Consider the following 72,089-nt stretch of genomic DNA (forward strand, 5'->3'; position numbering starts at 1 on the left):
TTGGATATGACACCAAAGCACAAGGAACAAAAACAAAAATAAAGAAATAGGACTATATCAAACTAAAAAGCTTCTGCACAGCAAAGGAAATAATCAACAAAATTAAAAAGCAATCTACAAAATGGGAGAAAATATTTGCAAACTATATATCTGATAAGGGGTTGATATCCAAAATATATCAGGAATTCATTCAACTCAATAGCAAAAACCAAAACAAAACAAAACAAACCCAATTTAAAGTAGGCAAAAGACCTGAATAGACATTTTTCCAAAGAAAGTATACAAATGGCCAAAAGGTATGTAAAAAGTGCTTAATGTGACAAACCATCAGGGAAATACAAATCAATCAAGACCACAATGAGATATCATCTCACATCTACTAAAATGACAATTATCAAAAAGAAACACAAGAACAGGTATTTGCTAGGATATGCAGAAATTAAAACTCTTGTGCACTGTTGGTGGGAATGTGATTTGGTACAGCCATTATGGAAAACAGTAGGGAGATTCCTCAAAAAATTAAAAATAGAACTACCATATGATTCAGCAATCCCACTTCCAGGTATATGTCTGAAGGAAACAAAATTAAAATTAGTATCTCAAACAAATATCTGCACTCCCATGTTCATTGTAGCATTATTCACAATAGCCAAGACATGTAAGCAATTTAAGTGACTCCTGATAAATGAACAGATAATATTACATTTACTTCACACACACACACACACACACACACACACACACACACACACACACACACACACACACTATACACATACAGAAGAATATTATTCAGCCATAAAAGAAAGAAAAAGAAGTCCTGCCATTTGCAACTTTGGTGAACCTGAAGGACAGTATTCTAAGTGAAATAAGCCAAACATGGAAAGACAAATATGGCATTATCTCACTCATATGTGGAATCTAAAAAAGTTGAACTCATAGCAACATTAGAAACAGAGAGTAGGATGGGGGTTGCCAAGGGCCGGGGGAGATGTTGTTTAAAGGGTACAAATTTTCAGCTACAGTATGAATAAGTTCTGGGCATCTAATGGACAACCTGGTGACTATAGTTGGTAATACTATATTGTTTACTTGAAAATTGCTAAGAGAGTAGATCTTAAGTTCTCACCAGACACACACAAAAAATGGTAACTATGTGAGATAGTGGATGTGTTAATTAATTTGATTGTAGTAATCATTTCACAATGTATGTGTATATGTATATGAAATCATCACATTGTATACCTTAAATATATACAATTTGATTACTCAATCTCAATAAAGCTGGGTAAAAAAGAAAGAATGGTGAGTAAAGAAATTGATAAATAAGAGGGGAAATATAAATAAACATATACATTATAAATAACAATAATTATATCATTTTGTATACCTTAAATATGCACAATAAAACTTATTTAAATAAATCAATATGTAAATAAAGACTAAGCAGTACTGCTGTAAAAAATTAATAAAATGATTTACTTTTTATACTACAGGCAACCCAATTACCAGTCACTCATTATAAAAGTTAATATATTTAGATATAATTCAAGCATATGTGTTATTGAGAATAAGATATTTATCCAGTACTTTCAGTAACAAAATATTGCCATCATCTAACAATGATAATTATAATATTACTGATTATGGAGATTAAAAAGTAAATCAAATATTACAACCACATATGTAAGGTTGGAGAGGGTGATGGGAGTTCAGGCATTGTAAAATCTTTGTATTATTTGGTGGGGGTTTAAATACACTAAATATGTTTAGAATTTGATAAGTATACATGATGAAATTTTAATATGAATCACTAATATAGAACTTCAGTGTATAATTTCCAAACAAGCAGAAGGGATAAAAATGGATTTAAAAAAAAAGAAAAGAAATAAAGAAACCAGTCATTCCAAAAAAAAGAAAAGGAGAAAATAAGAAGCATAGAAGAAATAAGACAAATAGAAGGCTTAAAATTAGATGGTAAAAATTTACTCAAATTGATTAGTATTCACAATAAATGTAAGTGGCTTAATACACACAATGCAATAAAACAAAATATTTTAGGAATACAAAGTAGTTGTGAGAAACATGCATGTTTTCCTCAGTTATTTATTCTAGATTTATCATTGAGGTGTTTATATCTATAAAGAGATTGTTTGTTTCCTGACTCACTCACTTATCAGAGTATTGAGCTCTGTGAGTTTGCCCCCTGCTGTGTGAAGAGGTTTGCCTTTCATTTATCTTAAAATGACCTTTAAGACTCAAGAGGGGCCCACTGAAGTCTATTATGCTGGGTGTTGTAAGTAATTGCTTGATTCTCCTTTCCAACTGTTTTTTTTTTTTTTTTTTTTTTTTACTGGTAAGGGAATCACAACCCTTGGCACAGTGTTGTCCGCACAACACTCAGCCAGTGAGTGCACCGGCCATCCCTATATAGGATCCGAACCCACGGCCTCGGCGCTACCAGCGCTGCACTCTCCCAAGTGAGCCACGGAGCTGGCCCTCCAACTGTTTCTGTAATGGAACATACTTGACAAAGAAGCAGTCACCACTCAGAGGGTTGGAGAGTCAGGTATTTTATTATGCCAGTGGGCCCAGACAAGATAGCACTCCAAGTTCTGAGCCCCAAGTTTAGGTCTTATAGGGTATATATAGGCAAACTCTTCTGGGTTTTAGGTTTCACTTTCTCAGCACAGTAATATGCTTCATTTCTCAGAATTCATGTAGCTATTGTGATAAGCAAGCACAGTTTACAGAAGTGGGAGTGCAGAGCAGTTAATTATCAGTAAAGCTGATACAATAAGCAGATTCTGTTTTAAAGGCAAAACGAGCTACTGAAAGAATTAATTTTGCATTTTTCCAACGTTTCCCCCCTTTCATGCTCTCTCTAAACATTGGAGTGAGCATCACCTTCAGAATTTTTGTTTTCTTGGGGCATATAAGCACATTCTTGTGATAACAAGGCCATCTGTAATTTGATTGACTCTAAACGAGTCAAAACAAACCTGACAAGGCAATTTAAAATACATGGGCCAAATAAGAGAGCTAAGAATAACATAAACAGTGGACCAATTAGAGGCAAAAGTCAGAATAGCCAGCTCCAAGTGTTTGTCCATGAAAACCAAGACTTTTCTAATTCCTCCCTCCTTTGTGCACATTCCCCCTGGCCCAGATCAAGGGGCTGTATGTGCACTGGGGTCAGTAAGCTGAGTGCATGTGCATGTGGTAAAGGAAGAGGCTATCCTTAGAAGGCATGTTGCCACCATGAGATGGCTAAAAAACATCATGTTGACAGGAAATAAAGGAGTATTAGCAAAAACTTTTTTATATTTTTCTAATCCTCTGGGATTACTGCTGTCAATCCTATAGCAAAAAGCAAAACAAGCAATACAACAAAAACTAAAGGCAGGGGGTGACATATGCTTATCATTTCATAAAAATAAATCAGTGTATTTGTTATGTCCCTCAGTGGTAATATCCTCAGGCTTTGGCCATGTGTGGATCAGCCAGCCTATGGAGTGGCTGAAGCAGGGTGGTGACTATTAGCGGAGTGTCTCTGGAACTGGATCTTGAGTGGGTCAGAGGAGTCAGCCTTCACAGACCACGAGGTGGCATCATCTGGGGGAGCCACCTGTTTTATCCACGTATGATGGATCCAGGGAGTTAAACCTGCAACCTTAACTGCAGTAGGGGTAGTTAGTACAACCATGTGTGGCCACATCCAGATCAGCTTTAAGGAAATCTTTTTCCAGTCTTTTACACATACTGTGTTACTGGATTGGAACTGGTGTGCCCAGTTTCCTAAAGGAATGGTGGTTCATTCTAAAACTGTCCTGGTTATCTGTCAGAAGCAGTGTCTGGCCAGTGACTGCAAGTACTTGATTTTCCATCTCCCCAACTGGTGACGATCCCCCTGCAGTCTAGCTATAAATGGGGGTGGCCTCCCATACATGATTTCAAAAGGGGAATATCCTATTGGCCCCATCATATGCCAGACCCACAACAAAGCTAAGGGAAACATATCAATCCAGGGTAGTCCCATCTCCTGGCAAAGCTTGGCTAAAGTAGTCTTTAGGGTCTGGTTCATGCATTCTACTTTCCCTAAGCTCTGTGGCCGGTATGCTCTGTGGAGCTTCCCATTGTATTCCCAGCATTTTGGCCAGTCCTTGTACAACTTCTGCTACAAATGCTGGCCCATTGTCTAATCCTATAGTCAGAAGGAGCCCATATCTTGGGACAATTTCCCTTAAAATGGCCTTCATGACCTCCCAGTATTGTTTAGAATGCATGGGAAGTGCTTCCATCCATCCAGTGAATGAACATATTACTAGCAAATATTTGTAGCCCCTGCAGGATTTTACTTTGGTCAAGTCCACTACTAGGTCTTCAAAGGGTGATGTTCCAACTGCCTGGACTCTGGGGGCCAGCCAGGGCCCTTGCTTGGCATTGTTTTGGATGCAGGTTGGGCATTGGGAGCTGATCTGGGCACAGAGGGATGCCAATCTTAGGATGAAATAGTAGTAACTCAGCATGGTCTCCAGGGCCATTTTCCCCCAGTGAGTCAGTTTGTCATATTCCAGAACTAGTTGATGGGCCAATCATTGAGGAATCATTAGTCTGTGGTCTGGAAGCCTCCACTATCCTTCAAAGGTTTTAATTCTACCTTCTTTTTCTGCCCAGATGGAAGAAAAGTCTCTTAAAAAGCAGTCTTTTAAGAGGTTTGATGGTCCTGTTTTTGAGTCTTCTTCGACCTTGGTGTATAGGCACCATTCTTCTTCCCTGGGCACTGTTACAGCCATCACTAAGGATTTCTGGTTATTTAAAGTCAAACAGGTTGCCTCCCCAGGTGTGAAGGTTATTTATGCCCCTAGTTTTCTCAGCAAATCTCTTCCTAGTAGGGGTACTGAACAGTCAGGCAAATATAGGAATTCATGAGTCATGCTGTGAACCCCGAGGTGATAAGTTCAGACCCTGCAGAATGGCTGGTCTGCTTGTGTCCCTGTAGCACCAATAATAGTGGTTTTTCAGCCTGAGAATGGGGCCATTGGGCTGGTGACTACAGATTGTTCTGCCCTGGTGTCCACTATGAAAGTCATAGGTTGGCCCCCTACCATCATTTTGACCATGGGCTCCTGGGGACCCAGGAACAAGGATCCCAGTCTTCCTAATCTGAATCTATCCCTGCAAGGCCAATGAGGCTCTGGAATTCTTGGCTTGATGGTTCAGGCTCATATTTTTTCTTTCCAGAATGTGTCTTGCCCTGGAATGTTCGTTGCCCCCCCCCCTTTTGGGCATTCATTTTTCCAGTGGCCAAGCTCCCTGCAGAAAGCACACTGGTTGGAGTGTAGGGTGCCCGTCCTCCTCAGTGGGGGTTCTTCTTCTTAGATGCGGAGTTCCAGTCTGTACTGACCACTGCTGCCAAGAGTGCCATCTTCTGTGTTCGGTGTTTATCCACTTCCTTTTGGGCCTCCTGGTCCCAATTGATGAATACCTTGTTGGCCACCTCCAGGAGCTGTGTGGCATTCATCCCAGCAAAACCTTCCTCCAGCTTTTGAAATTTGTGACAGATATCGGCACAGGACTTGGCCACAAAGGCTGAGTTGACCATCCGTTGATTCTCAGCTGCCTCAGGATCAAATGGTGTGTAGATCTGGAAGGTCTTACATAGCCTTTCATAAAATTCTGTGGGTGGCTTGTCTGGTTTCTGGGTCACAATGGTCATCTTGGACATATTAGTGGGTTTCCTGGCCCCTGCTCTCAGCCCGTGGAGGAGGGCCTCCCTATATAGGTGGAGTTCAGGGCTCTCTGGACTCTCTGTTGATGGCACCAGTGGGGTTGATGGAACCGAAGCCAGGGGGCTATCTGGCAAGGGGTGCCTGGAACCAAGTATTCCTGCAGGGTGGGGTATGATGGAGGCAAGAGTTCTACATCTGGATCTCCTTGATACATAGGCCTTTTTGTTTCTTGCTGGTTGTGCTCTGACTTCCAGATTGCTCATGCAGCAAGAACCTTACACTTTCCCTTATGAACACAGAGTCAGGCCTAAGATGGCAGGGTCAGAGCTATTGCCAACCAGGAGTCTATGTATGGAAATTGATCTGTGTGTCCTGGTTCCCCTGTTATGACCTCATAGCTGCTCGAAGCTTTAGGAGGTCTAGGGTCCCTTCTGAAGGCCACCCAATCCCAAAGGTGGGCCATTCTAATTCACACAAGGTCTGGAGTTTCCCGGGGGTCATTTTAATTCCATATTCCCCAGAGTAGCCCTTTTGAAAGTTCTTTAACATGCATTTAAGGACAGTAGGTTTTGAAGCACCTGTTCCCATACTTAATTCTAGCCTCTTCTTCCTGTCTCAGGAATTTATATCCCAAATAGCATTGGTGCTATCCTTCAACAAAGGTTCAGAGCTCCCAAAAGTTATCAACAGACCAGGCTCGGCTTGCCTTCTCATATTAAACAAATGACCTGAAAGTCCAAAAGTTGGTGCAAGGATTGGAAGGTTCATTCAGATTACCAGTACTCAACTAAATGTCTAACCAAGCAAACAAAGAGAAAAGGGGAGCAGTGGGATCCAGTTTAACCTAGTCCCAATTGGTGGGGCCAACCCATTCTGCTGACACAGTAATTGATAAAAGCATTTTTCCCACTGCTGTCGGCACAAAGAAGAAAAGTACCAACTAGATTCAAATCAGAGAAACAAAGCACAGCCAGGAGCTCTCCAGGGTGCACCTATATAGTAGTGGATACAATACAACCAAACAGCAGAAGAGGGCTAAGAAATTCAGAGAACGGTAAACAGAATTTTAGCAGCTTCTGGACCTCCAGTCTCTTTGAACGTGTGGGAATGAATTCCCACCATTCTTATGCATCCCCCATCAGGGGGAACCTGCTCAAGCAAGGTCTTCACTGTCTGGGACTGGTCTTCTCACCTCTACTAGTTACCCATCAGGGCAAGCTGCTGCCGGCCAGAGGGAGCATGCTTCTAACAAATTGAGAAGAGTTTAAGTGGTAGTTGTCCAAGAGTCATTTTAAAGAGGAAGAAAAGGGCAAGAAAGGAGAGTAAAAAAGAATAAAGCATTGCCTTGTCAGAATTTAGGCTGAGGACTCCACGAGTGACTTACCAGCAGCAGAGATATGGGAGCAAAATAGTCCCAGTGGCCACTTGCTTCTTGCAGCTAGAGACTTCTCTGGTTCCCAGAGCTTTCCAATTTTTGCCAGTAATTAAATTAGGCTCTTGGATTCCAAAGTCATAGAAATGAACAATGTATCCAGCAGTAAAGCAAGCAATGCTTCATTAAAAGAGGAGATAGACTTAAGCATACGGGGGGGGGGGTTCCCTTCTTAGTGGCTAAGTGGGGGCTTCATCCCTGGGGATGTATGGAAGTCATGCATGGGGAGGGGAGCTCTATGGCAGAATGGGCAATGGATCTCCTGGAGCAAACAATGTAAAAGGACGTGTTGTTCTTCTGGAGTCAAGTAAACATTGCCTATGTCCAAAGAGAAGTGTTTGCCTCTCTTTTGGAGGCACTAGAGGGTGCTCGGACATAAACAAAGGCATTTTTTTTTTTTTGGCCGCATCTGGGACTCCCCTCCCAGATCCCTCCGTGAAGCAGAGACACAATAGACAAAGGGGCAGGGAATTCCCTCTCCCTTTCGGAAGGGGAAACAATCTGGAATCAGCCCAGCCACATCTCCTGAGGGACTTTGGGTCTGTCTTGGCTAAGGTGTGTCCATATAAACCCCAGACTTGGTCCAGTTCACCAGGGACTGGAATCACCATTATGCTGTACGATGTGACTACAGAACCACAGGTTAGAACCCACTCAGAAACTGCAGCAGAGCCTTGGTTCCATGCACAAAAACTCACACACACTCACACAGAAGTTAAGATACTTTTCCCTCCCCCAATCCTGATCTAAACTGAACAGAGGGACCTCATTACAAGTCCTGACCAGATGGGCCTTAGTATAAGGCCCCACACAGATGGACCTATAAGATCCAGACCAGATGGACCTCACTATGAGGTCCTTAACCCAGATGGGTCCTCAAGGAGAACTTTTTGGGAGGCGATCAAGCTCTGCTTCCACCCAAAGGTGGGCTTAAACTGAACTGACGATTGTGGGGGGAATCCTACCTGTCCTGCAGGCAGTGAGGGTCTGACTGGTCCTTCTCTCCTTTGAGTCCAGTCAGACAGGTGCTCCCTGTTCTCTGAGATCCTGACAAAATGGCTGGGCAGAGCCTCCTCAGTCCTCCATGGTGTCACCAATCCACTGGGTCACCCTACCTGGACCAGTGGCTCAAGGGGCCAGTCCAAGTTGCTTCCTAGCCAATGCACCAGAAAATGTTATGAAATGGACTCCACAAAGAAGCAGTCAGCACTCAGAGGGTTGGAGAGTCAGGTATTTTATTATGCTGGTGGGCTCAGATGAGCTAGCGCTCCAAGCTCTGAACCTCGAGCTTAGGTCTTACAGGGTTTATACAGGCAAATTTTTCTGAGTGTTAGGTTTTGCTTTCTCAGCATTCATGTATCTAGTACAGTAATATGTTTCATTTCTCAGCATTCATGTAGCTATTGTGATAAGCAAGCACAGTTTACAGAAGCGGGAGTGCAGAGCAGTTGATTATCAGTAAAGCTGATACAATAAGCAAGTTCTGTTTTAAAGGCAAAACGAGCTACTGAAAGAATTAATTTTGAATTTTTCCAACATTTAATGATCCCAAAGACATCAATCCTACTACCTGTCAGCTTTCCTCTTCTCATAGTGAAAAGGTCTCTTCTGTGTGTTCTGTTCAGAACTTTAGGTACCCATTCCCACTCTATCTCATTTTGGGAAGGAGGGAAATAACCCAGATGTTGAATACTTGATATAACATTTAGGCTCAGAAAAATGAAGCCTCACCAATCTCAAGAACGATTATATCAATTGGGTTACAGAGAAGATTGCAGCCACCTACTACATAAATAAGTAAAATACAATTACTCAGACTGATTTCTCATACAATTTATTCTAGAAAAGTATCTTCCACCTTTTTTTTGATCTAAAAAAACATTCAGGAAATTCTTTAAAATATTTTTTGTTGTTTCTGTGTGATAATAAGGAAAATTCTTTAGGTTAAATAGTGTATTTAGATCAGTATATTATTATGCATTTTTACATAAAATTTATTTCTAATGTAATGTTTAATTAGAATCATAATTTAATAAATAAGAAATAATAATTAATTTACTTCATGCAAAATTAGCATAATGTCAACCTATAACTTCCTAAATGATATATTGCTTTTAGTTTGTGGACCAATTGTTCATACAAAGTGAAGTTGCAATATCAGTAAATGTTACTGAATCAAAAATAAGCAACAACTGATATTTTGAGCTCTTGCATTTTGTGTTTAAAAAAAAACAGTTTTTTTAAAAATATTTAATTTTGTTGGTCTTTTTCTAAATGACAACTTATAAAATAAGAATTTGGTATTTTATCCACCAGCTTTTCTACCTCACATAAGTTATTGTGCATGTGGTCTTCACTCCCAATGACAGAAAAAGCAAAGGTGGCTATAAGTAATATTCTATCTTCTCTCTGTAACATTAATCTGTCTTTCAAAAAACTTTTAATATACTAAACAAGAATTTTGATCAGATGAGGGCAACTCATGAATCTAGTAAAAAGCTTCCTAAGGGACATACAGTATTTTTTTTTTTTTCATTCTCTTTACTGGGATGTTAAATTTTAACATCGTGTTCTTGATGATCTTGCCTTAAACTAAGATTTTATTATGTTTATAAATATCTGTAAGTATATGAATAAGAATAGAAGCAATTAAAAGTGTACCATCTTGGAAGTTTGAGATGTTTGAGCTAAATGATTGCCAACACAGAGATGAAGACATGAGTGAGCCCATCTGATTGTTACTTATCACCAGGCATAGTCATTCAGTGTATGCTAGATGCTTCTCAAACTGATCCATATTAAGAGGAAACATTTTACATTAATGTTTTTTTGTTAATTGGATATTGAAAGACATTGAAAATTGTTACTGCCCTTAACAAAATTGTTACTTACCTGGAACACATTGGCAAACATCAAGATTCAAGACCCACCAGATAGAAAACACTGCCCTAGTCTAGAACAGCAGGCTTAAATGCAAATTAAAATATATTAGTTTGGTTTTTCTTTCAGCTCAGCTTCACTTAGAGAAAGTCATACTAAAAATGAACACTAATTGATATGAAAAAAAAGAATGAGAAATGGACTGAAGCCATACAGGTATATAAAGACAAATTACAATGTACAGGTTTGGAGTGAGTCTGAGCAGAGTATGGCCATAGTACACTGAGACTAATTTACAGCAGACAGAAGTGGTATTCCTTTCAAAGTGGCAGATTGAAAGGCTATAGTTCATTCTAATGATGCCACTCTAAATTCTGTTTTAAAAATATGCTTAATGAGAAGACTTCTGCCCCACTTTATAAGCACAGAAGAAAAGTCATCTTTTTTTAGATTTGCGAATGGCGGTTATTCAGCTTAATCAGATACAGTATTCATAAAGTTTGCATTAAGTGGCTTTTATTTATTTTAAAAATTTAAATCTACCCTTAAAGAATAAAGCTTTGTCACAAAGGAGACAATTTAAAAGATTGTGTCACAATGTCAGAATGCCATTCCCAAGGCTAATTTTCAGCAATGTTGAGGGCTCTGGTAGCCTCATTATAACAAGAGTTAGCACTGCAAGAAATCCATGTGAAGGACAATACCATTCAATTGATTATAACAACTTCAGTTTTTTTTAAACAAAATCAAACTAATTATTCATATATGGTTATACTTCATACAAGGTAGGGCCATCTCCTTTATGGTGCCTCATCTTGTTAGATTCTAAACATACTCTTCCTGTGGCTATAGAAAGAATTCCAACTCCCCTAAATTTGGAAATGGATTTCATACCTTTTACCATGTCCAGTTTCTATAATTAAGGCTGACCTCTAAATAATTTTATAGAATCAAAATATATCTTCCCTACCTCCCTTTTACTGCTACACCCTGCTATAAGTAGGTGTGTTAAATACTCAGGGTCTTCATTCTGTCCTGGCTTTTCAAGGAGGTGTGTCACCCAGATCTATCATCCAGATTGGCCTTAGTTATTCAGGGGGGAAAAAATAAAAGAATCAAGTTTCCACATCTTTGGCAACTACAGAACACATTTTCTCCTGCAATTGGAAAGGAAACCATCTTCAGACTTCATGGATTGGGGACTGATCCACTCAGTCCCAGCCCCCTGCAGGGTAATGGTTTCAGACAACAAGCAAACAAGTAGAAACAACAACAACAACAACAAAAAAACCTCAGATTGCCCAGTTGCTAAAAATGTACCTAATACAGAGATTATTTATGAAAAATTTATTGCCTACTTTTCAAAGAAATTGCCTACAGGTCAGAGTAATCCTAGTATAAATACTGGCCATTGCGGCTAGGATATCATTTTGTTCTTCACATATGAAGACCTGACCCAGTGTTTGACACATAGTAGGCCTTTAATATATGGTAGCTAATAATTTTGAAGCTATCCTACTTTCACAGAGATGGAACCCAAGATCTTCTAATCACCAAAGTTAATCAGTCAGTTTTTCTCTTTCTCTGTGTCTATTTCTTCTCTCTTCACACACACACACACACACACACACACACACACAGACACACACACAAACACACACACAGAGCAAAGAGAAGGGAGGGAAGGGGAGAGTCCAAGAGATCAGAAGTCATAAATATGGATATGAATGCATGTGAATAGTGTAATTTAGCCATCCTATCTAGCTGAATTCATAAATTCAGTTTTGAACTTTAGCAACTTCACTCCACAAGGGATTCTCACACTCTTTAAAAAGAAAAATCTCTAATGTGGCTTTGGTTTTGCTTAGCAATGAGAAGATAAAAAGACAAGCAGAAAAATGTAATAAATGCAGTACCAAAGTAGCAAGAACCATGGTGTGACAGGAACAGTATAGAACTAGATGTCAGGAGACCTGGGGTGTAACTCAATCACTGTCATTCACTATACGACTTTGGGCATTGAACTTTTCTGAACCTACACTTCCTCATCTGTAAATAAAGAAAACACAGTCTTTGTCAAGCTTACTTCTCTGAATTGTGCTGACAATCAAGTGAGATAAAGGATAGGAAAGAGGTTGACCAAATATAAAGCGCAGTAAAATGAAGGTGGTTAATTCAATTATTTTATTAAAGAGTTCCATAAATACTGTTGAGCAGAAGTTGATGGCTCAAGAAATAGGACAAATACAGTAACAGCATGGGGAAACAAGGCTTCATTAATCAGCTAGTTTACAACCACCACCACTACCAAATATATTTTGGTAACAACGCAGTTCCAGAATCCATGATCCTCTCAGAAACCCTCGAATCCCAGCAGCTAGCAGATTAAGAACTCAATTCAGAGAAAAATGTCTTTGGAATTTTGATGGGGATTGCATTGAATTTGTATATCACTTTGGGTAGTATGGACATTTTCACTATGTTGATTCTTCCAATCCAAGAGCATGGAATATCTTTCCATCTTCTTGTATCCTCTCTAATTTCTCTCAGCAGTGGTTCGTAGTACTCATTATAGAGATTTTTCACCTCCTTGGTTAACTCAATTCCTAAGTATTTTATTTTTTTGGTGGCTATTGTAAATGGGCAGGCTTTCTTGATTTCTCCTTCTGCATGTTCACTATTGGAGAAAAGAAATGCTACTGATTTTTGTGTGTTGATTTTGTATCCTGCTACTGTGCTGAAATCATTTATCAATTCCAACAGTTTTTTTGTAGAGGTTTTAGGCTGTTCGATATATAGGATCATGTCATCTGCAAACAGGGACAGTTTGACTTCATCTTTTCCAATCTGGATGCCCTTTATTTCCTTCTCTTCTCTGATTGCTCTGGCTAGTACTTCCAACACTATGTTGAATAGGAGTGATGAGAGTGGGCATCCTTGTCTAGTGCCTGTTCTTAAAGGAAAAGCTTTCAGCTTTTCCCCATTCAGGATGATATTGGCAGTGGGTTTGGCATATATGGCTTTAATTATGTTGAGATACTTTCCCTCTATACCTAACTTATAGAGGGTCTTTGTCATCAATGAGTACTGAACTTTATCAAATGCTTTATCAGCATCTATAGAGATGATCATATGGTCCTTGTGTTTGAGTTTATTAATATGGTGTATCACATTTATTGATTTGCGTATGTTGAACCAACCTTGCATCCCTGGGATGAATCCCACTTGATCGTGATGAATAATTTTTCGTATGTGTTGCTGTATTCTTTTTGCTAGTATTTTAGTGAGGATTTTTGCATCTATATTCATCAAGGATATCGGCCTGTAGTTTTCTTTTTTGGTTATATCTTTACCTGGTTTTGGTATCAGGATGATGTTTGCTTCATAGAATGAGTTTGGGAGATTTGCGTCCGTTTCAATCTTTTGGAATAGTTTGTAAAGAATCGGTGTCAATTCCTGTTTGAATGTTTGGTAAAATTCTGCTGTGAATCCATCTGGTCCTGGGCTTTTCTTTGTTGGGAGCCTTCTGATAACAGCTTCAATCTCCTTTATTGTTATTGGTCTGTTCAAATTTTCTACGTCTTCACGGTTCAGTTTTGGGAGCTTGTGTGTGTCCAGACATTTTTCTTAGAAATGGAAAAAACTATTCAGACATTTATATGGAACAATAAAAGACCACGAATAGCCAAAGCAATGCTCAGCAAAAAAAATAAAGCTGGAGGCATAACACTACCTGACTTTAAGCTATACTACAAAGCTATAATAACCAAAACAGTATGGTACTGGCATAAAAACAGACACACTGACCAATGGAATAGAATAGAGAATCCAGAAATCAACCCACACACTTACTGCCATCTGATCTTTGACAAAGGCACCAAGCCTATTCACTGGGGAAGGGACTGCCTCTTCACCAAGTGGTGCTGGGATAACTGGATATCGATATGCAGGAGAATGAAACTAGATCCATACCTCTCACCGTATACTAAAATCAACTCAAAATGGATTAAGGATTTAAATATACACCCTGAGACAATAAAACTTCTTAAAGAAAACATAGGAGAAACACTTCAGGAAATAGGACTGGGCACAGACTTCATGAATACGACCTCAAAAGCACGGGCAATCAAAGGAAAAATAAACAAATGGGATTATATCAAACTAAAAAGGTTCTGCACAGCAAAAGAAACAATTAAAAGAGTTAAAAGACAACCAACAGAGTGGGAGAAAATATTTGCAAAATATACATCTGACAAAGGATTAATATCCAGAATATATAAGGAACTCAAACAACTTTACAAGAAGAAAACAAGCAACCCAATTAAAAAATGGGCAAAAGAGCTAAGTAGGCATTTCTCTAAGGAAGATATCCAAATGGCCAACAGACATATGAAAAAATGCTCAACATCACTCAGCATCCAGGAAATGCAAATCAAAACCACATTGAGATACCATCTAACCCCAGTTAGGATGGCTAAAATCCAAAAGACTATGAACGATAAATGCTGGCGAGGCTGCAGAGAAAAAGGAACTCTCATACATTGTTGGTGGGACTGCAAAATGGTGCAGCCTCTATGGAAAATGGTATGGAGGTTCCTTAAACAATTGCAAATAGATCTACCATACGACCCAGCCATCCCACTGTTGGGAATATACCCAGAGGAATGGAAATCATCAAGTCGAAGGTATACCTGTTCCCCAATGTTCATCGCAGCACTCTTTACAATAGCCAAGAGTTGGAACCAGCCCAAATGCCCATCATCAGATGAGTGGATACGGAAAATGTGGTACATCTACACAATGGAATACTACTCAGCTATAAAAACGAATGAAATACTGCCATTTGCAACAACATGGATGGACCTTGAGAGAATTATATTAAGTGAAACAAGTCAGGCACAGAAAGAGAAATACCACATGTTCTCACTTATTGGAGGGAGCTAAAAATTAATATATAAATTCACACACACACATACACACACACAAACCGGGGGGGGGGGGGGAAGAAGATATAACAACCACAATTACTTGAATGATATGACAAGCAAACAGAAAGGACATTGTTGGGGGGGAGGGGGGGAGGGAGAAGGGAGGGAGGTTTTGGTGATGGGGAGCAATAATCAGCCACAATGCATATCGACAAAATAAAATTTTTTTTAAAAAAAAAGGAAAAAAAAAAATAAAAAAAATAAAAAAAATAAAAAAATTAAAAAAAACAAAGAACTCAATTCAGCCAATGTTGTGACACACATCATCTCTGAATTCTCTTCCATGTTCAAGGACTATAACCTTCAATTTAAAAAGTCTGTATCTGCTTTTACTTTAGTAAATATAACATAAAAGTCTACCATACCCTTACAGGAGCCATCATTTACCTAGCCTTAGTTATCCTTGGTAAATTAGAAACTGTTCTTAGAAGAGATAGGTTTTTAGTTTCAACCTGTGTAATGAAAAAGAATCAGAGACATCACAGGACACTGATTATGTCATAGGAGGGTCACCATTCCTCCTGAGGGTCAAGATGATCTGAGGAACAGCAATAAAATACTTGGCAGACCCTGGCAGATCCCATCACAATCAGATGGTAGCTTGCTCTTCAGTTTGTTGTTTCTTTTTTTCCTACATCTTAACTTGGTGTTTTGTTGATAACATACTACCACTTTCTTCCTTTTCAATTCCCCTTCCCAATTTCATACACCATTATCCTCTTTTAAGAAAAACTCCTTTATTGAGAAGTTAGCCTATAATCACCACCCCATTTGTATGCCTCCTTTCTGACATTTGAAATGCCTACTATCAACTCACCCTCATTCATTTCTGCAGTTTCTTTTTGCCTTAGCTGCTTATTTTCTATGCCACCTCCCATTATCATTTAAATGGGATTTTCCTTTCCCTTTTACTAAATGTTGCCTTTATTTATTTCAGTTACCTCAGGAAACCCTTGATCCAGACATTCATACTATTGTTAACTGTTTATTCCTTTTTAACGTAAATAATTAAGTTTAGCAGGGGACCTCATTTTTACTCTCAGGTGAGCAACTCCTTTAAAAGAGGCTGAAGTTTAGAAAAGCCTGATGTTGCCTCATTGTTTTGAAAATAATCATCTCAAATAATACAGGGAAAGGTCTAGATCAAAAATTAGTTGGAGAATGAAAGGTTGGGCCAAAAGAGATTCGTTATCATCTGTAGATTCTATATATAACCTACTTGCTTTGAAATAAATATTGAATGTTTTCCAGTTAGCAATTGTCCCAAATTTAGCCAAAACATCATTATTACTGAGTGTACATAAATTTGACCTTATATTGCTTCCAAAATCACTCTTTCAATTGAAGAAGTAGCCAATCATGGCCACTATCCACAAATATAAATAAAACCTTTGGTACTGAAATACTGTCTATTTTGTGCTTTTACTTCAAGTTCTCCAATAATTTAGTGAGTTGTTTTTCAAATACTAAAATCTTATTTTGGCCATATGGGATGAATTTTTGCCACTGACCCCTTTGGCTAATGATAGCCCTTAACTGAAGACCTAATGTTCACATTTAAGAAAACTTTGTGTCATTTAGTAAACTGTCAAATAAGTTATTAAGCCCCATGAAAGTAGTCATTGAGAATCATCATTCTCTACTCACAAGCTGACCCTCTAAGAGAAACTGAACCAATATCTTGATGGACTCAGTTTTATGTATATAATAGCTGTTTGGGAAATTATTCCTTACCTCTAAATTAGTGTGACATTGTATGGTAACTATATGTAAACCACATGGTATTATAACCCAGCCAAATCCCAACTGAGGGCCATTCTACAAAATGCCTAGCCAGTACTCCTCAAGATTGACATGGGTATCAAGAGCAAGGAAGGTCTGAGAAATTGTCACAGCCAAGAGGAGTCTAAGGATACATGACCAATAAATGTTACTCTGAATGGGGCATTGGATAACAAAAAGGACATTAGATAAAAACTAAGGAAATCTAAATAAACTGTGGGCCTTAGTTAATAATAAGGTATTTGTATTGGCTTATTAATTGTGACAAATACACAATATTGACTTAAGATATTAATAATAGGGGAAAGTGGGTGTGAAGTATCTAGAAATTCTCTGTGCTATCTTTGTGGGGTTTTTGTAAATATATTATAAATTTTTATAGAAATGTTTACTAAAAATATAAAATATCCAGCAAACAATCAAAGATAACCAGGTACATAAAGAGATATGATAACATGAAAGATAAACAGCATAAACAGATAGAAGAGATTTACAGAAATTACAGAAGGTAAGATTAAAAGGCATAGCTATGACACAAATATGCTTAACATTCTCATGTAGATAAAAGCTGAACTTAAAAATTTTAGCAAGGAACTTGAAACCATAAAAATAACATGACAGAACCAAATAGAAATTCTAGAAACTAATAGTTCAATAACCAAATTCAGAAATGCAATGGATAAGCTTGACAGCTGAAAAAAATATAGGTGAAATGGAAAATACTTTATTTACAAAAACCTATCCAAGATAAGACAAATAGAAAGTGTGAAAAGTAATAAAAGAAGGTAAGATATATAAAGGATCAGCAACAAAATCTAGCATAAGTATAACACTGAATCCCAGAAAGAAAGTTAAGAAAGATGGCGAAGAAGAAGTATTTGAGGAAATAAAAACTGTCAGTTTTCCAAAACTGGTGAAAGATATCAAACCACACATTTGGGGATAGCAAAATAAGTAAATAAATAAATAGTAAATTCACAGTAAGATACATGATGGTGAAACTGAAAATAAACTAATGTTTAAGGAGGAAGGAGATCCATGGAGACCACATTCATTGAGGTGCAAGCACATGACCAAGCAGGTAGGCCTTGCCGCCATCAGACTCAATCCTCAGGACAGCCTAGTGTGTGCTGACCAGAGAGGAACTCTGCTGGAGAGGCCCGAGATCCAGGGAGACCATGAACCCAGTGGTGCCAGTGCAGTGACTGAACAGGTAGGCCTCACTGCCACCGAACCCCATGCCCAGCCTGGGCAAGTGTGCACTAACCAGAGAGGTGCCCCCCACCCAGAGAGGTTTGAGTCCCATGGAGACCACGCACCCAAGGCACCAGCAGGTGACTGAGAAGACACTGAGGCAGCTGTGCCAAATTGGCAGCCCCAGCAGCATCCTAGCCAAACAATATTAATTCAATGGTAATTCTAAAGAAACTAAATGAGATACAAGAAAACTAAGCTAGACAACACGATGCAATGAGGAAAAGTATACAGGATCTGAAAGAAAAAATGTACAATGAAATCAATGCCCTGAAGAAGAACGTAGCAGAGCTTGCTGAGCTGAAGAATTCATTTAATGAAATAAAAAACGCAACAGAGAGTTTAACCAGCAGGCTTGCAGAAGCAGAAGAGAGAACTTCTGACCTTGAAAATGGGCTGTTTGAAATAACAAAGGCAGACAAAGAAAAAGAAAAAAGAGAATTTAAAACATTGAAGAAAATCTAACAAACATATCAGATAACCTTAAACACTCAAATATCCGAGTCATGGGTATTCCAGACGGGGAGGAAAAAGGAGATTGCATTGAAAACATATTCAACAACATAGTGGCAGAAAAATTCCCAGGTATAGGAAAAGACACAAATCTTCAGATTCAGGAAGCTCAAAGACCGACAAACATACTCAACCCAAAAAGGTCTTCTCCAAGACATGTTACAGTCATATTGTCAAAACTCAAAGACAAAGAGAGAATCTTAGAAGCTGCGAGAAAGAAGCATCAAAACACCTATAAGGGAGCCCCAGTCATACTAACATCAAACTTTTCATCACAAACCCTAAAAGCCAGAAAGGAATGGGATGATATATTCAAAATACTAAAAGACAGAGATTGCCAGCCCAAAATACTCTACCCTGCAAGGCTATCCTTCTGAAATGAAGGGCAAATAGTATATTTCTCAGACAAAAAAAATTGTGGGACTTTACTACCACACGACCACACTTACAAGAAATTCTCAAGGGAGTACTGGGTTTGGTGCCTGAAAAATAACAACCACTGCCAGAAAAACTAAAAAAAAAAAAAATCAAAACCCACTAGTAAAATAAAAACAGCAACAATGAAGAGAAAAAAAGGTTTATCTACAATCCAAGGAAACAACAAATACAGAAGACAAGCAGTAAATCGGAAAGAAAGGAACAAAAGACACTTAAGATATCCAAACAAAAATCAACAAAATGCTAGGAGTAAATCAACACTTTTCAATAACAACTCTTAATGTAAAAGGATTAAATTCCCCAATCAAAAGACACAGACTGGCTGACTGGATTGAAAAGGAGGACCTAACTTTATGTTGCCTTCAAAAGACCCACCTCACCTATAAAGACTCACATAGACTAAGTGTGAAAGGATGGAAAAAGATTTGCCATGCAAACAGAAATGAAAAACAAGCTGGAGTAGCTATTCTTATATCTGATAAAAAAGACTTTAAACTAAACACCATAAAAAGAGATAATGAGGGCCACAACATCATGATAAGTAAATGTCATACACTATATCAATAAAATCAAACACAAGGACCAGATGGTCATCTCTATAGATGCTGAAAAAGCATTTGATAAAATTCAACCCTCATTCATGATAAAGACTCTCTCCAAGTTAGGCATAGATGGAAAGTATCTCAACATAATCAAAGCCATATATGATAAACCCACTGCCATTATCATCCTGAATGGGGAAAATCAATCTTTTCCTTTTAGTAACTAGAAAGGATGCCCACACTCAGCACTCCTATTCAACATAGTGTTGGAAGTACAAGCCAGAGCAATCAGAGAAGAGAAGGAAATAAAGGGCATCCAGATTGGAAAAGATGAAGTTAAACTGTCCCTCTTTTCAGGTGACATGATCCTATATATTGAACAGCCTAAAGCCTCTACAAAAAAACTCTTGGAGTTGATAAATGATTTCAACAAAGTTGCAGGATACAAAATCAACATACAAAAATCAGTAGCTATTCTATTCTACAATTGTGAACATGCAGAAATAGAAATAAAGAAAGCTTGCCTATTTACAATAGCCACCAAAAAAATAAAATACTTAGGAATTGAGTTAACCAAGGAGGTGAAAAATCTCTATAATGAGAACTACAAACCACTGCGGAGAGAAATTAGAGAGGATACAAGAAGATGGAAAGATATCCCATGATCTTGGACAGGAAGAAGCAATATTGTGAAAATGTCCATACTGCCCAAAGTGATCTACAAATTCAATGCAATCACCATCAAAATTCCAATCACATTTTTCTCAGAAATGGAAAAAACTATCCAGACATTTATATGGAATAACAAAAGACCATGCATAGTCAAAGCAATTCTAAGCAAAGAAATAAAACTGGAGGCATAACACTACCTGACTTTAAACTATACTACAAAGCTATAATAACCAAAACAGTATGGTACTGGAATAAAAAGAGACACACGGATCAATGGAATAGAATAGAGAATCCAGAAATCAACCCACACACCTATAGCCATCTGATATTTGACAGAGTCACCAAGCATATACCCTGGGGAAGAGACTGCCTCTTCAGCAAATGGTGCTAGGATAACTGGATATCCATATGCAGGAGAATGAAACTAGACCCATACCTCTAACCATATACCAAAATCAACTCAAAATGGATTAAATAATTAAATATACACCCTGAGACAAGAAAACTACTCAAAGAAAACATAGGAGAAACACTTCAGGAAGTAGGACTGGGCACAGACTTCATGAATATAACCCCAAAAGCACAGGCAACCAAAGGAAAAATAAATAAATGGGATTATATCAAACTATCCCACTGCTGGGAATATACCCTGAGAAATGGAAATCACCAAGTGGAAGGTATAGCTGTTCCCCAATGTTCATGGCAGCACTCTTTTTAATAGTTAAGAGTTGGAACCAGCCCAAATGTCCACCCTCAGATGAGTGGATACGGAAAATGTTATGTATCTACACAATGGAATCCTACTCTGCTATAAACAAGAATGAAATACTGCCATTTGCAACAACATGGATGGATCTAGAGAGAATTATATTAAGTGAAACAAGTCAGGCAGAGAAAGAGAAATATCACAGGTTCTCACTTACTTGTGGGAGCTAAAAATAAATGAATAAATACACAAACCAGGGGGGGGAGGGAAGAAGACATAACAATTACAATTCCTCAAAGTTGATACAACAAGCGAACAGATATGAGGTTGTTGGGAGGGAGGGGGGAGAGGGAGGAGGGAGGGATGTTTCGGTAATAGGCTGCAATAATCAACCACATTGCATATTGACAAAATAAAATAAAATTTTAAAAAAATAAAAATAAATAAAAGTGATAGATGAGTTATTTTTTCAGATTTGAGCAACTAAATGTTCTTACTCTTATGCTTTTTCTTATTTTTTTTAATAGTTCTTTCCTTTTTATTGTTCTGTAGTACTACATTGTAAGAACATACCACAATTTGTTTATATATTCACTTGTTGATAGTCTTTTGAGTTGTTTCCTTATTTTGGCTATTATGAACAAAGCTGTTGTGAACATTTTTTATATCAGTCATTGTGCAGACATATGCTTTTATTTCTTTTGGATAAATACTCAGGAGTGGAATGGCTGGGATACAATTTTCAAAGAAAGTTGTTTAGACTATTCAAGGTCCTTTGCACTCCCATTTGTTTTTGTTGTTGTTGTTGTTGTTGTTGTTTTAAGTCTCCCAAGGCTTGGCTGTCTTTATTTCTTTTATTTTTATTTTTTTAATGTATTTTTTTAAAATTTTATTTTGTCGATATACATTGTGGTTGATTAATTTTGCCCCTTAACAAAACCTCCCTCCCTCCTCCCTCTCCTGCCTCACCCCTAACAATGTCCTTTCTGTTTGCTTGTCGTATCAACTTCAAGTAATTGTACTTGTTATATCTTCTTCCCCCCCCCCCGGGTTTGTGTGTGTGTGTGTGTGTGTGTGTGTGTGTGTGTGTGTGTGTGTGTGTGTGTGTGTGTGTGTGTGTGAATTTATATATTAATTTTTAGCTTCCACCAATAACTGAGAACATGTGGTATTTCTCTTTCAGTGCCTGACTCGTTTCACTTAATATAATTCTCTAAAGGTCCATCCATGTTGTTGCAAATGGCAGTATTTCATTCGTTTTTATAGCTGAGTAGTATTCCATTGTGTAGATGTACCACATTTTCCGTATCCGATGATGGACATTTAGGCTGGTTCCAACTCTTGGCTTTTGTAAAGAGTGCTGCGGTGAATATTGAGGAACAGGTATGCCTTCAACTTGATGATTTTCATTCCTCTGGGTATATTCCCAGCAGTGGGATAGCTGGGTCATATGGTAGATCTATCTGCAATTGTTTGAGGAACCTCCATACAATTTTCCATAGAGGCTGCACCATTTTGCAGTCCCACCAACAATGTATGAGAGTTCCTTTTTCTCTGCAATGTCGGCAGCATTTATCGTTCAGAGTCTTTTGGATTTTAGCCATCCGAACTGGGGTTAGATGGTATCTCAGTGTGATTTTGATTTGCATTTCCCGGATGCTGAGTGATGTTGAGCATTTTTTCATATGTCTGTTGGCCATTTGTATATCTTCCTTAGAGAAATGCCTACTTAGCTCTTTTGCCCATTTTTAATTGGGTTGCTTGTTTTTTTTTTTTTTTTTTTTTTTTTGTAATTTTATTTTGTCGATATACATTGTAGCTGATTAATGCTCCCCATCACCAAAACCTCCCTCCCTTCTCCCTCCCCCCTCCCCCCCAACCATGTCCTTTCTGTTTGTTTGTTGTATCAACTTCAAATAATTGTGGTTGTTATATCTTCTTCCCCCCCCCCCCCCGGTTTGTGTGTGTATGTGTGTATGTGTGTGTGTGAATTTATATATTAATTTTTAGCTCCCACCATGTTCCCCAATGTTCATCGCAGCACTCTTTACAATAGCCAAGAGTTGGAACCAGCCCAAATGCCCATCATCAGATGAGTGGATATGGAAAATGTGGTACATCTACACAATGGAATACTGCTTGATTTTTCTTGTAAAGTTGTTTGAGTTCCTTATATATTCTGGATATTAATCCTTTGTCAGATGTATATTTTGCAAACAATTTCTCCCACGCTGTTGGTTGTCTTTTAACTCTGTTAATTGTTTCTTTTGCTGTGCAGCAGCTTTTAGTTTGATATAATCCCATTTGTTTATTTTTCCTTTGGTTGCCTGTGCTTTTGGCGTCGTAATCATGAAGTCTGTGTCCAGTCCTATTTCCTGAAGTGTTTCTCCTATGTTTTCTTTAAGAAGTTTTATTGTTTCAGGGTGTATGTTTAAATCCTTAATCCATTTTGAGTTGATTTTAGTATATGGTGAGAGATATGGGTCTAGTTTCATTCTCCTGCATATGGATATCCAGTTATCCCAGCACCATTTGCTGAAAAGGCAGTCCCATCCCCAGTGAATAGGCTTGGTGCCTTTGTCAAAGATCAGATGGCAGTAAGTGTGTGGGTTGATTTCTGAATTCTCTATTCTATTCCATTGATCAGTGTGTCTGTTTTATGCCAGTACCAGGCTGTTTTGGTATTATAGCTTTGTAGTATAGCTTAAAGTCGGGTAGTGTTATGCCTCCAGCTTTATTTTTTATGCTCATCATTGTTTTGGCTACGCGTGGTCTTTTATTATTCCATATAAATGTCTGTATAGTTCTTTCCATTTCTGAGAAAAATGTCATTGGAATTTTGATGGGGATTGCATTGAATTTGTATTATCACTTTGGGCAATATGGACATTTTCACTATGTTGATTCTTCCAATCCAAGATCATGGGATATCTTTCCATCTTCTTGTATCCTCTCTAATTTCTCTCAGCAGTGGTTTGTAGTACTCATTATAGAGATTTTTCACATCCTTGGTTAACTCAATTCCTAAGTATTTTATTTTTTTGGTGGCTATTGTAAATGGGCAGGCTTTCTTGATTTCTCATTTTGCATGTTCACTATCGGGGAAAAGAAATGCTACTGATTTTTGTGTGTTGATTTTGTATCCTGCTACTGTGCTGAAATCATTTATCAATTCCCAGAGTTTTTTTGTAGAGGTTTTAGGCTGTTCGATATATAGGATCATGTCATCTACAAACAGGGACAGTTTGACTTCATCTTTTCCAATCTGGATGCCCTTTATTTCCTTCTCTTCTCTGATTGCTCTGGCTAGTACTTCCAACACTATGTTGAATAGGAGTGGTGAGAGTGGGCATCCTTGTCTAGCTCCTGTTCTTAAAGGAAAAGCTTTCAGTTTTTCCCCATTCAGGATGATATTGGCAGTTGGTTTGTCACATATGGATTTAATTATGTTGAGATACTTTCCCTCTATACCTAACTTATAGAGGGTCTTTGTCATGAATGAGTGCTGAATTTTATCAAATGCTTTTTCAGCATCTATAGAGATGATCATATGGTCCTTGTGTTTGAGTTTATTAATATGGTGTATCACATTTATTGATTTGTGTATGTTGAACCAACCTTGCATCCCTGGGATGAATCCCACTTGATCATGGTGAATAATTTTACGTATGTGTTGCTGTATTCTGTTTGCTCGTATTTTAGTGAGGATTTTTGCATCTATATTCATCAAGTATATCAGCCTGCAGTTTTCTTTTTTGGTTATATCTTTACCTGGTTTTGGTATCAGGATGATGTTTGCTTCATAGAATGAGTTTGGGAGATTTGCGTCTGTTTCAATCTTTTAGAATAGTTTGTGAAGAATCGTTGTCAATTCCTCTTTTAATGTTTGGTAAAATTCTGCTGTGAATCCATCTGGTCCTGGGCTTTTCTTTCTGGGAGCCTTCTGAGAACAGCTTCAATCTCCTTTATTGTTATTGGTCTGTTCAAATTTTCTACGTCTTCATGGTTCAGTTTTGGGAGCTTGTGTGTGTCCAGAAATTTATCCATTTCCGCCAGATTTTCAAATTTGTTGCCGTCTAGTTGTTTATAGTAGTCTCGAATGATTCCTTGTGTTTCAGATGAATCAGTTGTAATATCGCCTTTTTCATTTCTAATTTTTATTATTTGAATCTTCTCTCTTCTTTTTTTTGTTAGCCCTGCTACTGGTTTGTCAATTTTACTTATCTTTACAAAAAAACCAACTTTTTGATTCATTGATCTTTTGTATTGTTTTTTGGGTTTCAATTTCATCAAGTTCTGCTATGATCTTAATGATTTCTTTCCGTCTGCTTACTTTAACTTTGCATTGTTTTTGTTTTTCTAGTTCTTTAAGGTGAAGTGTTAGGTTGTTCACTTGCCATTTTTTCCATTCTTCTGAGGGGAGCATTTAATGCAATAAATTTCCCCCTTAATACTTCTTTTGCAGTATCCCACAGGTCTTGGTAAGTTGTGTCATTATTTTCATTAGTTTCAATAAATTTTTTGATTTCCTGCTTGATTTCTTCTTGAACCCATATGTCATTAAGTAGAATGCTGTTTAATTTCCATGTGTTTGTATAGTTTCCAGAGTTTCGTTTGTTATTAATTTCTAGTTTCAATCCTTGTGGTCTGAGAAAATACATGAGATAATTCCAATTTTTTTGAATTTATTGAGACTTGATTTGTGACCTAATATGAGATCTATCCTGGAGAATGATCCATGTGCTGATGAGAAAAATGAATATTCTGAGGTTGTTGGATGCAATGTTCTTTAGATATTTGCCAATTGCAATTGGTCTAGAGTATTGTTTAGATCCTGTGTTTCTCTACTGATTCTTTGCCTAGATGATCTGTCTAATATTGACAGTGGGGTGTTCAGGTCCCCTGCTATTATGGTATTGGTGTCTATTTCCTTCTTTAGGTCTAATAGAGTTTGTTTTATAAATCTGGCTGCTCCAACATTGGGTGTGTACATATTTATGATTGTTATGTCTTCTTGATGGATCAGTCCTTTTATCATTAAGTAGTGTCCCTCATTGTCTCTTTTTATGGTTTTTAGTTTAAAGTCTATTTTGTCAGATATAAGAATAGCTACTCCAGCTCATTTTTCTTTTTTGTTTGCATGGTAAATCTTTTTCCATCCTTTCACTCTTAGTCTGTGTGAATCTTTATGGGTGAGGTGGGTCTCTTGTAGGCAGCATATAGTTGGGTCCTCCTTTTTGATACAGTCAGCCAGTCTGTGTCTTTTGATTGGGGAATTTAAGCCTTTTACATTAAGAGTTGTTATTGAAAGGTGTTGATTTATTCCTAGCATTTTATTGGTTGTTTGGTTGTCTTAGGTGTCTTTCGTTCCTTGCTTTCTGATTTACTGTTTGGTTTCTGTGTTTGTTGGTTCCTTAGGTTGTAGATAGCGTTTTTGTTTGCTTGTTGTCTCTTCATGAATGCCATTTTTATTATACTAGTGGGTATTGATTTTTCTTGGGTTTTTATGGCAGTGGTAGTTATTTTTCAGGAACCAAACCCAGTACTCCCTTGAGGATTTCTTTTAAGGGTGGTCATGTGGTAGTGAACTCCCGCAGTTTTTGTTTGTCTGAGAAATATACTATTTGCCCTTCATTTCGGAAGGATAGCCTTGCAGGGTAGAGTATTCTTGGCTGGCAATCTTTGTCTTTTAGTATTTTGAATATATCATCCCATTCCTTTCTAGCTTTTAGGGTTTGTGATGAAAAGTCTGATGTTAGTCTGATTGGGGCTCCCTTATAGGTGACTTGACCCTTATCTCTTGCAGCTTTTAAGATTCTCTCTTTTTCTCTGAGTTTTGCCTATTTGACTATAAGATGTCTAGGAGAAGGCCTTTTTGGGTTGAATACATTTGGAGATCATTGAGCTTCCTGGATCTGAAGATCTGTGATTTTTCCTACACCAGGGAAGTTTTCTGCCACTATGCTGTTGAATATGTTTTCAATGCAATCTCCGTTTTCCTCCCCTTCTGGAATACCCATGACTCGCATATTTGAGCGCTTAAGGTTGTCTGATATCTCTCTCAGATTTTCTTCAACGTCTTTGATTCTTTTTTCTTTTTCTTGTCTGCTTCTGTTATTTCAAACAGCCCATCTTCAAGTTCAGAGGTTCTCTCTTCAACTTCGACAAGCCTGCTGGTTAAACTCTCTGTTGTGTTCTTTATTTCGCTGAATAACTTCTTCAGTTCAGCAAGTTCTGCTACATTTTTTTTCAGGACATTGATTTCCTTGTACATTTCCTCTTTCAGGTCCTGTATAGTTTTCCTCATTTCATCATGATGTCTAGCTGAGTTTTCTTGTATCTCATTCAGTTTCGTTAGAATTATCACTCGAAATTCCTTGTCAGTCATTTCAAGGGCTGCTTGTTCTATAGGATCTAGAGTTTGAGATTTATTAACTTTTGGTGGTGTACTTTCTTGATTTTTTGTATTTCTGGTATCTTTTTTTTGATGTTTATTCATTGTGGCAGGGGGTTTCACAGTCCATCGGTTTGAGACTATTGACTAACTAAGATGTTGCTGTGGTTGCCAATTTGGTATGGCTACCTCTGTGAATGCTCAGGTGGCCTCTAGTGCCTTGTGTGTGTGGTTGCCTCGGGTCTTGGGCCTCTCCAGGGGGCCACCTCTCTGGTCAGCTTGGACTCTGCTGGGCTGCTGGATCACGGGGCAGTACCGCAGGGTTTGTGGTCTCTGCTGAGCTTTCACTTCCCATGCAGGACCTGTTCCGTGCGCTCTGGCCCAGGCTGCTGGATCACGCAGTGGCGGCACCATGGGTGTGTGGTTTCTGTCGAATCTCCACCTCCCTAGCCAGACGTCTCCCACTCTGTGTGCACTAGGCTGGGCTGCAGGATCTCACAGTGGCGGTCCTGCAGGGTGTGTGTTTTCTGCCGAGTCTCCGCTTCCCTAGCCAGACATCTCCCCACTCTTTGCGCACTGGGCTGGGCTGGGACGTGTCTTCTGCAACCCTCGTCTATCAGCCGGCCATCAAGACCCTGCTCAGCACCGCCTTGCCTAGGAAGTCTACCAGGTTTCTGCTAGGCGCAGACGACCGGTCACTCTGGGTGCCTTTGTAGCACTGTGTAGATCTTTCTCGGGACTTATCACCTTCCTCCTGGTATCATGGTTATTTGTGTACTTGTCTTATCTCCCACACCAGAGCGTGAGCTCCTCGGGGGAGGTGCCCGCAGCACATGGTTCACCTTTGAATCCCCCCAGTGCAGACCAACTCCGGTGCCCGCCCACAGTCAGCTCTCCAGCAGGTTCAAGTGAACTCGTGAATGCTCCAACCACACTATTCCTAACCAAAAATCGGTTAGGCGTTTTTCCGAACTGGTAGCCGCTGAGATGGTATCTGCCTTCCGGTAAGAGGAAGTTTACCGGGGGCCGGTGTCCAGGGTGCGGTGGAGTGACAGTCAGCCCAGCCAATACTTCCTTGCCCTCCCGACACTGGCCGGGGATGCCCCATGCCACTAGCCCCGCCAGAGAACCATGGAGGGAGTGGGAGGGGAGGCCGGCCCACAGGCCCCATGAAGCCCCACGCCGGGGCAAGCAAGTGGGAAGGCTCAGTGAGGAGCCGAGCCGGCCGGAGCCGCCACCACCTGAGAAAATGGAAGCAGCCCCGGGGCCAGTGAGTGGCCCGGTGGGGCAGGCGGAAGCTGGGTGGGCATCAACCCCCCCCCAGAGCAGGGCCGGGCCGGGGGTCACTCATGGGGCTGGGCCGGGCCAGGCTGCTCTCTCTCTGCCTCCACGTCATTGCCGTCCCCATCCTCAGCTGCCGCTGCCTCGGGCTGCTCACTCAATCCTGCGGCATGGCTCGGGCGCTCTCAGGAATCTTCTTTTATGCCGGCCTGAAACCTCGAATCCTGAATAGGGCAGCTGGCCGCTGCAGCTAAGAAACAGTTCTTTTCCTGCTCCACAGTTCAAAGCTGTTGCCTGTTAACAGGGCAGCCTCTCCTGCCAAGGGCAAAGTGGCGGTCAGCCCCCACGACCGGCCACCAGCAGTGGTCCTCCCTTAAGAGATGGCAAGAGGAAGGTCCACAAGTTTCCCGGCCGCCTAAAGCCCAGTGGCCGCCTTTTCCACCTCAGCAACTCAGCGCCAACCACCGCAGCCACCGCCATCTTAGGATCCGCCACAGCTTTTATATTAGTGAATTTGTCCCTTCTATAATGAAGAAACAGGCCCAGAATGGTACGTGAGAATAGCTGAGGTCTGTGGCTCCTGGGGCTCCCCCCTTATGCTTTTTCTAAAACAAGAATTTTTTAAAGTTTTTTAAGTTTTGAGAGTGCCTTTTAAACACTTAAAATCTTACAATGATAAAATTAATCATTTACATAGCACAAGCAGTATCAAATAGTAAAAAATAAATGAAAATTTCCCTTCCCAGCCTTACTTTCCATGGAGAACCACTTACATTTCTGATTTCAGTGCTGGAAGTTATCCCAATGTTACTGTGAAGAATGAACTTGTAACTGTAAAAAAAAAATTAAAAAATAATAAATAAATAAATAAAGCAGCAAGATTTTTAAAATGTCCTTCAAAGGAAAAACACTTAGTCTGACACAATATTCTGAAGAACACTAGAAGCTAAAAGACAATGGGAAGATATCTTCAATGTGTTGAGGGTAGGGAGGACTGCCAGCCTAGAATTCTATCCCCAATGAAAATATCTTTCAAGAATGAAGATAAAAGACATTTTTATAGACAAAAACTAAGATAATTTACCACTAGTAGACCCACACTAAAGGAAAAACTAATTAGGCTGAAGGAAAATGATCTCAAATATAAGGTCAGAGATGAAGGAAGGCAAAAAGAGCGAAGAAAATTGTCCATATGTGAGTGTATATTTAAAAACCTACTGATTGTATAAAAAAATTTACTTAGATTTTTTTATGTACATATATAAAAATATACATATGTATGTGTGTACAAGGATACTTCAAAAAGTTTGTGGAAAAATAGAATTAAAAGTTAACATGAATCCTTCCATGAACTTTTTGAAGACCCCTCATGTATAAGTGTACATATATGTATAAATATATGCCTTTGTATTTGTATATATAAAATAAAATAAAGACTAAAATATATGGCAATAAGAGCATATAAGTCAGGAGTATGGAAAATGGAGTTAAACTGTTCTGAGATCCTTGAGTTTTCAGAAGAGAGTAAAACTGCCAGTTAGTTTAGACTTTAATAAGTCCAGATGGATGTTGTACTTTCTCAGTTAATTATCAATAGAATATATGTAAATGCATAAGTACCAGAGGAAAACAGAAATAAAAATATATAAATACCAGAGGAAAATAGAAATAAAAATCAATCAACTCAAAACAAGGTTAAATAGAAAAGAAAATTGAGAATAGAAGGTGAAAAACCAAAAAAGCACATAGTAAGATGATAGATTTAAACCCAAATGTATCAGTTGTTACATTGACTATAAATGAACTCAACATTTCAATTTTTAAAAAGACATGCAGATTGTTTTTTAAAAATATATACTGTGTACAAGAGACATATCAAAACTACAAGGATAAACAAAAAGACATAGAATAACAAATGCTAGCGAGGACGTGGAGAAAGAAAAATCCTCCTATACTGTTGGTGGGACTGTAAATTATTGCAGCCATTAAGGAAAATATTATGCAGTTTCCTTAAACAACTACCATATGATCCAGCAATCCCATTTCTGAGTATATACCCAAAGGAATGGAAACCATTATGTCAAAGGGATACCTGCACTCCCATGTTTATGACCGCTCTATTTACAAGAGCCAAGAGTTGGAACCAACCAAAATGTCCATCAACAGATCACTGGATAAGGAAAATGTGCTATGTATGCTCAATGGAATACTACTCTGCCATTGAAAAGAATGAAATTCTGCCATTCGTATCAACATGGATGAGCTTTGAAAAAATTATCTTAAGTGAAATAAGAAAGCACAGAAAGAGAAATACTGCATGTCCTCACTCATAGATGGGAGTTAAAATATAAATAAATAAATAGAAAGAAAGATATAACAATCACAATAATTTGTTGATCTTCCAAAAGTAGAGAACAGAAGTGAGGTTACCAAAGGTGGGGGATGGGGAGGGGGTATTAGTTATAAATTGGTAAATGGCCACAAAAAATGATTACATTGTGTAATGTTGAATATACTAATTATCATTATTTGAGCATCACTTACTGCACACAGGTATTGATATTTAATGCTGTATACCCCACAGATATGTGTAATCAATTATGTTTCAATAAAAATAATGTGATCATACAAAGAGAAAAAAAAATAAGGAATGGTTGAAAGTGAAATGATTTAAAAAGATATGATATTCAAACAATATTCAATAAAAAGTGGATGTGCCTTTATTAATATCAAAGACAATAGATGTTTACATAAAAAGCATCTTTACAGATAGTCATAAACTATAATAAGTGATGTAAAAATTCTTAACTTACTCCACAATATAACATGGTCTTTAATATGCAAAGCAAAAGTGACAGAACTGAAGCAATTCAAACATACGAACACAAAATGGAAATCCAAATGGCTAATAAGCATGTTAAAAAGTGCTTAATCTCAATGGCAATCAAAAAATTAAAATTAAAATTATAATAAAATACTGCTACACACCACCAGAAGACCAAAAACTAAAAAAACTGAAAATAGCAAGCATTGATGAAGGTGAAAAGCAACAGAGAATCTCATACATTGCTTTTGGGAGTGTAAATTGGTACAATCACTTTGAAAAACTATTTGGCATTATCTTAAATTTGAACATTAAAGTATATCCTATGATTACGATATCCTATTTTATTATCCAAACAAACATTTCTTAAAGTGAAATGGGAGACTGAAAATAATTACACCAGGACAATAGATATCAACCAGGACTGATGTAGCAAACCAGAATATATTGTCTCCCTACCCATGATCTCACAATTCTCACTCTTAGGTATACATCCAATAAAAATGCGTGCACTTATACATCTATCTACAGAAGGAAATGTGGTATATTCACCAAAACAAAAACCCAAAAAAAAAAAAAAGCAAACTACATTGATATGCAATGTAGATGAAATCTCACAAACATAATATTGAGCAAAAAAAAGACAGACACAAAAGGATACATACTGTAGAATTCCATTTATATAAAGTTCAAAAAAATGGACAACACTATGGAGTTTAGGAATATAAGCAAATGGTAAAACTATAATGAAAATTAAGGAAACAGTGACCACAAATGTTAGGATAATGGTTATCTGTAAGAAAGAATGAGTACTTGGAAGATGACATGGAGGGGGCTTCTTTGATACCTTCATCTGTATTGTGTGGTTGCTTACATGTGAGTGTTCACAATGTGAAAATTCATGAGCTCTGTATTTTATTTATGCACTCTTCTGTATGTCTATGATATTCTGAAACAACAAAAAAAAATTTAAAGAAAAAAAAAATGCCAGATGCTGAGCAAGGAATTACCAAGTAGTAATGCATAGAGGGAGCTACAGATTGGTAATGTAATATGCAGTTTTCTATCTGAACGAAGAAGGCTTCTTGAACGACAGCAATATCTCAGCTCTACTTTTTCTTTAAAAAGCAACTGCAAAACAAAAAGCATTTGTAAGACAAGAACTGGACTAGAGAGAAATAAAAAAAGAACCCCACTAGAAAGAAAGAAACCTTGTGAGGCTCAGTTCAGTATTACACTGGAGCACTAAGAAACTCGTTCAAGGTTCTCTACCTAACAAACATATTAAAGGAAATTGTTTATAGTATAACCTAGCCCTTCAGAATGGAACCCCATGGCCATGATAGAATGAGACACAGATACGTGTGCTTTGCCCATCTTTCTGAATAAACAGTAATAGACTTTAATCTTTTCACTTGGGACACTGCCAAACAAGATAAACCAAAGAAATGCAAAAAAAAGGGACCCTTTCTCTTACATATCTCCACCTACATCATCCTCAAACAAACCTCTGAAAGTACTCTAAGAGATGGCCCTATCAATCTGTCATTTGCTAAGTAAATAGAACAGATTTGACCTATGTCTTGATTTTATGACTTTTATTTGTCTGTTTTCAACAGGAGGTAAAATGTGCCAAATTCTTACTTCATTTTCACTCTAAGGTTTAAACACAAATAACCATTCATTTAAGTGTTTGAACCACACAGTATAGAACCACTTAAAGCTCGGGAATATGTCACTTATGCTAATGGCTTCCGCTAGTCTATGAGGAAATGTTACTTGCATCTTGCTGACCACTTTGGATTGATGAAGACAGAGAAAAAAAAAAGAGAGGTCTCAAAGGAAATTCACCTTTGTCCTTAAAATACATGGAATCAGCATATTGAGGAGTTTAAAAGCACATTATATTAGGGAATCTTCAAGGTCTAATAAAGACAAGTCCCCATTAAAAGTTAAGTTTGTTCTCCCGAGGACCTGGTCAAGAAATGCTTTTACTACAAAAGACATTGGTGGGACAATTGGCAGTGTTCGAATAAGTATTATAGATTAAATAATACTATATTATTATTTACTTTTTATTTTGATCATTGCAGTGTGATTATTTAAGATATTACCCTTGAGTTTTAAAACTACACACTGACGTTTTAGAGGTGGATGGACATCATATTTGCAACTTACTTTCAGACAGGAAAAAAGTCTATTTAAATCTGTATCTGTAAAGAGAGAGTGCAAGAGAGAGAACAAATGTAGTAAAATGTTAACATTTGGGAAATTTGGGTGAAGGGTATGCAAGAATTCTTTGTACTATTTTTGCAACTTTTCTATAAGTCTGAAATTATTTCTTTTTTTTTTTTTTTTTTTTTTTGTCGTATTTTCGTGACCGGCACTCAGCCAGTGAGTGCACTGGTCAGTCCTATATAGGATCCGAACCCGCGGCGGGAGCGTTGCCACGCTCCCAGCGCAGCACTCTACCAAGTGCGCCACGGGCTCGGCCCTGAAATTATTTCAAAATAAAAAGTTAAAAGTAAATGAACTCATGGGCCAAGGTCCAGAGTTAAGAACAATTATGTGACTCCTTCATAAAAGGAAAGTGTACAGGCTCAGCCAATAACAAAATATATGACTGTGGACAAACGACTTGATTTCCCTGAGTCTCAGTTACAGCACCTTTAATAAAAATGAGCTGATTAGATAGTGTATGGGTCCCAATCCAATTCTAAAATATCGTAGTTCAAGGCCCTCTTATTTGTCCTCTATAATGTCCTCCTTTTCAACTGAGTGATTACCTCTTGCAAGGAATTTTACAGATAATGGTAACAGTTAACATGTATTGAATAAGAATTCTGTGGTAGGCACCTTTCTAAATGATTTATTTATATATATCTGTGTATAAACGCATTTAATCTTCACAACAAACATGTTGTAGGTACTGTTATCCTCATTTTGTAGAAGAAACTGGGACATAAAGACATGACAAAATATATCTTTGAAGAGGCAATCTGTAAGTGGAAAGAGGTGGGTCCAGAGCCCATGCTCATATCCCTTCTACCAGGGATCAGAAAACTTTTTCTGTAAGTGGCTAGATGGTACATATTTTAGGCTTTGCATGCTACATAGTCTCTGTCACTTATTCTTCTTTGTTTCCTTTACATAACCCTTTAAAATGTAAAAAAAAAAAAAAAAAAAATTCTTAGTTCACAGGCAGTACAAAAACAGGAATCAGGTATGGGGTCAGATGTATTCTACAAGTTGACTCCTGCCTGACTCTTGAAAGTGGACTGATCAATCACCAAATGACATAACTGGAAAGGAACCTAAGTGATCACCTCATACAACTCCATTTTACAGATGAGGCCCTAGGAGATCAAGTCATTTGCCTAAGGCCATGCTTCTCATTGGAGCCTGATCCAAGATTAAATCCCTGGTCTTCTGATTCCTCATCCAGTGCTTTTGTAATCACAGAGCAATAAAATTTAGCTGCATCCTGGGGAAACCTACATTTGCAGCCACTGGCAACCAATAATCAACTTTAATCCAAGCTGGAAAGCAAGACCTATTAAAAAGTTTTAAATAATAACAAATGTTGCACAAGTAAATACTTCACTATTTTAATTAATTGAAATCAATTCAATATTTTCGAAGAACTGCTATGTGTCTAGCATTATAGAATAACAAAAAGAACTAAGTGGAAGTCTGCCTTCAGAAGAAAGCCTTGTGAGAAACATGAAATTGTGAGCAAAAGACAAGAAATCAAGATGGGAAAAGCATCAGTGAGGGTTACAGCTATCCCAGGAGTTTCCATGAGAAATTGAACTGCAGATAGAGTTCGAAGGAATGGGGTAGACCCTTTGGGGAAGCCTTCTGCATTGCAGTTGCATGAACTTCAACTCAGCGAACACCAAACAAGGACTATGTGGAAAGCATGTGTTACAGGCTACAGTGATTAAGAAGGCATTGTCTCTGTGCTCAAGGACCATAAAATCTAGCAAAGACCACACAATTTCACTTGTGACATCTTTAGATATTCGAACACATGTTCCATGGTAGTTCTCCCAAAAGCTATTAACTTGACAGTTAACACAGAAGACATTGTGCTAAAAAAGGAATAAATATTGTTGGTTGCATAGGAAAATGGTTACTTTATAGGAGATTAACCAAGTTCTCAACTGCTCCCTCCAGGATTACCTCTCCCTGACTTCTCTACACAACTATTCTTTCTAGGGCAGTAAGAATAGTGTTCAGATAGCAGAGAAGTCAATTGTCCAGCCATTTAAGCTGAATCTGTTATCATTGTCACTGTGTAAAATTCAATGTAATGTATATTTGATGTCTTGTTATTTATTTGCCAGTATAAACATCAAGTTGAACATATTAATTTGTACCAAAGCAAACTTTAACCATCAAATCCATGAGCTTTCTTCAGCCTTACTCTATTCAAAACTTTATCCTAAAATTATGAGGTATCTTAATGCTGGCTCTAAAGTTGATGTGATATCAAGTTCACTTAAGTACTCATCAATTGTTCATACCTGCATGTGATTGTCATGTTCTTGTAGCCTTACAGCAATCCTTGTAAGCTATAGAGACAATACCAATATTTACATAGTGGCACAAGGAGCTGAAATAAGGGAGCTGATCTGGTGTATACATGAGGGAGGGAATGGAAAAGTCTTCAGGTCTTTGAAATTACTACCATTGAAGTATGAGAGCATAATACAAAAATGACTAGTTGAGAAATTAGTCTTGGTTTTTGGTTTTGCCACAAATAAGATGTGAGATGGTGACACAGTAACTTCTCTGGCCCTAAATATCCTCATTGGAAAAGGGAGGGCTAGATGAAATAATCTCCAAAGACCCTTTTAATTCTAACTCTATTATTCAATGGATTACACATATTTTAGTGTAAAATATAGAAGTTTAAGTGGAAGTAAACCAAAGTCTGTTTATTAAAACAGTTACGATTCAACCAAGGACTAGAATCACAGATTGTCAATGTTGAAAAGGAACTAACTGATCATCGCTATTTCAGGGATTGGCAAACTTTATGAAGCAATAGACAGCAAATATTTTAGACTTTGAGGACCACCTATGGTCTCTCTCACAAGTTGCTGTTTTTTGTTTTGTTTTTAAACAATGCTTTAAAATCCATTCTTATTTTGCAGGTTGAACAAAAAGGCCAGATTTACCCTGTGAGACATATTTACCAACTCCCGATCTAGTCCAAAATTTATTTTACAGAGTAAGAGATTAAGACCTAGAGATGTTAAGTGGTTTGTACATAGTCACAAAGTTAGTGAATAACAGAATCAGGACTAGCTGTCAGGGCTCCTATATCACAGTCAAGTGCTCTTTCCTGTTTCCCTAAAAATGACTTATCATAGACTTTAAAAGTCCTTTAGCATAGTAGAATTTGTTGGGTCTTTTCTGTTCTCATCTCTTTTTTGGCACCTATCTTCATGATATTATGACCTCATGACATTCTCTGACAACCTAGGAACCTCATATGGCACCGTATTGAAGCCTGTACTTTCTCAGACAGAAAATTTCAAATCAGACTTGCATTCTCTATCCCCTATATCTTGTCTAAACTTAACCATCTAGCATCTTTTTCATTCAAGGCCCTATTTTCCTATATAAGGATAAATTTAATCTTACTATTATGAGAATGTGGGCAAAGATGCTCAGTTTCAGTTTGATCTATCTCTGTATTCATAATGGTAATGTTAACATAATGACCTCATATGGCTACACACTTAGAAATATCTCATTTAATATCTCACAAAATCCTATTAGGTAAATATCATTATTATTTTCATTTTACAGGTGAGGAAAAAAAGAGGTGCACTGACTTGCCTAAAGTTACACAAGTATTAAATGGTGGAACAAGAACTTGAAACCAAATCTGCCTGACTGTAAACTTCTCACAGAGTAGTGTTTATAGATTCAGAACAACTTGATGACAGAAGGATAATAGGGCATGTCACAAAAGACAGGTTCTCTGAAATCCCTAGAACACATCAGAAGTAGTTCCAGTTTCCTTCCCTTAAGAAAACATCAGTTATAATGCTGAAACTTAAGCCTGAGCAGTTACCTTGTCACCCATGCCTTCGGTCTGAATTTCCCAATCAATATGGCACCTCCAACAACACTGAATATCCCTAGTTCAATGCTAAGCAGTAATGGATCATGATGGCCTTTGGAAATAGAGTGTAATGGGCAGCCAAATAATAGACTATCCATCAACTAAAACAGAAATATTCTAGCCAGTGCGGCATTTGGAAATTAAAGAAAACCACTGCGCAGGTGGTGAGAGGTACTTGACCATTCCCATCTAATGTCTAAATGTAATCATCTCCCCACCTGGGCCACGTGCAGTGGACACTGTAGAAAGGGTCATCTTGTTTGAAGAAAATCATAGTGCCCTGTGGTACCACTCTTCATCAAAGAAGTCACTTACAGACATTTGTTACCCCCAAAGCTCTCAAGAGTTACTCCTGAACATCTGTTAGAAAGGAATTCATCTTAATGGATTACTTGCATGTTTAAATAAGCATGTAATACCTAAAACTGCAAGTACCACTCTCACTTTATCACTTTCATGATATAGTGGAAAATATACTAAGCCAGCAATCAGAAAGCTTCAGTTCTGTCCCCGTCTATGTTACAAACTGTCTGGGTAACCTTGGACAAGTTATTTCTTCTCCCTGGATCTCAGTTTCCTCTTTTAGAAAGAGAAAATGCACCTGATCGCAGAAGCTAAGCAGGGTCAGGCAGGTCTGATTAGTTCTTGGATGGGGGACTGTAAAAGGATTAGGTTCAGCGTCATCCAAAATTCTTGGCCAGGCTTCCTCATTATTTCACAGATGCCCATCCTTCCCTTACTGCAGAACCCTGCTAACTGTGGTTAAAATACAAACTTGACATTCAAGCTTCTATATAATTCTATAGGATATCAGTTTGAAAACTGCCCCTATCAGAGCAACATGAATTATCATAAAACTCAAGCAAGAACAAGTATCAAATTTATGGTAAAGCTTGAGTGAAAAAAATGGTGAAATCATTGATGCTTTATGAAAAGTTTATGGGAACAATTTCTCAAAGAAATCAGCAGTTTACAAATGACTAACTCATTTTAAGAGATGAGATGATGTTGAAGAAGCCCGCAGTAGCAGACCATCCACATCAATTTGTAAGGAAAAAATTAATCTTGTTCATGCACTAATTAAAGAGGACCAAGGATTAACAGCAGAAAAAATAGCCAGCACCACAGACATCTCAATTGGTTCAGCTTACATAATTCTGATAAAAAAAATTAAAGTTGAGCAAAGCTTCTGCTCAATGGGTGCCAAAATTATTGTGCCCAGATCTGCTAAAGACAAGAGCAGAGCTTTCAATGGAAATTTTAAACAAGTGGGATTAAGATCCTGAAGCATTTCTTGAAAGAATTGTAACAGGAGATAAAATATGGCTTTATTAGTATGATCCTGAAGACAGAGCACAGTCAAAGAAATGGCTACCAAGAGGTGGAAGTGGTCCAGTCAAAGGAAAAGCAGACCAGTCAAGAGCAAAGGTCATGGCAACCGTTTTTTTGGGATGCTCAAGGCATTTTGCTTGTTGACTTTCTAGAGGGCCAAAGAACGGTAACATCTGCTTATTATCAGAGTGTTTTGAGAAAGTTAACCAAAGCTTTACCAGAGAAACACTTGAGAAAGCTTCACCAAAGTCCTTATCCACCACAATGCTCCTGCTCATTTCTCTTATGAAACAAGGGCAATTTTGCCAGAGTTTATATAGAAAATCATTAGGCATCCACCTTCCAGTCGTGATTTGGCTCCTTCTGACTTCTTTTTGTTTCCTAATCTTAAAGAGTCTTGAAAGGGCACTCACTTTTCTTTAGCTAATAATGTAAAAAAGACTGTATTGACATGGTTAAATTTCCAGGATCCTCAGGGCTTTAGGGATGGACTAAATGGCTGGTGTCATTGTTAACAAATGTGTCAATGCAAAGTAGAGGGATAATTTCTTTCATTGTACTAGACTTTACAGTTCTATTATTATAACCCAAATAGCATTCATTTTGAAAGTCCCAAACTTCATTTCTCAAGACATCAGTGTCTTGTGTCATGTGTATCAAAGATGACATGGAATCTGATTTTCACTGGTATGTGGGCCAGCAACCACATCTGTGGACCTTCATCAATGTTTCTTCAAAAGATGTTACCCTTTATTTCAGGTTGGCATGTACTTCTTTTCCCTAATTGAATGTTAGCAAATGTGACACATGCAGAGCCTTTGCTTTTATATGCTTGCTCTATTAGACCTTTGTCATCACCATACAAACACTTCTATACTAACTTGCTGGAAAGGTGCAAGAGAATGTGGAGAAGAGTTGAGTCATCCAAGCTGAGGCAACCCTAAACAAGCCAGCCCCAGGTAAACCACAGATGATTGCAGATACATGAGTGAGATCAAACAAGATCAAGAAAAACTGCTCAGCCAATTCACTGACTCATAGGCAAGAATATATGGCGGTTGTTTAAATCCATTAATTTGTAAGGTGGTTTGTTATACAGCAAAGAGCTTTCAGTCTATGATGCTCAGTCTTAAATCCCCTTCCCTCCATACATGCATGCACACACATAGATGCACTAGCAAAAGAGCTCAAACCTTGGTGCATTGGTTTTGGGAGGTTTTAGACCATCAGTCTAAAACATCATAGGTATAAATAAGGTTTTGTGTCTATATGATATGGGTCATATTCACTTAGCAACCTAAATATCACAAATCTCTCTTACACTCCACTGAATCCTCACTCTGTATACCACAGGACCTTGCACAGTATGAAAGATGCTAGATCAATCAAAACCAAAAACAAATGTTACATACTCAAAGACTACATCTGCTTAAAATGTGCTTTCTTTGTATTTTTTCTCAGATCTATATGAAATTATGGACCAACTGCAGAGAAAAAAAGGATTTCTTGGAAAAGCTAGGTTTCCCATTGTGTCTAAGGTGATGGAAAGGATATTACCTCTCTGTTAAATCTTCCTGCAGTTGACTTGCTATGAATTGCTACAGTAAAGTAAAAGAAAATCATTATTAGGGTTCAAAAAACACAAGTTATTTTAAATAAAGTTTACATTAATATGCAAACATGCTACACCAAAAAAACTCATGTACAATTAATTCCCAATAATTTGTCAGGGTTTATTAGATGTTCATATATTTGAATTTACACAGTTTAATATATTTTTCTTTTGGATGGTTACTTATTTTCTCTCATTGGGAAAGAAATTTAAGACAAATTAGACTCAATCTTGTTGTCAGTAATGTGTCTGGACTGAAATAACTGATTTTTTTTAAATTACATGTTATTAGGAAACCAAATAGCTCCATCTTGAAGGTCTTTTGTGGCTATAAAATTTGAAATGTGCCATACAGAAATAAGGGCATGTGTTCTTAAACTTTGTCGGTGAATAGTACATACACTTTATTCTCTAGAATCTTAAGATCACATAGAGGCTCACATAGAGCTAGGAGAGATTCTCGTGAAGGAGTTAGAAATGGAGAAATTATTACTTAGAACAAAGACGTAGAATGTGGTAGGGAGTACCTAAGCTCAATGGCAAGAGAATATAGTAAAGGTGAGGACCTAATTCTACCTAGAATTCTGTCAAACCTAATTATTAGCCTGATTCCCTAGGCAATACCTACTCTTCTTGAAAGCTCAGTCCTAGGGCCCAAGTTATTTCCAATCAGGCAAGATTTAAGAAGCCTAGCTTAGTACTCAAGCAGCCCATCATTAAACCACATTTACTACCAGTCATGCTCTAATCACGTGCACTATTCTAGTAACTGAAGTTCTTGTTAAACTTCTCTAGCTCCAGTTTACTCACCCCCCCAAAAAATGGGATGGTGCAAGACTTAAATGAAATAATACAAATGCTTGGCACATAGTAAGCATTTCATAAAAGTCACCTGCTGCTAGCTTATTCGTATTACCAGTGGTTTGCCAAGAAACTGGATGTCCAGGAAAAAATATATACTGACTTATGTTTACTCATTCCCACTTTGCAAATACTCCTACCAACAAACAACCAACATGAAGTCACTGAAGGTGGAGTTAAAAAGAGAAGCACACACAGTCAGCTCCACCAAGTCAGTATGAGCCACCTTTACCAGATCATTGAAAGACCACCTTGTAACCCACTTCAAGAAATGGCTCCCATTTCCTCCTGTATATTAATCCTGATAATTCTAAAACTTTGGCCTTATTTTGCTCTCAAACTAAAGTTCCATTTCTAAACCCTAGAAGTGACCCCAGCACATGTTGCCAGTCCTCTCTAATCGGAAAATCTCGCTGATCACCTGGGTCTTGGCATACCATGTGCTCCCAGAGTTTCTGTCATCATGTTGATACAAGAGGAGAGGGTCTGGGGAGGACCAATAGCCGGCCTCAACCCACTCTGTCCTCTTACCAAGTTCTTGACTCTGCTACAGGAAAGAATTCAAGAGCAGAGCCACAGTAAAAAGTGAGAACAGGTTTAATGTAATGAATATGAGATACAGCCATCACAGAGAAAGTGTAGCCTAGCACTGAACAAGGCCCACACCAAGTTTAATACAAAAGTAAGAAATACACATTCACAAAGTGCAGGCTGGCTCTAGAGTGAACAGCAGCCTGCTAAATGCAAGTACGATAAAAAGAAAGAAATACACACTCCACAGGCAGAGTGCAGGCTAGCCCCAAAGAGAGTGAGCAACATCCCCACCTCTTGCCAGGATTCCACTTCCAGAGTTTTGCTAATACATATTCATGCTATCTAATGCATATTCAGCTAAGGGAGTGGTTCCTGGTTATGTAACCTAGTCTTGCAGAAGCTCTGTTGGTCTCTTTTAGAGCATGCTTACTGGTCAAATTCCATCACATGCAGCAAATACATTCAAATACATTCAGTGCTCTCTAGTACCTCCAGTGAGAGGTCATTCAAGGGATAAACTCTTTTTCACTGAACATGCTTGGTCAGTGAGTTGCTCCCTGCAGTCTCAATCTCCATGTGCTGGTACCGAAAGTAGGTGCTACAGGCTACCATAGCTCAGGACACAGGGGTGGAGCTTGAATTCTTAGGCAAATGGCCTGAAACCCAATCCCTTGGGACTGAGCATCTCATATCTCAGTTACATCTGCCTGTCACGCCATTCTGTCACTGAGGGACCTCTCTAATTATATCCGTTAGCTTAGGCTGCTACCATCTTCTAGTTATGGCTGTAGTTAGGGTTCTATCTGGAACCAAAGATAGGGCCTGCCGAAATAGAGGTATAATTTGTGACTAAAAATCAAAGAGCTCACTCATTCATGAAAATAAAATCTATTCCCTTTGTCTAATTACACTTTATTTTCTCCATCCAGATACTAAGCACTACTTCTAGGTACTATTGGTTGAGTAGGGCTGCCATAAACCCACCAGGAGACTGAAGATACTATAGGCACAGCTCAATCATAAATGAAAGAGAGGTAGCATTCATTTAATATAATCACAACTTGCAATAACTCACAACATATAATCACACCCAAACCATGATTTCTGAAATTGGTCCATCATATAGAGTAAATAAGTTCTAATAATTTATTTATACACTACACTCATATGGCCATTGGATACATTATTTGATAGCTGGCAAAGCTAGCAGCAAATTGATGCAATTATCTATGCAAGTGAGCAACTGATGCAATTATATGTATAATTATGGCACAGCATTAATGCTGATAATGATGAGAAAGATGATCCCATAATGACTGAGCCAGAAAAGAGAAAAGGGTAATTTGATTTGGAAAACATGAAGCCACTGTGAGCATCTGTGGGCAACAGAAAGCTCTTGGCTGTTTACATGACAGGGTCAGGGGAAAGAGAAAAGGACTCACCCAGTGAATTTGATATTTCAGTAAATAGAAAGGAAAGTATAGACCTTAAATAGATTATAAAATAAGAAAGAATTAGGACACAGTGAAATTCGTGCAGCAGGGAATATGAATCTGATCATGCATAGTCTTGTTTTAACATTTCACAAGATCTCAGTATCATTCTATTCTATGAATTTCCCCCAAAATATAACTGTGCAGAAATTCTGAGTGACTAAGAAGCTCATGGGTTTCTGTCCTTCATGGAGATGTATGCATATTTCTAGCCTGGGGCATATCTTTTAAGATCGTACAGTAAAAGTGATAAAGCTCCCCAAGGTCTACATAAAAAGAAGGATTTTGTAGAAATACAACAACAAGGTCTCCCCCGCAAAATATCCAGCTTGTCCTATTTACACTAGAATTTACTGTTTCCACATGGTCAATCTCCCTCTTCATTTATCTAGCTTAGCCACCTTAGCCCTGAGGCTGAATCATTCACTTGCTTGCCCATTCTTTTATCTGTTTTATCATTCATTAAATAATCATTATTGGGGCTGGCCAGTTAGCTCAGCTGGTTAGAACACAGCCTTATAATGCCAAGGTCATGTGTTCGGATCCCCATACTGGCCAGCTGCCAAACAAACAATAAATAATCATTATTGAATATCTACTATGTGGTGGGCACTAAGATGTTTGGAATTAAATACACACACACATACTTGATGCATAAGAGGGTCTGTGTCCTCAAAACACTCACAAGTCTAGTAGTGCAAGAGATAGACAAGTAAACAGCCAATCACAAAAGAATGTGAGGAGATTTATTTTTTTGTTACTATGGGGTAAAATAAGAGCCCACAAAAGAAATACTAATCCAGATTAGAGGAGTCAGAGGAGGTTTTCCAGAGGAAATATCACCCAACAAACAACAAATAGGAGGTAGCTAAACAAAGATACAACAGTGAACAAGGCAAAATCCCTGGCCCCACAGATCTTCAGTGTTGGAAAAGACACGCAATAAAAATAATATGTATGTAATAATACATCAGTTAGTAACTGGTATAAAGAAAAATAGAGCAGGTGTAGGGATAGAGTAATAGGGGTGCTACTTTCAATATGATGTTCAGAGAGGCCTGGCTGAGATATTTGAGCAGTCTTGAAAATGTGAGGAAGCAATACACGTGTGTATCTGAGGGAAGAATGTTCTAAACCCTGAGGTGGGAGCATGTTTAAAGAGTTAAAGCACCAACAAAAAAAGCAATGTAGCTAAAGCTGGGTGAGCAAAAATAAGAGAGGTAGGAAATCAAATCAGAAAGCAAGCCGAAAGCCAGATCACATGGGAACTTGACCTTGCAGGGCATGACAAGGAGTTTATCATTTTGGTTTTTTCTTGGACCTCTGGTACACAGAATTGAAATAGTCATTATTCTTAGTTCAGCTTATACTACCATTGGTTTATAAATCATCTTTTTTATCTATTTATTTTAATGTTCTAATAAACATCCGCAAACCCACTGTCCAACTCCCAAACTGGAATATTACTATAACATCCCCTACATCCCCAGAGGTAACCACTATCCTAAATTATATATTCCCTTTTCTCTTTATTCATTTTATCACATATATATGTTCCTTAAAATGTTTTGATTTGTTTTTGAACTTTACAAAAAGAGCATCATATTCCATGATGTCTTCTGAGTTTTGTTTTTTTTCACTCAACATTGTACTACTAAGGTTCGTTCATGTTGTTGCTTATAGCTATGGATCATTCATTTTCACTGATATAATATCACATTATGAGAATATTACACAAATTATTTACTCACTGTTGTTAATGAGTGATTCCCAAATTTTTGCTACTATAAATAATACCACCTACATTCTAGTACATATCTCCTTGGGTAGATATGCTAAAATTTATTTTGGAATATACCTAGTATTAATGCTAGGTGATAGGATGTGCAAATGTTCAGCTTTACAAAATAATAATAAATTGTTTTCCAAAGCAGCTGTAGCAAATTATATTCCCACCAGCAATGCATAAGAGAGCTCACATACATGATCTCTCTAACACTTGGTATTCTCAGGCTTCCTAAATTTTAGTAATCAATTGGGCATAAAATGGTATCCCATTATGGTCCTGATCTGTATTTCCCTGAGTATAAGTGAGATTGTGTATCTCCCCATATGTTTATTGGCCGTATATGTTTTCTTTACTCCAAAGAATCCAGTCCTATCTTCTTTCTCCATTTTTTTTCTATTGGGCTATTTCTCCTTGTCCTATCAGTTTGTAGGATTTCCTTATATATTATTGATACTAAGACTTTTTTGATTATATATATTACAAATAGATACTTTCATCCCAGTATGTAACTTGTCTTTCAATTTTGTTTATGGTGTTTATTGATGATCAACATATCTTTAATTTGGGGAGTGATGTCAGCAAGATGGAAGAATAAGACATTTCAGCATTTGTCCCTTCACAGAAACATCAATTGGAACAACTATCCATCCATGAAAATATTTGAAAAGAGCTAAGGAATTTAAGTGAGAGATTATAGCATATAGCTATAGCACAGAAATAAGAAGGACAGGTAGGAAGGACAGTTTCACTTACCCACGTCACCCCTCCCTCAAGTTGGGCAGCACTGTGCAGAGAGAGATACCCACATGGGGAAAGGACAGTGAAGTGAGTATCCAACTTTGCCATGAACCCAAGCACCAGGCCCACTCTGGTGAAATCTAGCACAAGGCTGACCCCCACAGCCCCAGTCTCCAGGCCAGCACTCATAGCCCCAGGCTCAAGACCCATCCCGGTGCCAGGTGGACCCACCATGGACTCAGGCTTCAGCCTGACTTGCAGACAGAGGATCGAAGTCCACCTCCACAGACTTAAGTTGCAGGCCCACCCGCATGGACCCAGTTAACAAGCTCACCTCGGGGAACCTTGGCACTATGCTGGCTGGCTCCCATGGACCCAGGATCCAGGTCTGTCCTAGAAGACCCAAGCTTCAGGCCCACCCTTGAAGCAGGACATCTTGATCAATGGCGTAGCTCGTGAACAGATAGACAGATATATTTTGGTTTGCTTTGGTGGAATAGAGAAAAAGCACAGGGTTAAGGCTGATATTGTCAGGCCTACCTCTGGTCTTCCAAAACTATGGACAACTTTTGTGATTAGCAGGCCAGACATTATATGTCACTCCTCATTCTAAGAATAGTAGATAATACAGATGCAAAGGAAAAAAATCATTTCAGAAGTATTTTTCCAAGAAAAAGTAATCTCAAAATAGCCAAAACTTAGAAGAAATCATTCATAATCAAGTGATGGAAAAAAATGTGTAATTGCAACTGTCACCTATTTAGATCTCTAAAAATTGTCTATTCCTGGATTCCCCATTGCAATAATGTTATCACTTTTTTACCTGTGGCTGGATCTCCTGATACTAATTGCTCACCTGGATGCTAGAGTGGTGCCTGTCACTACTTACTGGATACCATGCCTATTAGACACCAGACAGCTCTGTTTTCTTGTCACCTTCCATACATCATTGGAGTCCGGTTCCATCTTCTAGGCCATCCAGCCTAGAAACCTTGTGTGATCTATAGTACCAAAATATAAGATCCTCTTTCTTATTTTTAAAAATCTTATCACATTTGTGTCTCACCTTTTTTTCAGACAAAGTGATACTGCTCATTCTATAAAGGAAGAAGAATAAAAATATCTTTGCTTATAAAGTCAAGAACCATCTATTTTCTTCAGGGAGCAACTGTGAATACATTGCCTTTTACAGTATTTAGGACTGTTACATACAGTTATGCAATGAACAACATGCCCAACTATATAAACCCCAAATTGCCTCCCAATACAACTGCATGTTAATTTCCAGCAGAACCAAAGAACTTCTGAGAGTTCATAGTAAAGATTGTTAGCTCAAATTAGGGGAGCAATTCCAAGGGACAATAAGACATCAGTAGTCAGGACTTGTAGCCCCCCTCGTGTTAAATTGAATGGCATATTTAAATATAAAGCATCAAAATGGTTGATCAAAGCAGGAAACTCATTAAGTACAATTAATTATATTTTTGATAACATAAAATTCTCACAGAAATTAACTCTAAGAGGACCCCAAAATACAACCAAATTGCAATTCCACTTACTAATGAATGTGTGTGGGACCCAGTTGGTTCAGGCCATAAATGGTTTGAAATTTAAAAAGCACAGTTCATGCAATACCCTTAAAAACCTCATTTACAATCCCCTACGAAAAAAACTTCTTCCTCCTACACCACCCCTAACTCACATGGCTTTTACTTTCCCTCAACTCCTGTCTCTAAGTCTTTTATCATATAGCTTAGTTAAACCTCACTTGAGAATGTATTTCTTGCCTTCTCACATCTTTTTCATTCCTTCTTCTTTATTTGACCACGATGATTATGCATCACAAAGGTCTAGGAACCAGGCTACCAAATGGTGGCTACAGGAGGGTAGGGTGCTTAAGAGGAGGAGAAAAGTATCTGAAGACTCCCATGTTAATAACCTTTTTCTTTATCACATATTGCAGTACAATTTAATGTTATTTCTCAGACAGTAACATGGAGCACTGTGCCTGTATGTAGTTGTTGGACAAGCTTGGGTCTAGTTAGGCTAGTGTTGGTATCAGCACTCCAAATAACCATAAGTTAACCAAAGACAGTCTGGCATTTTATACATTCCAAGTCTATCTGCCCACAATAACTTTTAAAGAAGTTGAAAAATTTTGAATAAACTTTTACACTATTAAAGGGCATGTAGCTATAAAATAAGGAGATACTAAATGGCATCAAGCACAACCAGAGCTTTATTTTGGAGGGAAACATGTCAATAACTAAACATACTTCCAGACTCATGGCTGTGAGGAGGTAGAGTGACTTTTGATCTGGACAAATAATTCAAGTCTTGATTATCATTACAAAGGGTCAATTTTACCACCTTTAGTCCTATGGCAGAGATTGCTAATTGTCCTCCAATATCCATTTCCCCTTCTTTCTTTAGTGCCTCTCTGTTTTAGCTGGGCACATAGTGATCCAGAATTATGACTGCATTCCTCAGACCTCTTTGCAGCTAAATATAGACATGCAACTGCATTCTGGTCAAAAAGATGCAAGCAAAAGTGGTAGAAATCTTTTGAGAAGTGCCCTTAAAATGGGGTTGGGGTTCCCTTCTTTGCCCCTTTCCTACTTCCTTCAGTCTGGAATGACGATGCATTGGCTAGAGCTAATGCAGCTGCCCAGGAATATGGAATGACCTTGAGAATGAATCCTGCACATAACTGAGCAATGAGATGGAAGGATCCTGGGTCTTGAGACGGTGGAGCTAAAACACAGATAACAGATCTGTAACATCTAGCTCCAGTATCTTAAGTGATTGAGAAATAAGCTGTATAGTTCAAGCACCTCACAGATTGGATCTTCTGTCACTGGCAGCCAGACCTAATCCTAACTAAAACAGTTCCCATTAACTAAAACTTATACATCTTGCTTCAATCAGCAATACAAAATCTTTGCTGTTGAGGTACTTCCCAGATAGCTGTAGCTTAAGTCAATAGCTCTCCAATTCCTGCCAAAAGCCAAGTCAAAACAACTAATAGTTGAAAACTGAATAAAAGACAAGTTATCCATCCATTCTTCAAGGTCTTCTACATTATCTACATTCATTTAGATCACCAGAAAGCAGTATAAATTGGCTAAAATTTTAGTTACCTGAAAAAATATTTCTACTGAAGTGTGAGTTTATATATTCTCCCATCTAGTGAGGGTGGGGTAGGATCAGAAAAAACTGTGTACAAGACCTCATGAGACAGCAGGAGAGTTAAGCGAGTTCCCTGTAGATTCTTTCTATGTTGGCTGGATCAGGGTTACCTGTGGAATTAATATGTAGAACAAACAATTTATTTTCCAAACCAGGACACTTCTACTTCTAGGAGTGAAAGAAGATACGGTTAATACATACATCAGGAAAATAGGCATAAAACAGGACTATCTAGGGCAAATCAAGACGTATGGTCACCCTGCATAGTCTTAGTCAGATTTAGAACAAGTGGGTATACACTTTTTCTGCTAAAATACCTATGGCACTACCTTAATCATTACCTTAAGTTCTTATATTGTCACCAAACCACTAGAAACCAAACCTACCAGAAAAAGTATCTGGTTAATCAGCAAAGCCCAAATTAGACAGATATTTATTTGAATTGTTGAGTACAAGGAGATTATTCCAAGGTTGAGAAAAGGTTAACATATGTATGACTGATGCAGTGTACTGCTTTAAAATTTCATTGTCTCTAACAAACTATGTAAGTTTATTCAAACATCAGTACACTCATTTACTTGTTGTACATGAACTCATTGAGAAGTTACTAAGTGCTATCTCGTATTAAACTAGTTATGGCCACTTATCACTTCTATCTTCACGGAATAATTCCAGGCTCATTAAATATGGTGGATGGGTTATTTGACTTTGGACTTATGCTCTAATAGACTGCCATTCAACTTTGTTTTCCTTTTATCCTCCAGATAGGCATTGATGTGCATCTTTCTGCTAATGAACCCATCAACAACAGATGTGGTATTGCTGATTCTTACTCCTTGTTAGCAGTAACCCTTGATTCTATCCATACATTTTTGGTAACTGTATTACATAACAAATGCACATACACACACACAACTGAGCATTATCTGTGCACAATTTTTTAATTAATTTATTCTATATTTAATATAGTTTTCAAATAGAGACATATAAAACAATAAGTAGAACTCACAATAGAAAGCACCACTAGTTTATTTAGCATCATTTAGTCAATACTGATACTGGGTGCTAACCCACTATGTAGCTTAAAATTCACGTTTGGAAATGAGAAGATTTTATAGAGCTCAGACTCCAGACCCACAGAAAGATAATTTAATGGAAAGTATTTCCTGATGCTTTAAAATGCTCTCCCTTCAAACCCCAGCCTGTCAAGTAGTTAATAATCATAAAGAAATACTTGAATGCACTAGAAAGATCGCTATTTAAAGCAAAATTACAGTCAATCTTCTAGTTGAGCAAAAATTTTTCTTGAAATGGGAATAATCATCCCCTAATTCATATGTTTTCAAAAAGTTTTATATATATGATTTCTGAAAGCTTCCCTCCTCCTTCAATTCGGGTCAACAGGTATTTACTAAGTGCTTAGAATAATCTTTCGTCCTTCTCACTAGAGTGGGCGGAGGAAATTGGCCCACTGTGGGTCAGGTGCCAATTCCTCAAACAATCCATCACGAAATACTTTCCATATAATAAAGCAGTAAATTCTATCGACTTTACCTTCAAAACCTATACAGAAGTCAACACTTTGAAGTACCTTCACTACTACCGCCCTAGTGAAAACCACCATCATCTCTAGCATAGATTACTGAAATAGCCTCCTAAATTGTCTCTGTGCTTTCTCTCTTGCTCCCTTATAGTCTATTATAAACACAGCAGACAGAATAACCCTGTTAAAATACAAGGTGGATGACATCACTTCTATTCAAAACCCTCCAAGGGCTTCCCATCGTATCTTAAAAACCAAGGTTCTTACAATGGATCAACATGAGCCTCTCCACTACAGAACCACTTTAATCGCAATTCACTCTCCCCCTCACCTATTCTACTCTAGACATACTGGCTTCTCCACTGTTCCTTAAACTACCAAGTACATTCCTGCTTCCTGATGTTTTATTTGCCCAGAATATTTCCCATAGATAACCACATAGGTTTCTCTTTTATTTTCTTCAAGTATCTATTCAAATGATACCTAACTAGAAAGCTTTCCTCTAACCACGCTTTATAAAACAGAAACCCCAAACCCATCCCAGTATTCCCTTTGCATCTTATACTGCTTTGTTATTGCTCATAGCTTTTTATCATCATTGGGCATATTACATTTTACTTGTTTGTGTATTGCATGTATCTTCCCACTAGATTACAGGTTCCATGAGGGAAGAGATTATATCTTGTTCACTACTCTATCCACAGCACCAACAACAACGCTTGATGCAGTGGAGGCACTCAAATATTTGCTGGAAGAATAAATGAATGGACAAATTCAGTTCATCAGAAATTCAACCTCCAAGATATATGTCAACTGGTTTATTTCTCTCCGACCCACTGTTGGTAACTTAGTTTAAGCTTCTATCATTTTTGCTTGAACCAATGAAGTACACCCCCCATGTGGTCGTCCCACCTCCACTTTTACCCTCCTACATTTTTCACAATGTATATCTGATTATATCCTCTCCTATGTAAAACTATCCAATGGTCTCTCAGTGCTTTTAAGAACAAATTCAAACTCCTACAAAACCCTACATGACCTAATTTCTGCCAAAGTTTCTGGCTTCATTTTATATTTCTCTCCTCCACATTTAAATGTAGAATGGATGTGATTTCATTCCATGAAAGGGAACCATCTCAGTGCTTCTTATGTGCTGTTTTTTTTTTTCTGCCAGAATTTCTTCTCTTCTGACTTTTCATGTTTCAATTTGTCACCTCTACAAGAAATATCTTCCCTTCCTATATAAAGCAGGACTCCTTTCATCATTGTCTCATAAAGAGCCTTCCTTGTCTCCTTAGAACATATTAAAATTTGTAACAATAATAAAAATATTTGTACATTTATTTATTTAATGCCTGCCTGCCCAGCTATTCTAAGCTCTGTGAGGTTTTTGTTTGGACCATGTTTGTTTTGTTCACCACTGTACAGATGCTCCTTTACTTATAATGTGGTTACATCCTGATAAATCCATTGTAAGTTGAAAATATTGTAATTCAAATATGCAATTAATATGCCTAACCTGCCAAATATCATAGCATAGTCTAATTACTTTAAATGTGCTCAGAACCCTTATATTAGCCTACAGTTGGACAAAGTCATCTAACACAAAGACTATTTTATAATAAAGTGTCAAATGTCTCATAAATTTATTTATAAATTTATTTATTTATTATGCACTTATTTGTTTATAAATTTATTATTTATAGTAAAGTGTCAAATGCATCACAGTATTATTGAACACTATATCGAAAGTGAAAAACAGAATGGTTGTACTGGCACTCAAAGTACAGCTTTTACTGAATGTGTATTGCTTTCACTCCATCATAAAGTTGAAAAATTGTTCAGTCAGTCATCATAATTGTGGACTGCCTCTATATCCAATGCTTAGGAAAATATTTGTAATACATTGAATGAATAAATTAAAGAATTTTGTCGAATATTGGCTGTCATGAGGAAAAAATAACAATACAGTTATTATTCACAATGCTATGGCTCTTCAGAATCCATTTGTAATAAAATGATGTAAATCTTCTTGCCTCTGCAGTTATTATTAAATGTTGATTACATCATTACACATAATGCTGCATCATCCAGGCCCCACTCCCCATTAATGCTGGTTTCCAGTGACACTTTGAGAAGTTCTCATTGTGTTTCCTTCATGAAGACCACAAATGCAAGCCTTGTCCCAGGGTATGCAGGAAAAATGTGAATGATTTCTGCTCGCGTTAAATATTTACCATATATAAATGTAGAACACCCTATCTTCCAACCATATCTTCTTTTGAATGTTTTAGGCCACAATTATTGCATTCCTAGAACATGGCTGTTTTCATTGTTGACTGCACTCCTGACTTCCATACAGTCCCAACAGCTGAGAGGATAGGCAAGGAGCCCACGGGCAGAATAAAAAGAGTGATCCTACTCATGCAAAGAATGTATGTCCCTCATCTGTCACACCTTAAGACCAGCATCAGAAAACATAACATCACCACATCAAACAGAGGCAAGAGAGGACAACAGAAAGAACCTGTTGCCAGTGCAGTGCAATGATCTCAAAAGCTCTCAGAGGACATAGATGTTACCATCCACTCTTTGACACAAGACATAGATACTTTGCAAAGGAGTAGGGTGACTATCCTGGGTGCCAGTGGTCAAAAGAAAAGTTTAAAAGATGCCTACAGCTACCCTCACCATCCTCTGGTGCTATAGGCAAAAGGCTCATGCACAATCGGAATGCCGGTGGGAGAGAGCCAATGCTTAGTTCAATAGTCTCCTTATATCATCTTGTGTTTAATATGAGTGAGAGTTGTCCCAAATCAATATCTCAGTTACCAGACTGGCAGCCCAATTTTACACAATCCCAAGATAGAAATGCCCCATCATAAAAAGGGAGCTATCCTCTTAACAAGCAAACCTCTTGGGACACGGTCCCATTTACAGATGTGGGAAAAGATTTCATAAGAGTGAGTCCTAGGGCTCACTGAAACATCTGGTCTAACCCATGCCCAGAACAAAATAGATAGTCCCCTGATGGGGAGAAATGAGGCATGAGACCCACATTGGCACCAGTCCACACTCAAGGAACCTAGACAGCATTACAGGAGTCTCAGAAAATTTTAAGAAAGTCACCTCAATGCACAGGACTCCCTGCGCAACCCAGCAGGTAGGCCTCCCCGCCACCACCCGACTCCATCCCCAGCCCCACCGAGTGTGTGCCGATCAGGAAAGCTCCCAGCCAGAGAGGTCCAAGATCCTGGGAGACTATGCACCCTGTGGTGCCAGCACGTGACCCAGCAGGTAAGCCTATTCACCGCTGCCTGACTCCATCCCCAGCCCCACTGAGTGCACACCAATCAGAGAGGTGCCAAGATCTGGGGGGACCATGCACCCTGTGGTGCCAGCTCAGGACCCAGCAGGTAGGCCTCACCACCACCACCCAACTCCATCCCCAGCCCTGCCAAGTACACGCCGATCAGAGAGGTGCCCAGCTGGAGAAGCCCAAGATCTGCAGAGACCACGAGCCCTGAGGTGCCAGCGTGCAACTCAGCAGGTAGGTGTTACCACCAACACCTGACTCCATCCCCAGCCCTGCTGAGTGCACGCTGATCAGAGAAGCACCCGGCCAGAGAGGCCCAAGATCTGAGGCGACCATGCACCCAAGGCGCTAGTGGGCAACCAAGCAGACACTGAGGCAGCCATACGAAATTGGAAGCCCCAGCAGTATCCTAGACAGACAATAGTGTCAAACCAGTGGACTGTGAAATCCCCTGTGACAATAACTAAACATCAAAGGAAAGATACCAGAAATATGAAAACTCAAGAAAGTACACCACCAAAGGCTAATAACTCTCAACATCTACATCCTATAGAACAAGAAGCCCTTGAAATGTCTGACAAGGAATTTCGAGTGATAATTCTAAGGAAACTAAATGAGATACAAGAAAACTAAGCTAGACAGCATGATGAAACAAGGAAAAGTATACAGTACCAGAAAGAGGAAATGTACAAGGAAATAAATGCCCTGAAAAAGAATGTAGCAGAGCTTGCTGAGCTGAAGAATTCATTCAATGAAATAAAAAACACAATAGAGAGTTTAATCAGCAGGCCTGCAGAAGCAGAAGAGAGAACTTCTGACCTTGCACATGGGCTATTTGAAATAACACAGGCAGACAAAAAAAAAAAAGAATTAAAAACATTGAAGAAAATGTAAGAGAGATGTCAGACAACTTCAAGAGCTCGAATATCTGAGTCATAGGTATTCCAGAAGGGGAGGAAAAAGAAGATTGCATTGAAAACATATTCAACAAAATAGTGGCAGAAAACTTCCCAGGTATAGGAAAAGACACAGATCTTCAGATTCAGGAAGCTCAAAAATCCCCAAATGTATTCAACCCACAAAGGTCTTCTCCAAGACATGTTATAGTCAAATTGGCAAAACTCAAAGACAAAGAGAGAATCTTAAAAACTGCAAGAGAGAAGCATCAAATCACCTATAAGGGAGCCCCAATCAGAGTAACATCAGACTTTTCATCACAAAGGAATGAGATGATATATTCAAAATACTAAAAGATAGAGACTGCCAGCCAAGAATACTCTACCCTGCAAGGCTATCCTTTGAAAATGAAGGGCAAATAGTATATTTCTCAGACAAACAAAAACTGCAGGATTTCACCACCACACGACCAGCATTACAGAAAATTCTGAAGGGAATACTGGGTTTGGTACCTGAAAAATAACTACCACTGCCATAAAAATTCAAGAAAAATTGTAACCCACAAGTAAAATAAAAATGGCAACAATGAAGGGAAAAAAATGTTTATCTACGACCCAAGGAACCAACAAATACAGAAAACAAACAGTAAATCAAAAAGAAAGGAACAAAACACACTTAAGATATCCAAACAAAAATCAATAAAATGCTAGGAATAAATCAACACTTTTCAATACCAACTCTTAATGTAAAAGGATTAAATTCCCAAATCAAAAGACACAGACTGGCTGACTGGATTAAAAAGGAGGACCCATCTATATGCTGCCTTCAAGAGACCGACCTCACCTATAAAAATTCACATAGACTAAGACTGAAAGGATGGAAAAAGATTTAACCATGCAAACAGAAATAAAAAACGAGCTGGAGTAGCTATTCTTATACCTGATAGAATAGACTTTAAACTAAACACCATAAAAAGAGATAATGAGGACCACTATATAATGATAAAAGAATTGATCCATCAAGTAGACATAACAATCATAAATATATACACACTCAATGTTGGAGCAGCCAGATTTATAAAGCAAACTCTGTTAGACCTAAAGAAGAAATAGACACTAATAACATAATGGTCAGAAACCTGAACACCCCACCATCAATATTGGACAGATCATCTAGGCAAAGAATACACAGAGAAACAGAACATCTAAACAATACTCTAGGCCAATTGGACTTGGCAGATATCTTCAGATCATTTCACCCAACAACCTCAGAATATTCATTCTTCTCAACAGCACATGGATCATTCTCCATGATAGATCACATGTTATATCAAAAATAAAGTCTCAACAAATTTTAAAAAATTGGAATTATCCCATGTATTTTTTCAGACCACAATAGATTAAAATTAGAAATCAATAACAAATGAAATTCTGGAAACTATACAAATACACAGAAATTAAACAGCATTCTACTTAATGACATATGGGTCCAAGAAGAAATCAAACAGGAAATCAAAAAATTGTTGAAACTAATGAAAACAATGATACATCATATCAAAACCTATGGGATACTGCAAAAGCAGTACTAAGGGGGAAATTTATCTCATTAAATGCTTACTTCAGAAGAATGGAAAGATGGCAAGTGAACAACCTAATATTTCACCTTAAAGAACTAGAAAAACAAGAACAATCCAAACCTAAAGATAGAACATGGAAAGAAATCATTAAGATCAGAGCAGAACTTAATGAAAGTGAAACCCAAAAAACAATACAAAAGACCAATGAATCAAAAAGTTGGTTTTTTGAAAAGAAAAATAAAATTGACCAACCATTTCCATGGATAACTAAAAAAAGAAGAGAGAAGATCCAAATAACAAAAATTAGAAATGAAAAAGGCAATATAACAACTGATACATCTGAAATACAAGGAATCATTCGGGACTACTATAAACAACTATATGCCAACAAATTTGAAAATCTGGAGGAAATGGATAAATTTCTGGACACACACAAGCTAACAAAACGGAGCCAAGAAGAGGTAGAAAATCTGAACAGACCAATAACAATAAAAGAGATTGAAGCTGTTATCAGAAGGCTCCCAACAAAGAAAATCCCAGGACGAGATGGATTCACAGCAGAATTCTACCAAACATTCAAAGAGGAATTGACACCAATTCTCTACAAACTATTCCATGAGATTGAAACAGCGGCAGTTCTCTCAAACTCATTCTATGAAGCAAACATTACCCTGATACCAAAACCAGGTAAAGATACAACTAAAAAAGAAAACTACAGGCCAACATCCTTGATGAATATAGATGCAAAAATCCCCAATAAAATACTAGCTAACAGAATACAGCAACACGTATGCAACATTATACACCATGATCAAGTGGGATTCATCCCCGGGATGCAAGGTTGGTTCAAGACATGCAAATAAATAAATGTGATACACTATATCAATAAAATCAAACACAAGGACCAGATGGTCATCTCTATAGATGCTGAAAAAGCATTTGATAAAATTTCAACACTCATTCATGATAAAGACTCTCTCCAAGTTAGGCATAGATGGAAAGTATCTCAACATAATGAAAGCCATATATGATAAACCCACTGCCAATATCATCCTGAATGGGGAAAATCTTTCTTTTCCTTTAAGAATAGGAACTAGAAACGATGCTCACACTCACCACTCCTATTCAACATAGTGTTGGAAGTACTAGCCAGAGCAATCAGAGAAGAGAAGGAAATAAAGGGCATCCAGATTGGAAAAGATGAAGTTAAACTGTCCCTCTTTGCCAGTGACGTGATCCTATATATCGAACAGCCTAAAGCCTCTACAAAAAAACTCTTGGAGTTGATAAATGATTTCAGCAAAGTTGCAGGATACAAACTCAACACACAAAAATCAGTAGCATTTCTATTCTACAATTGTGAACATGCAGAAATAGAAATCAAGACAGCTTGCCCATTTACAATAGCCACCAAAAAAATAAAATCTTTAGGAATTGAGTTAACCAAGGATGTGAAAAATCTTTATAATGAGAACTACAAACCACTGCTGAGAGAAATTAGAGAGCACACCCATGCTCTTGGATTAGAAGAATCAACTTTGTGAAAATGTCCATACTACCCAAAGTGATATACAAATTCAATGCAATCACCATCAAAATTCCAATGATATTTTTCTCAGAAATGGATGGAATAACAAAAGACCATGCATAGCCAAAGCAATTCTATGCAAAAAAGAAGAATGAAGCTTGAGGCATAACACTACCTGACTTTAAACTATACTATTAAGCTGTAATAAACAAAGCAGCATGGTACTGGCATAAAAACAGACACACTGATCAATGGAATAGAATAGAGAATCTAGAAATCAACCCACACTCCAACAGCCATCTGATCTTTGACAAAGTCACCAAGCCTATACCCTGGGGAAGAAACTGCATCTTCAGCAAATGGTGCTGGGATAACTGGATATCAATATGCAGGAGAATGAAACTAGACCGATACCTCTCACCGTATACCAAAATCAACTCAAAATTGATTAAATAATTAAATAACACCCTGAGACAATAAAACTACTCAAAGAAAACATAGGAGAAACACTTCAGGAAGTAGGACTGGGCACAGACTTCATGAATATGACCCCAAAATCACAGGCAACCAAAGGAAAAATAAATAAATGGGATTATATCAAACTAAAAAGCTTCTGCACTGCAAAAGAAACAATCAACAGAGTTAAAAGACAACCAACAGAGTGGGAGAAAATATTTGCAAAACATACATCTGACAAAGGATTGATATCCAGAATACACAAGGAACTGAAACAACTTTACAACATAAAAACAAGTAACCCAATTAAAAAATGGGCAAAAGAGCTAAGTAGGCATTTCTCAAAGGAAGATATACAAATGGCCAACAGACACATGAAAAAATGCTCAACATCACTCCACATTTGGGAAATGCAAATCAAAACCACACTGAGATACCATCTCACCCCAGTTAGGATGGCTAATATCCATAAGACTGTGAATGTTAAATGCTGGCGAGGTTGCAGAGAAAAAGGAACTCTCATACATTGTTGGTGGGACTGCAAAATGGTGCTGCCTCTATGGAAAATGGTAGGGAGGTTCCTCAAACAATTGCAGATAGATCTACCGCATGACCCAACTATCCCACTGCTGGGAATATACCCCGAGAAATGGAAATCATCAAGTAGAAGGTATACCTGTTCCCCAATGTTCATCGCAGCACTCTTTACAATAGCTAAGAGTTGGAACCAGCCCAAATGTCTACCCTCAGATGAGTGGATACGGAAAATGTGGTACATCTACACAATGGAATACTACTCAGCTATAAAAACGAATGAAATACTGCCATTTGCAACAACATGAATGGACCTAGAGAGAATTATATTAAGTGAAACGAGTCAGGCACAGAAAGAGAAATATCACATGTTCTCATGTATTTGTGGGAGCTAAAAATAAATAAATAAATACACAAAGAACCTTGGGGGAGAGGGTAGAAGGCACAACAATTATAATTCCTTGAATTTTATACAATAAGCAAACAGAAAGGAGTTTGTTGGGAGGGAGGGGGGAGAGGAAGAAGGGAGGGAGGGTTCGGTAATGGGCCACAATAATCAAACACATTGTATATTGACAAATAAAATAAAATAAAAGCACAGGACTCCCTGACGTGTTGTTCACAGCAAAGGTCCTACTTGCCAAGGGATAAGGGGCTATGGTGTTACACACACACACACACACACACACACACACACACACACACACACACACACACACACGCAAGCAATAGCTTAATTTTCTCTATTCTTTGTCTTTATCTGTTTCTCAGTGTTAACAGTAATCTTCAGGGTAGCCAATTTCCTCAGGTAGTCTTTTCATCAGTAGCCTGAAGCAAATCCCAAAGCCTTTCACAGACCCAGGTAATCAGTAAGTAATAGCAATTACCTGACTTTATATACATAATGTATTATGCCTCCAGAGACACTAGTTAAGGTTTCAATAGTAGGTACTTATTACAGATATTTTGTATTGTCACCAGATACACAAAGGTTCTGATAAAATGACTAGCAATCACCAATATCCACCTCATTTTTAATTCTGATGCCTTCCCTTTGGCACTCATTAGTTGGATTGGCAAGCTGCTTCTTTGCTCACAAAAGGCCAAGGACACGGGGACGGTTTGGTGAAAGACATCTATCCCAGTCGGAAAAAAATTACAAAAACAAAGCAGACAAGCCAAAAAGCTTGGGCATCCCAATCAGATTGCTTTCTATACAAGATCATCATTTTCATGGTAAACATATTTTTATAAAATGTTAAGATTAGCAGAAAATCAAGCTGTCCCTTTGAGTGCATTTTCCCCTCTTGTCTAAAGCTTGTGAATTAAAGCCACTATTTTTGGCAGATTTGAAAATAGGATGTAGGGTATTAGAAAAGATGCCATGGTTTTTCTTCTTGAACCATTTGAAAAGAAGTGCTGAGGAAGGCATCATTTTTAGTGTTCTCTTTTAGCAACTTGGGAAGAATTCGACTGCTTTATTGCTTGTGAACACACAGACCCCAGGGCCCTATATTCTTGGGATAAAATGAGCTTTGGGACCTGAAGAGCCTCCACAGAGCCCTCTTTTAGTGCTTAGAAACTTCCTCTTTGATTAAGATCCATCCCGGACCTCAGCAGTTAGGTAGCACAGACTCACATCTGCATATGTGCTAGCCAATTTCCTCTCTGCTTAGGGGTTCCCAGACAAGTGCTAGAATTGGGTGGTTTTATTCCTTTAGGAAACGAATTGTAAAGCTGACATCTGGAATCTGTTATAATGAACACCTTCAGTCTGCTACACAATAGTCCTTTGCAAAGTGATTTACCTTTTAGGTAGAGGCAGTTGTGGCTTTAGAAAGTTTTTTGATGCTGTTGTTAGAGGCAATTGTGGCTTTAGAAAGTTTTTTTGTTGTTGTTCTGTATATATTCTTTATATATATACTGCGAGGACAGAAGAAAAGTAGAAATTTTGTTACAGTCTAAATGAAGAAAAGGGTAGCACAGTGATGGAGGGGTAAGGAGTCTACACTTTCTTACACAGGCTTCTGGATGCTGTGAAAACCCTACACAATTAAAAAGAAAGAAAGAAAGAAAAACTTTGTATTCCATATGAATTTCTGTCTCACATGTGAGTCAAAGATATTAAGAGGTAACGTAGTTTTTCTTGTGAAGGCAAATGTAGCAGCGAGTTTCTTTAAAGGCCTATTCAGAGATGAAGTGCTACCTGTGCTTTATTAAAAGAAAGTAAAATTCACTAGTCTGTGATTGATCAGGATAACCAAAGGGGTTCTGATTTGATTGAATTATAAATTTAAAAGATCAACTTCCTTCTCCTCAAACCCCTAAAATCTTGTTTTCTTACACTGTGTAAACACAGTGACTAAGTCACTGTTTACAAGGGTCATCAAATTAAGCCACAGACCCTACTGCCTGTGATACACCTGCTCTGCAAGAGCAGCAGAGCATTTGGTTAAGTATGTATACAAGACCCAAGTCTTGACTCCTTCTTCAAAACTGATGGCTCACAATATTCTGGGTAATCCCATCTGCTTTTCCAGTTGTAGAGCAGCGTGCTAAAGAGGTTAAGGTCACTTCTCAACCCAGGCAATCTGGCTTCTGTCCTCACATCTCCAATAAAATAGCTCTGGTTAGGGTTCCCAGTGTCCTCCTAATTTCCAATTCAATTGGAGCTCTCAGCTGAATTTGAGACTATTTCCCACTCCTTCCCCTTTGAAACTCTCATCATAGAGTGATTAGCTCTGGTAACACTCCTAATGCATTGTCTTCTATACTTTTGACTGTTCTGTCTTACTTTGTTTCCTTTCTTCTGCCTAACCCTAAAAAGCTGCTGTGCTCAGGGTCTTGTTTCCACTCCCCTTCTCTTATAATGTCACATTCTCTCTTTTGATAATCTCATCTACTACTATTTTATCAATTACTATTTTGTCAAGTACCTCCTATTTTCATCTGCTTGCTAAATCAATCAATAGGTAGGTAGATAGATATTCTACAGCCATTTAGACTTAACAAGGCTTGCTGAAACAGACTCAGTAATTCCCATCCCTAAAACCCCTCTATCCCCTCCCCCCCCAAAAAACACATTATCCTCTGGTAATCCATATTTCAGTTAAAGGGAACATTATTCTTTCCAATCATTTATCATCATCTTTGATTACAACTTTGATCTTAAATGTCTCTCTTACCTCAAATCAAGAATTAAGAATGATCTCCTAAATTCCATTTAACTCCATCCCCTCAGACTCTCCTCCTACCTTTGTCCTGAAAGAAAGTGAGCCAAAACGCCAGTACTGATCAAGCTTTACTAAAGGAAAAGAATCTGCTGGGCTGCACTCAAATTGGAGGGCAGCCAGGGCTGCCCTCAAGATGGAGGACCGCACCACTTGTGGGGGTGAGAGGGCTTATATATGGCACCAAGGGCTGGCTGATACAATCAAGGAGGGGCATTATGCTAATGCGGAAGCTATGTGACCAGGGTGGAGAACTGCGCCCTTGTGGAGGCAAAAGGGTTTCTGTTTCTCAGAAATCATGAGGTTTCTCATAAAGGGAAGGGGGTAGGGGATGGGGCCATTTTGTGCTTGGCCTTGCCTAAAATGGCAGAAGTTATGTTCAGAACCTATCATTCCCACCTTTTAAGTATAGGGAGAAGGGAAAATGGGCAGAGGTCTCATTCTTCTGAAGCTACTTCCTGCTGGAGATAGGTGAAGATATGGAAAAAATAAAAGAGTTATGTTGGCAGGTAAAACTGTTAGGTGGCGGGGTATTGGTTTCATGTGGGGAGGCTGTATTCTTCCCCGGGAGGGTCACTGATTACTTTTAATGCTGTGGGGTTGGTGAGAAGTACTGTATAAGGTCCTTCCCAACATAGTGAGAGGGGCTTTGGGATTCGGGTCTTAATATACACTTGCTGTCCCAGGCTCGGTTTAAAGTCTGAGAAGGTGGTGGGGAAAGGATGAGGTAATAGAAGGTTGACCTGTTCCCTAAGAAGATCCCTAGTGAGCGAAAGAGTAGGGAGATACTGGCCTAAAGGTGACAAGCTGGAAGGGAGAGGTGTGAGAGTGAAGGGTCTACCATACATAAGCTCAAAGGGGCTGAGGCCAGTGGGTCTGTGGGGTACAGCTTGCAAGTGAGTGAGTGCTAGAAGGAGAAGTTAGGTCCAAGGGAGGTGAAGTTCCACGGACAGCTTGGTGAGGTGTGTTAGATTTACTATGGCATAACCTTCCTGGGGGGCCGGTGTGGAGGTGGCACTCCCATCTATGAACCATGTATGTTGGGACTGCATAATGGAATGTGGGGAGATGTGTGGGAAGGGATTGAGAAAGGGGTCTAAAGCCTCCATACAATTATGTTCTAAGGGTCATGAGTGTTTTGGGATGAGAGTGGCTGGATTTAGGGAAGGGAAAGTTTTGAAGGAAAACTGGGAATTCTCAATGAAAGTAAGGTGAATAAATTGTAGGTGGAAAGGGGAAAGAACTCACTTGGCCTTGTGGCTGAGAAGGTCTTGACTATTTGTTGTCCAAAAGTTAGTTTAGAGCTTTCTTGTGTTAAAAGGGCAGCTGCCACCAAGGCCCATAAACAGGGGGCGCCTCCTTGGGCTGTCGTGTCTAGTTGTTTAGAGAGGTATGCAACTGGGGAGAAAATATCTCCTGCCACTTGTCCCAAAACCCTGGCTGACAATCTTTGGGTTTTGGTGACATATAGGATAAAAGGATGAGATAGGCTTGGGAGGGATAGGGCTGGGGCTGTGAGGAGAGCAGCTTTTAATCACTGGAAGGGAGAATGAACTGGCTTTGTGGGATCTAAGGGAATGGCAGGATCCACTTTGGCTGCCTCATAAAGCGGTTTTACTAGCATGCCAAAGTTGGGAATCCACACGCGGTGATATCATGCAAGCCCCAGGAAAGAGAGAATTTCACTCTTTGTGGTAGGAGTAGGGAGGGCAGAAATTAAACTTTTGTGATCAACCATTATTTCTCTGGTGTTGCGGGTAAGGTGGACTCCCAAATAGGTGACTGAAGTGGATGAAATTTGGGCCTTGCTGGAGGGACACTCAATATCCCCTGGAGGCCAGGAAATTAAGGAGAGCAACAGTGTGGGCCTGTGAATCCTCATAGGAGGGACTGCAAAGGAGGAGGTCATCCACATATTGTATTACAGTGCTAGAGGTTGTAGGAATTTCAGATAAGTTTTGAGCCAAGGCTTGGCTGAAGAAGTGGGGGCTATCCCTAAACCCCTGGGGCAGTACTGTCTAGGTGAGTTGTTGGGAACGACATGTATCAGGATCAGCCTGTGTAAAGGCCAACAGGTTTTGACAGGAACGATGTAAAGGAATAGAAAAAAAGGCATCTTTGAGGTCAAGTACAGAGAAGAAGCAGGTTGTTGTTGAGATTGTGGATAGAAGAGTATAGGAGTTAGAAACGATTGAGGTTATGGGTAAAATGGCCACATTAATGCCCTGAGGTCTTGAACTAAACAGTATGAGCCATTAGGCTTTGTAACTGGAAGGCTGGGTGTATTAAAAGGCGAGTGGGTAGGCCATAAGAGATGAGAAGAAAGGAGTTTGTGTATGATGGGTTTTAAGACTATTAGGTGTTTGTTAGTGATGGGGTACTGTGGGACATTAGGGAACAAGGAGGGGTTCAGCAATTTAACAAGGATAGGGGAATGGTGCATAGCAATGGAGGGAGAAGAAGTGTCCCATACTACAGGATTAACCTTGTCTGAGGGGGAGGGGAAGGTGGAAGCCTTGGGGGCCAGGTCGGGGGGCCTGTAACAGAAGTATCGTAGCTGGAGTTAAAGTGTTTAGGGTAAGAGTAGCTTTGAATTTGGCCTTGACTGCCTGTTGTTGGACTGTTATCCAGACCTGCTCCCTGTCTTCAGAGGATGGATATGTGTCTGGGTCAGAGTGGAAGGACCCCAGTCTTTTTTCGATTTGGGAAAGGTGCAAAAGAGAAAAAGGGACATGGACTCAGACAATTCCCTCCATCCCAGCCACTTCACAGAGGGGGATATAAAGGAGACAGAGCTGAGGTTGTTACCTGAAGAAGGGAGAGAAGGAGAGAGGTTGGATGGCTGAGGGCGAGCATCTTGAGACCAGGTAGGGGGAAGAGAGGAAAAGGTGGAAGGGCTGGTGAAGGATCTGGAACCTAAGGAGGTGGTCAGGGAGCAGAGTGGTCTGACAGATTAAAAGACTGATCTGAGTCTGGAAGGGGAGGTCAGGCATGAGCTAGGAGAATTTGAGATGTAGGACAGTTTTGATAGAGAGAAGGATTGTATTTGGAGATAGAAAAAAGGCTTGAACATAAGGAATCTCTCTGACTTTGCTGTCTCGGTGACAAAAATTGTCTAAATCTCTAAGAGTATTTAAATCGAAAGTGCCATCTTGTGGCCACTGGGATCCATTGTCCAAACCTGATTGCAGTAGAAAGTGAGGCATTCAAGTTTTAATGTCTACCTGGAGGCCCAGAGATTGTAGACAGCCCAGAGGCATAGAAAATGGAGGAAATTGGCTAAGAGACAGCCCAAGGGTGTAGAGCATGGAGGTTTGGATTGTGTGGATCCCATGTGAAGGGTGAGAAAGGAAACAGAAAGTCCTGGTAGAAGAAGGGTCCCAACAAAGAGCGTCCTGTTTGCTGTGCACCTTCTTTCTGAGAGAAAAGCCACCAACCGGCTAGAGGAGCATCCTTTAATATCTGGGGGGCATCAGAGGAGTTCCCTCAGCCAGGCACCTGGGCTTCATAGTGAGTAGACAGTAGTCATTGAGAGTAGTCGGGGGAACCCATAGAAGCAGGACAGACCCACTGACTCACCCTGAATTGAGGCCGATGTTGGATGCATTGGTCTGAAACGGCAAAAGGAGAGAATACCGGAGGTACCCAGTTTGGCAGGTCTGGAAAAGGCAGCCAAGGACCAATGAACCCAGGTGGGGATCATTCAAGAACATAGGCCAGAACCCTTCCCAGGTTTCAGCACCAAAATGAAAGAAAGTGAGCCAAAACACCAGGTACTGATCAAGCTTTATTAAAGGAAAAGAATCTGCCTGGCTGCATTCAAAGTGGAGGGCAGCCGGGGCTGCCCTCAAGATGGGGGACAGCACCATGTAGTGGGGTGAGAGAGCTTATACAGGGCACCAAGGGCTGGCTGATACAATCAAGGAGGGGCATTATGCTAATGCGGAAGCTATGTGACCAGGGTGGAGAACTATGCCCTTGTGGAAGCAAAAGGGTTCTGTTTCTCAGAAATCATGAGGTTTCTCATAAAGGGAAGGGGGCAGGGGGTAGGGCCATTTTGTGCTTGGCCTTGCCTAAAATGGCACCTGTTATGTTCAGAACCTATCAGGTCCAATTTAATCTAGACCTTTATTGTCTCTTTCCTGAATTGTTGCACTAGTCTATGACTATGCATCCCTCCCCTACTTTCTAATCCCTAACATTTCTCCTTCTTTCTCAAGACAGAATGGTCTTTTTAAAATATATTTAATCAAGTTACTTTCCTTATAAAGAATCCAATTTAAACAGGTTCCCATTGCCTACAGATACAATTCAATCCCCTTTGCAGAAGAACAGCAATTACAACCTATTGAACATTTACTATGTCTCAGGCCTTGTGATAAGCATTTAGCAAACATCATATTTTACTTAAATTAATTCTCACTCTAATCCCATGAGGTCACTACAGTTATTATTTCCATTCTATAAGTGAGGAATCCAAGACCCAGGGTGATTAATTTGCCCAAAGTCACATACCTAGGAAGTGCCAGTGTACAAATTTGAACATATTCCATCTGATCCAGAAGTACAGGGTTATATAGCTATTATCCTTCACTCACCATCCTGCCTCACTTGTCTTTCCAAATTCTGTAATGTTCCCCTACATATTTCCAGCACTCCAGGTACCCCAAACAATTCACCAGTTCTCAAGGACACAATAAATCCATCCTTCATGCTTCTGTGTCTTTACACGTGGTATTCCTTCTTCCTGGAATGCTTTTTGCCATTTCATGGACTTGATGAATTTCTACTCATTCTCCTAGGTCTATCTCAAACATCATGACCCCTGTGTAACTCTGCCTGACCTTCCCAGTTCAGTCATTCTTTCCTCTGTGGAGCCATAATGCCTTGTACATACAACAGAATGGAAGCTCAATGAGGACAAACACTATCTGCTTTGTTTACTGCTATTTCTTTGGTATCTAGCACAGTGCTTGGCACATAGTAGGCAGTGAATAACATGTGTTGAGTGAATGAAGAATGAATAAATTAATAATACCTCTCTCAAAGCACTTATGACACTACATCGAAATTATTTTACATGACCATCTCTTACACTATACTCTAAGCTCCCTAGTGTGGAACCACATTTTATCACTGCATATCTATTGTTCCTAATGCAATATCTGACTCACAGGAGGCATTTATTAAATATTTGTTAAAAGAATAAACGTCTGAAATTCATACCATAGAGAGTCATTCCTTGGAATAAGGTTTTGTGTTCCTAAAAGTTTCCTTTAAAATGCAAATATGCCTGGGGGGAAGAATTGGAGCCACACTTTGGCAATTATCAGGTACTTGGACCTTTGGAGAGATTGATTTGCCGGATTGATTTTCAACATGACAGCTGCCAGCAGGTAGGAACCTGGATAAGACAGAACATGGTACAGTACAACAAGTCCATAATAAGGGACACAGTAGAGGTCCCTGAGCTGTCTAAGGGTTGCCTAAAGGCACTCAATGTCTTGAGGAAGAAGAAACTATAGTGTGCTTGTAAATGTCTCTGTGTATAAAGTGCCTGGAAGTGAAGAATAAAGTAGATGGCCAAATACATTGGTTGCTAGTTGGATAAGGAAGAGGTTAGTCTGAGAAATCACACATGAAAAAAAATTCTTCTGTGATTTTAGCATTCTGAACACACAACTCTGACATGGAAACACATGAACAGCACACACTTACTGAAAAACGGATAGTAAATGGATACCTTGAATAGAAAGTAAGGTATCTCCATTTTGCTTAGAGCTGGCTCTAGATAGCACTTTGTGCTACTTTAGCCTCTGTACGCAGTGAGCATTTAGGCCTTTGATTGCTGGCAAGGGCCCCAGGTGCTGCTTGAAATCAGCAGGGCCATTGACACAGCCCCCACTCCCCAGAGGGAGCATATCAAAAAAGCCCACCTTGACATTTACATTTCTTAGTGAGCACCTGGGGTTCTTTGGCTGGAGGAAGAAAAATGGATAGAAAAACTCAGGTTTCAGCCTGTTCAAGAATTAGATTTATCTGATTATACAGTTTTTCATGCAGAGTTAAAACCACTTAATGGGTCTATTTTCAAAGCTTCTTTGCATTGATTTTAGGGACTTTCTAAGGCTCTTTGCAAGATTTAGCTTTTTTATGCCTCAAGCAAGCTGGAGCATAAAGTTTCTGATGAAGAGAAAAAAATAACCACACAATTCACAGAGGCTTCAATAGATGGGCCAGAGAACAAAAATACAAGAAGTTGCAAGTCATTGTACCCAAGAGATTTGGGGTATCATTGCTTCTAGGCCACAGGAAACCAGGGCTAATTCCAAGTGCTCTGGCAAACAGAATGAATCCAGCACCCCAATGAAAACAGCAGGAGCTGAAAGTCTTGCTGGTTTAATCTGAGAGCCAGAAAGCTCTTTCTTACTTTTCCTTCTCCTACTCTAGAACTTTCAATTCCCATCGTTATATTCAGTGGAAAAAACCCTGGGGATGTGAAGACATTAACTTATAATTAGATTTAAGTACCTTCACACTGATTCACTTGTTAGCTATCAGGGGAACATTCTGGGAAAAAGAGAGTAGGGCCTTGAAGGCACAGAATCAGGTGTTAGAATAAGGGAAGGGGAGAGTTTGGAGCAGAGCTTGGCTAGGATTTGAAGCAGGGCTAACTTCTATGAACAGCCTCAGTGAAACTGGAAGTGGTATAAGAGCCTTAAGCACTTTTGGGGAGGCAGCAGTAAGAGCACCTAATGGAAAATCAGGGAAATACCAAGTGCCATGAACAATTCACCCAGTCACAATTTTCCAAGACTGGCCTTGAAGATAACCTCACAAATTGAGCTGGGCTCTTTTTCCTCACTGCTGTGCCTCCCAGTACTTCTGAAAACACTCTCTTAACAAAGGCATTGGGAGGCACTGCCTATTTACAGGGATAGGGAATCTATCCATCACCAGAAATAGGATTGGGAGAGCATTCTATGCTTCTCTTTGAGTAAAGGTCTTTGATGTGAGACATCACAACTCAAAAAAATCATAGTGTTATCATCAGTCAGGAGCCCAGGGTAATCATACCCTTGATGCATCTGTCACTCAAGCACAGCCTTCAGTCTCACCAAGAGTTCATGAGGAGTCTAGCTAGCTCTAGTCAACCATGCCAATTTCTTTCCTCCTGGAACAGGAGTTGCCTACTCCTCAAATGGGTCCCTGTTTGGAGCCTTGGAGCCATGTGTCCTTCATTCCCATTACTCATCATCACTCTTACTTACAGAATAAGGCCATCAAAAGTAGTTTTACTTACTTTATTTCCAGCTCCAATTCAGTCCATCCCCTTCTGTGGCATATGTCTCTGCTTTCTGCATTCCCTCTTGTCCCTTCACTATGCCGTCTAGAGCCTTGATCTATTGTCATTAACATTTCTTGTATGTTCTACCTTTCCGAGCACTCCCTCTGCCCTGTGATATACCTGATGCCTGCTGGTTTTTCCCTGAGAGCTCTGTCTGCCTCAAGTCTATTCCAAGGGGATGCCTGTCTTCCTCTTTCTTTTTCCTTCCTCTTTCTCTCAGGTCCAAGAGAGTGGTTCTGCCTTCTCCTCACTCATCTCAGCTGCTTGCCTTCAGAGACCTCTCCGCTTTCCTCTTCCCTACTACAAATATACTTTGACCCTTTGATGACGTTACAACAACCAGGCTCTCAACTTCTCCCACACCCCGCAGTTCTTTTGCCCTCTCCTTCCGCAGCCTGCACCCCCTCATCAATCACATCAACAGCACTTCCACTAGATCTTCAATTATTTTGCTTCTTTTGCCTTCTGCTGTTTCTGCTTTGCCAAAACCCAAGCGTGGACAAACACAACTCTCCATTTTCTCTGTTCCAGCTTCCAGGCTACAAAACATTGCTGGCAGAAGTTACAACACAGCACTAAATGCCTCCATTACCCATGTACTTTATGAAATGGCATTTGAGTTCTCAATGTACTTCACCAATTCTTTGATTTATCTCAAGTCGACCCTTCCTGCCAGCATTCCCTGAAATGCATTCCTTAGAACACTAATGATGTGGGATATTAATAGTTGCTGTGTGGAGAAATAACTATGAAATGACTTACAAATAAGTTGGAAAATTCACGATAAATGAAGGTAGGTAGTTTCTCCACTACAGAAATTCTGAGTCTTTAATATTCTCATGTATAATGTGAAAGTTATACTATGATTAATTTTCCAAAGTATTTTCCCAAGAAACATTGCTCTCATTGTCTTCTGGAATAATGTTCTGAGGGATATCATTTGTCAAAATACTGCAATTTCATATTCAGCCATTTCTATTCTCTCTTCTCAAATCTTCTTCCTCAACCCATTCTCAAAACTCCAAAGGCATTCTGGGTCTCTTCACTCTTAGCTGATGATTATTGCCTCCTAAATCTCTAAAAAAATATGTCCATTGAATGTGTAATCTCTAATTTTTTAATTTTTACTTCTCTTTCTAATATAAACATAGCCCTCCTCCACGGTAAAACTAACCCTTGCTTTGTGCTTCTAATCTCTCATTATCTTCATAATCTTGCCCTTCCCACCACTACCATCTTCTTCATTTTTCATTCTCCCAGAACTCACACCCCTTGACCCACACATAGACTCACTCAAGTCCTCTTATCTCAAAACAAAGAAATCTAGAATCCCTGCAAGCTGCTTCTGTCATTCCCTTCTTGCCAACTTCTTCAAAGAGTAGTCTAAGGTTGCTGCTTCCTTTTCTTCATTATCTGCTCACTTCTTTACCCCCATAGTAGATTGAATTATATCCCCCCAAATGGACTTTGGACTTTCCAGCCTCAGAAACCATAAGCAATAAATATCATTTTCTTTATAAATCACCCAGTTCCAGGCATTTTGTTATAAACAACAGAAACGGACTAATAAAGAAACCTGGTACCAGAGAAGTGGGGTGTCGCTTATAACAAATACTTGAAAATGTGGAAGCAGCTTTGGAACTGGGTGTTAGACAAAGTTTGGAGGAGTTTGGAGGACTCAGAAGAAGACAAAAAAACGAAGGAAAGTTTAGAATGTCTTAGAGACTGGCTACATGGTGGCGAGCAGAATGCTGATAGAAATACGGACTGTAAAGACCATACTAAGGAGGTCTCAGATAGAAATCAGAAGGCGTTTACTGGAAATTGGGGCAAAGATCACCCTCACTGTGAACTGGCAAGGAACTTGGCTGCATTGTGTCCATGCCCTAGGACTTTGTGGAAGTTGGAACTTAGGAGTTGTCAACCAGAGTATTTAGCAGAACAAATTTCTAAGCAGCAAAGCATTAAGGAAGCTGCATGGCTACTAGTGACAGCCTATTCTGAGTTATGGTGGCAAAGACATGACATAAAGCCAGAATTTAAAAGGGAAGCAGACTGTAAAAATTTAGAAAATTTGCAGCCTGGCCATGTGGTAGAGAAGCAGAGAGCATGTAATGGTGCAGCCCAGCAACCATTAGCTAAGATTAATGCAAAAGAAAGGGAATATCAAGAGAAGGAGGAAAAGGCCCTAAAGGCATCACAGAAGTCTCTGAAGCCAACCCTTCCATTTCAGGCCCAAAGACCTAGGGAGATAAAGTGGTCTTGGGGAAAAGACCTGAGGCGACCCCCAGGGCTTGCTGCCTAGGGCCACCTCGGGGTGCTGCTCCCCACACCAGCACCCCAGCTGCTTTGGCTGCTCCACCCATGTCTAAATTGGCCTCAGATGTGGCTGGACCCCCAGCTTTGGAAAATATAAGCCGGAAGTCTTGGCGGCATCCATGTGTTGTTAGCTCTAGAGACTCACAGAATGCCAGAGCTGTGAAGGTTTTGGAGCCTCCACCCTGATTTCAAAGGATGTATGGAAAAGTCTGGG

The sequence above is a fragment of the Cynocephalus volans genome, chromosome X, assembly GCF_027409185.1.
Source record: "Cynocephalus volans isolate mCynVol1 chromosome X, mCynVol1.pri, whole genome shotgun sequence".
Taxonomy (NCBI): Eukaryota; Metazoa; Chordata; class Mammalia; order Dermoptera; family Cynocephalidae; genus Cynocephalus; species Cynocephalus volans.